The sequence below is a fragment of the Taudactylus pleione genome, unplaced genomic scaffold (assembly GCF_031769625.1).
Source record: "Taudactylus pleione unplaced genomic scaffold, aTauple2 ptg001427l, whole genome shotgun sequence".
NCBI classification, from domain to species: domain Eukaryota; kingdom Metazoa; phylum Chordata; class Amphibia; order Anura; family Myobatrachidae; genus Taudactylus; species Taudactylus pleione.
Window position 1 is genome coordinate 554862 of NW_028285826.1, and position 72089 is coordinate 626950.

General features: G+C 38.3%; 2 protein-coding genes across 2 annotated transcripts; both read right to left on the reverse strand.

Moving 5' to 3' along the window:
- Positions 1 to 1017: 1017 nt before the first annotated feature.
- On the reverse strand, positions 1018 to 1947 carry LOC148442653 (olfactory receptor 5V1-like). The gene has a single exon (XM_088463690.1). It carries the CDS (start codon positions 1945 to 1947, stop codon positions 1018 to 1020), a length of 930 nt encoding a protein of 309 aa, XP_088319816.1.
- Positions 1948 to 26822: 24875 nt separating this feature from the next.
- LOC148442654 (olfactory receptor 6N2-like) lies at positions 26823 to 27749 on the reverse strand. The gene has a single exon (XM_088463691.1). The coding sequence runs from the start codon at positions 27747 to 27749 to the stop codon at positions 26823 to 26825; it is 927 nt and encodes a 308-aa protein (XP_088319817.1).
- Between the last annotated feature and the right edge of the window lie 44340 nt (positions 27750 to 72089).

Below are 72089 nucleotides of genomic sequence, written 5' to 3' on the forward strand. Positions count from 1 at the left end.
TTTGAAATACAACTAATATGCAATATGACCAAAATTTATGTTTAAGGCTTTAATACTTTGGGGAGATACAATTAGCTGCGATAAGCCGCTTTTTCATAAAAAAAGGGCTTTTTGTGCAATTTATACTTATCGCTCAATCCTATTAGCTGCGGCTTTCGCGGGTGTGAATCTTGACATGCAGGTTTCACAAAAACGTTTTCACCACCTCCTGAGCAGGGGAAAAGTTGGGGAAAATCCCTATTTAAAAATGTCGGGATTTAATTCAGAACCACTAGGACACCCTCCTTTATGACCAATTAGGCAAAATTAATTTTTAATTATCTTAATTTGGCTAATAACAACGTCATTTTTGTGGTGAAAATGTGCAAAGCGCAGGAAAAACGGTTAATTCATATGGGACATGTATTAGGGCGGTGCTATTTAAATGGGACAGGTGTTTTTACAATTGCAGGATGGTGCTGGAGATGTATTTTGAAGGTTTTTAAAAAGTGTCTTTAAATGACACAAATATATAGTTATAGGTATTTTTTTGCACCTCAATTTAAAGAACATTAATTTTGCAAAAAAAACACGTTTTCTATCATTATTTGAGTGTTTTAGAAATATGCATAAAACAGCCATTTGACACAATTTAAGAACCCCAAATACTTTTATTAGAGCCACCAATACACTTCTATATTGTTATCCTATATCACTTTGCCTTTTTTGATGGTACAGGTAGATTTCTCCATATTCACCTATACCTATCGCGGGTAAAACCAGGAAGAAATTTTACATAAATGCTGCATTGTGACTTTTGGAATTAGATTGCACGAAAAATGGGAGCACTCATAGATGCGATAAGCAAAATACATACATGAACAGTACGAAAACTCTTTTTGCCTTTTCATGGCTAATTGAATGCCCCCCTTTTTGTTGATTTCTAATAAAACAAACATTAAATATGCATTTTGCAATATTGAGTGGTAAGTTGCTGAGCATTCCTTCCTCCACTATTTGCCCTGTTTTTCTCTATATTTATAATTTGCTCCTAAAACATTTTATAAAAGCATTCTTGACCTCCTTGTTCCTCATGCTGTATATCATGGGGTTTAACATTGGGGTTATTATATTATAAAACACAGCGAGCATTTTATCATGCTCCATTGAGTAGCTTGACTGAGGCCTTAGATACATGATGAGAATAGTACCATAGAATATTAATACAACCATGAGATGAGATGTACATGTAGAAAATGCAGTATGTCTTCCCTCTGTAGAGCACATCTGAAGAATGGCAGAAATTATATAAATATATGATATTATAGTCAATAAAAATGATGCGCCAGCTGCAAGACCTCCCAATCCCAAAATGACAATAACATTATTTGTTGTGTCTGTGCAGGACAATTTCAATAATGGTGGCATGTCACAGAAAAAATGGTTAACTTCTCTGGAGCCACAAAATGATAATATTGACGTAAATATTGTATGAACCATTGAGTAGAAGAATCCAGTTATCCAGCAGCTAGATGCCAGGTGGATGCAGGTTCTTCGACTCATAATCTGAGAGTAACGTAGTGGATGACAAATGGCGACATACCGGTCATAACCCATAATGCTTAAAAGGAAACATTCTGAACTGCCCAAGAAGTGAAAGAAATAGAGTTGAGTGAAACACCCAATGAAGGATATGTAATTATGATCCACAAGAAGTCCAAACAACATTTTTGGAACAGTAACAGATGTAAAAGTAATATCCAAGATTGATAGATTGCATATAAACATGTACATTGGTGTCTGTAGCTTACTAGTAAATTGTGTAAGCATAATCAGTACTGTATTTTCTGTTAAAGATGTTATGTATATAAAAGTAAATATCACAAAAAGGGCAATCTTTGTTTTGGGAACATTAGATAGCCCAAGTAAAATAAAGTATTCTTGCATAGTTTGGTTATATGAATTCATAATGAAGGTACCTAGAAAATAATGAGCTCATCAGCATGTAAAAAAAAATATTAATATATTTTCTAAGCTTTTCCAGTGTCATTATAAAATCTGCAATTTTATCTTAGAAATGATTTCAATCTTGAAGAAGTCCTGCACCTCAAATTATTATCTTACCCATTTATGACCATATTTTTTATGTATATATTTTTTACATTTTTACTTATTTTTGTCCCTGCTCCCATTCATCTTGGAAGCAACCTGCATTTCCATGCAGCTCTCTTGAACATACCGTTATACTTTATTTTAAATTTCCTATTCAGGGTTGTGTAAGTAGATTTACATGAAAATGCTGGTCTGCAAATCTATAAAATATTTTAGCTAAGTGGTGTTGTTTGAAGAAAAAAGGGCAAATGTGGAACATGAATAAAATAAGTACAAATTAATAATTTGGTTTCTATAAATAAGTGCTGTTAGTCAGTTCTGTTAGTGTATTTATACTTGTATAATTCTAACATTGTACAATTGTATTTGTTAAAAAAAAATTGAGGCTCAATGTAATCATAAAAATATCTTCAAATACACTTAAAATAAATACAAAAAAATACTTAATTTGTTAGGTATTGTAACATCAAACATTAAAAAAGGGCTATTGCTAATATTTTGCTCCTCACATTTTGTAGTTAGACAGTATTATATACAGTAGTATGTTGGACAATATATACAGTACTACGTTGGTATAAGAAACTATTCCATAAAACTTGATTGTTGTTATACCCCCAACCAAACCACAGCTCTACTATACTATCTCAGCTTTATTGACAAGAAATTCTGTGAAATGTGAAGATTACAAATAGAGTTTTTTTTTCATTGTACAGTACCTTTACATGGACTGGTTAATTAAGAGCTAATTTCAGATTTTTTTGAGGGAACATTACTCCTCTGCAAAATGGGCTGATTTCATATTAAAATTCATGTTGCACAAAATTTTGCAAAAAATTCACGTGTGTGAACATATACAAATATGTTGTAGCTAATCAATAATTATATTTTACCCACTTAAAACAATTTAGAAAATTAAATCAAGTGTAGAGTTTACTAATCAATGTACAAAGCTTACCTAGCAAAGCAGCAACAATAGTTATACCTGCATGTTATAGAAAGACAAACCAAAACACCAAAGAAGAAAACCTTTACACCCATAAATATAACATTATATATTTAAACTTAGTACAATATTTTTACCCAGTATTATAAATGTATAATAACCTATAAAAAGAACTTGCCAAAAATAGTCAAATAATATTTTTTTTTCAAGTTGTAATAGTAAAATGACAAAAGGAATATGTACTGTGTATTTTAATTAATAATTAAATATAATTTTAGTAAATCATAATGCAAGTCTGATTTCAAAGTTCAAAATAATAATTTAGAAAACAGATTATTTATATACAGTATATATTGTATCCATTTGATTCATTATTAGTATACATCATTCTAATGTGTGGTTAATTGGACTCTTGAGGTTTAAAAAAATAATAATTTTGCTTAAATCCCCACTGGTTGCACACAACAACTAAATGGTAAAATCAAGATGTATTTGAAGCTGCTTATTATGTTTTGGAAAATAGCATTTTGGATTTATCACAATATAATTTACATGAGTAACTACAACACAGAAATACAAACTATGTTGCAACATTCTGTAACTAAAAAATAGGAAGAATTTAAGTGAGGTTGAAAAAAATGGCCGATACAACAGTAACCATTTTACATGTCATATTTCTAGCCATTTTCTTACCACTTTAGTGAAGAGCCACCTCATGCCCTTTTATATGCAAACAGATGCTCATGCCCATTATATGGCAGTCTAAAGCCTCCTCATAGATAGATTTCTTTCAAGGTTCATGCCATTGAGTTTTAGTACCTCTAGCTGCTGTACATCGGGAAGGTATCCCACCCTTCCTAAGTAATTTGAAAATTTTTATATGGTGTCCATGCTCTAAGGTCCGATTCTAACATTGCAAGGTTTTAATATATGGGCTATGTTATAGATATGCTTGGTATGGTATGTGTGCTTTGTATTGAAATATTGTCAAAATCTATTAGCAAAGTCCTGGTGTAAACCACCTGAAACCAACTGTAGGGTGGATGTTCTTATATCATCAGTCCTGGTAAAGGTCACTGGTTTGCAAAAACTCTAGGCAGTTATGTTCATCTGTATCATGTGAGGGTTGTAATAGGTGATAGTCAATTGAGTCCTTGGTGGGCAATGTCGTAGTAGAGATGTGTCTTCCCCTCTCCAACTGGTGTCTGCATCAGAAAACTGCCACTCCACCTCAAAGATTCACATAAACAAATCCCAGTATCAGGTGCTGATGGACACTATTGTACAGAAGGTGGGTAAACAGTTGCAACTTACCCAGATTCCGACGCCATCCTGCTGGTTCACCAGATGCACTCTCTCTGCATGGTTACTGTGTGTGGGTATGGAGGGCAGGGGACACAAGGTCCAATGATAACCTTTGCAGAAATACAACTATAAATCATGCAGACATCTTTTTCTGAAGGTAATGGTTAAAAGGTCAAAATCAATATACAAAGTGGTGTTGCTAGTTCTCCCAATGCGTTTCATCCCATGTGGGGACTTTTTCAAGGGTACGTCGCGACTGTTTACCCGCCTTCTGCACAATAGTGTCCATCAGCACCTGATACTGTGGTTTGTTTATGTGAATCTTTGAGGTGGAGTGGCAGTTTTCCGAGCAGACACCAGTTGGAGAGGGAAAGACACATCTCTACTACGACATTGCCCACCAGGGACTCAATTGAGTATCACCTATTACAACCCTCACATAAGATACAGAAGAACATAACTGCCTAGAGTTTTTGTAAACCAGCGACCTTTACCAGGACTGATGTTATAAGAACACCCACCCTAAAGTTGGTTTCAGGTGGTTTACACCAGGACTTTGCTAATAGATTTTGACAATATTTCAATACAAAGCACACATACCATACCAAGCATATCTATAACATAGCCCATAGATTAAAACCTTGCAATGTTAGAATAGGACCTTAAAGCACGGACACCATATTACAATTCTCAGAAAGCATCCTCATGCCTCTTTATATTCCTCAGAGCCCCCTCATGCCTCTTTATATTCCTCAGAGCCCCCTCATGCCACGTTATATGTCTCCATTCCACTTTATGTTCCTTTATAAGCATCAGAGCTCCCTTATGCCTATTATATGGAAGCCCAGAGTCCACACATGTCCCTTTATATGCCCCAGAGCCCCCTCATGACCATTATATGGCAGCCCAGAGCCTCCTTATGCCCCTTTACATGCCTCAGAGCCCCCTAATTCCCCTTTTATATTTAGGGAAATACAGGATAGCTTATATCTGTGGCTTTTGTTCAAAATATAAATAAACTAGCAATAAAAATCTGAATTTATAAATGGTAAGGTATAGTATTCATGTATTAGGAATAAATGATGCTGAGTCACACACATTACTGATGTTCATGGAGTTGCGAGTGTGCAAAAATCCATAAAACCTTGTACAGCACATGTGTAACACTGGGTGTATGCACAGCCGCTGTTGTGTTTGAGACACATGGCATCAGAAATGTAGTGGAAATGTGCTGGGTGTTCCTGGGCAGTGACTGGGAGGTGGCTGTTCAGATGTATGGTCCATCTTGAGGGTGTGTTATGGAAGTGTTTGCACACAAATGCTGAAATGCTTACATTGGAGGCCATACTCATATGGAAAATCTGCACCTACCATAGGGCTGGTGCAATTTTTATGGTGCTACCGATGGTTGCATCTAAAGATACACCAAGAGGTATTACAGCATCTGAAGATACTCAAAGTGAGTTTCTCAGTCAATTGCACATTCAGACAAATGGATGTGCATCAGGAAAGAACATGTAGTGGTATTTGCATATAGTCGCAGAATCAATACTGGCTAAAGACACACACAAGGATGCTGGCTGCAGCATCTTGTAGGGATGTACAGATGGTTTTATTTTCCATTGATCATTCCAGTGATCATATTTTCCTTTGTTCATCCCAGAGAATGACAAGCACTATGGTTTATATAATGTGAACTGTAGCATAAAATTGTGTTTAACGTGTGGTGTAACAATAAAAACCATACAAACCTGTAAAAGTAAAAAGTTACACTTGACTGCAACAATTGAAAAAATGTTTAAGCCAGTGGTTCCCAAACTGAGTGCTTTGAGGCACTTGCAGGTTTGCTATAGGTTGATGATCCAGGACCAAATCAAATTATTTATGGTCAATGTGATAGGCAAAACCAGTGCTGGTGGCTGGCAATCATAATATATGTGGACAAACAGAAGCACAACCCTGTGCACCACCACATAACTGACCCTAAGGATGACAGATTAGCATAAATTACTTAGTTTAATAATTTTTCATACATTTCTCAATAAGAATATTTGCCCTTGGGGTGCCATGAAAGAAATGCTGATACTCTAGTGCGCTATGATTCATAAAAGTTTGAGAACCACTGGTTTAATTTCTGTTTACAAATAGTGAATATAGTTGAGCTAGGACTGCGGCAACTGGATATATACAGGAAGAAGTATTACAGGTCCTGTTCTTACTCTAATCTTTCTGTCTGGTCCTCCATGGCTTCTACTTGTGTTGGTGGGTCATTTTGCCTGCTGTCCACTCCAGCCACTAAGTTCCATGGCTAACTGGGAACTGGATGTGGTCGGTTGATGTCAAATCGAATTCGTAGCTCTGACAGCTTCCAACTCATTTCGTACTATTTTGTCAAGGATGCTGCTATAGGTAATGGGTGGTCCATTTATTGTGAGACTCCATTTATTTTAAAAAATAATAAGATTTTATTGTTTTATATAAAACTGCATATATACTGCATAATAGACACCTTCTTGCTGCATTTATAAGCACCATCACAAGCACCGCATCCGATGGTCACCATGATTCAACCTTTTATTCAGGCTGTGGGAACTGAAGCTTCCCACAGCCTGACCAGGTGCTGGTAACTTCAGAGAGCAGGAATCTGCTTCCGCAGAAGCAGACTTTGGCCTCGTCCCTCTTTGAAAACAAGGGTAACACCCCCCTATTTCTAGTAACATTGACCAGCCAAGCCCCTGCTCCACCCACCAAACCATGCTGCGGTTTAGGAGGGTCTGTGAGCATAATCGCAGGACCCGTTCTGCAAATGCGCAGAACGGATCCTGCACTGGAACAGAACCCTAACCATTGGAGATGTATGTTCATCATCGGATTAACTTACATGTCTGAATCTGGCCCATAAGTCCAAGCTCCTACACCATTAGTAGTGACCCTTTCATTTAAATAAACCTTTCACGTTGTCTCCTAAATACTGCTTGGTTTAGCTTCTTGAAAATGGGAACACAGAAAATTTAATATTATTGGTGTTAATTTCACTTGTGCAAAGTGTTTTACTATACCCCTTGGAGTCACATTCAAAGTAACAAGTACAACACGAGACATAAAACAGCTGCAATTAAAAGTATGGGCCAAGAATTTATATCTGCTAGCTCTAAAAGGGCCTATACATTACATGACTTTTTGCATGATCTGACCAAAACCAGGAGGTTTTGGTTGCATCGCTCACAAACTCATGTGATGGATAGCCGGCAAGGACCAGCGACGCGCATGCATGCTGGGTCCTTGCCGACCCTGACTATCTATTGAACATGCTCGTCAACCTGACGATAATCATCAGGTTCGGCATGTTCAGAGATAGGAGGTCGGTCTCCTGCACTGAATGACGTTCAGTGAACGCCGTTCAGTGTGGACACGGCACCTCGGTGACCTGAGGGTCTGAACGCTAGTCGTTCTGTCTTTCAGGTCGCCTAGTGGATAGGCCCCTTAAGCTGCAACATTCAATACCTTTTGTTGAGTTTAAATCACCCTGTACACCTCTATACAGCAAGGAAAACCTCAGAAAATGCAGCCACATTGCCAGTGCTGCCAATCATTTGGCAGTCCCTATTGCTATAGATGGGGCATGCCGTAAAAAGAAAAGTTTTATCCGGCACTGAAAATAACACTTATAAAATGTATTTAAAAATTCACTAGAGATAGTGCCTATGACACTGTAATTCTGTTTAAGAAAATAAAATCCATTTTAGATATTGTCTATGACACTGTATTTCTATTTTGGGTAATACCACTCATCCCTATGAATGTGGTTCATTCATAAGAGTTGTGTCTGTGACAACATGATACTTAAATGGACAAATTTCTTACACACAAAAAGTGAGCTACAGATGAATCCTCTTGCATATTTACCTATCACACTACAAATGTGCACACGCATCACACCATGTGATTAGCCACTGCTGCGTGTGCCTCGCCATGTCATGCTCAGCATTCACACCATGCAATCCTATGGAGTTGGGGGTGCAAACGCAGCACGCATACCCACTTGTGGGTACGTAACTTGGGCTATGCGTGGCTGCCACCACAACAAACTAGAGTACAAAAAAGAAACCAAATCCCTAATGAAAATCTCCAACCCCTCACCTTGCAGGTGGACTCCATCTGGCCTGTAAAACTATAGTATGCTGGTTATGGTATCTCCTCATACCATAACCAGCACACCCACCTAAACTAACCACAAAATGGGCCACAGCGGCATTAACCTTCTTACAGACCCTATCCAAAGCAGAGCAGAACCACATCAGACTAAACCAATTTAACTCCTTGCCACTCAGTCACCAGAGACTGCAGGTCTTGATGGTGTTAATGCACATGCACCAAGGTCCTTACCCCCAAGTGAATAACAATCCAATCGGGTAACCCCCACTTAGCCTTGTAAGAACACCGAGAATTACTCTTCCACCACATATCTCTGACACCTAACCAGCTGACCTCTTCTATACCTAGACTGGACTCGGCCTCAGCTTCTAAAAGGTGAACACTAGCTCAATAAATGTAAGAATGGCCTACAAACCACAGCCGATTGGTCTGCAAGAGATGTGTGAAAGTCAGCAAAATATATAAACACAACAGAAACCTAACCCAGAACAACTAGCAAGGGAAAGATGGGAACAAGGGTTGGGTGACCCAGCATGAAGGTGAAAACCACAAAAACCTCTATGAGGGCAAAAAATTTGGAAAGAACTTAATTCACCTAAAGTGGCGGGATTCTTAAGGCCTCTGGGTTTCCCAACCAACTTGTGGGAAGCACAACTAACTAGACAGCTTATTGCCCCACAAAATAGGCTGACGACTTCCATCGATCCAGCTGTTTAATCACATCAATGGGCGAACCCCGAGCTGCAGCGCAAGTAGCCATGCCTATTCTAAAAGAGTGCGTGCTGTAAAGATCTAAATGCAAACCAAGAGCCACTAAACATTTATTCAACATACTAGTAAATTGAAATTTAACAGAAGGATCAAAGGGATAAGTGCATGTGCACATATCATATGGAATAGAGAAACCCCATAATCATTGTTACAAAATTTAATTAAGCTTGAGGGTGCTGCCAATTGACAATAATAACAATTTATACAAGAAAGAAAGAAATTTTGTCTTTTTGGTGATGCACTACACTATCATATGTTTTTATATAAAAATTAGTAGATCTTTATTAGGTATACATTAAAAAATGTTCCTGTAGAACAATAATCAGCGAAATATGGTTTAAAAGAGTAAAGGGTGATTGTGTATCAAATTACTATGAAAAAGTTAGAGATGTGCTGGTTCGGTTTTACTTGGATCTCAAAAACTGCATTTTATTGGCTATCGGCTATCATGTGTTTTGGATAGCCAATAAAATAAATCCGAACTAATCTGAACTTGTGCTAATTTTGGCGTAAAGAACTGAGTAACACTGAACCCGCATATCTCTAGAAAAAGTGTAATAAAAACAAACTGAACCTCGCCATGTGTCTTCTTTGTTTTATTATTATTATTATTATTATTATTATTATTATTATTATTATTATTATTATCCTTTATTTATATGGCACCACAAGGGTTCCACAGTACCTTACAAAGTACATAAACAAATGAGTACACAAGAAATAGTTAATAACAGTACAACATTGTGGGACAAATACATGATTTATAAATATTGCTGCATAACACTTAAATAAGCAGCATGGTGTAAGCAACCAAGTGTTAGGTGCTGTTGTAAATTAAAGTATAAGTAAGGAAAAGAAGCACGTGAGGGAAGAGGGCCCTGCTCATGAAAGATTACTTTCTAAAGGGGAGGGGGCAGACAAACAGGGTTGACACAGATGGGCTGGATTGTGAGGAAGGAACAGTAGTTTAGGATGAGCGCTGGAAAGCTTTGAGGAAGAAAGGGGTCTTGAGAGACCATTTGAAGATTAGGAGTCAGGAAGCAAAGTTATCAGGGAATTTTGAGCTAAGTCCAGGGGGGCAAACATAGGCAGCTACTTGAGGAAGTTGGAAGAGGCAAATATCATGAGCATTGAATGGAAAGAATAAAATGGAGAGTTTAGTATGTAAGAGTTGGTGGAAATGATCAGACGATAGAAGTACCCCAACACTGTGGCAGCCTCAAGGCCAGGGAGTGTGAAAGAATGTGAGGCCCCCAAAGGAGATAGTTGCAGGAGAAGTGGTGTCAGATGGGTGAATCCATGAATTGGTGAAGGCTGGGAGATTCAAGGAGTTGGAGATGAAGCTGTCCTGGATGGGGACCAATTGATTATAGACAGAACTGGCTTTCCAGAGGAGACAGGAGAGAGGGACAGAGTTGGGAGGAGGGAGAAGGAGGTTGATAGGATTGCTATAGTGTGGGGTTGAGATTGATTTAGTGCAGGGGGATAAGGAGAGTGTGGTTATATGGTGGGCTTCGGAATGAAAAAGGGTGACAGCAGGAGGTGGGCAAGGTAGAGTTTTAGTGTGGTGTGGGTTGAGATGAAGAGGTGTTACTAGGGGAAAAGGGAGGGAGCAGTGCTTAGGAGTTATGGGAGATGCAGTGGAGAGTACTAGATGGGATGAAGAGGGACAGAGGAGAGGAAGGAGAAAGAGGAGACTGTGGAGGGAGGAAAGAGATGCGAACTGGTGGTAGAGGAAATAATTATGTAGCTTCTGAGTGATGGGGGGAGCAGAAGAAGAGAGAGACATAGTGTAAATGAGGGAATTGGGAGAGAAACAGCAGTAGTAGTGATGAGAGTGAGATATAGGAACAGTACAGTAAAGATGTCAATAAAATCAGATAAAAGGAAGAAGAGTAAAGATGTAAAGGCTCAACTACAATAGTATATAATAAACAAAATGAGTTCGGAGCTGTTAAAGTTGCAGGACTTTAGATTACGGAAAAAGTATTCATAGAGATGTACAGGTGTTAAACAATGATAGATACTACAGTGGTATTGACATAAATTGACAGTGGTACAGGAATTATATAAACAGTGTAAAGTAAAAAAACATACATTTAAAAATGAAAATGCAGCAAACTAAGTGGTATTTGCTTGCAATGCTGAAGCAGGATCTTGGCAAAAGGTGTGCCCAGGTTATATTGAGAGCTTGTGGCTGAGTTGCAGGGTATCCAGAAGCTCAGAAGATCCTTTTCAATTGTTTCCAAGTTGTAAATAGTTCTTATTAAATGTTTTCCACCTGTGTTCCTCCTGTTTAACTCCTGTCTAACTCTTTAAATTCTGCTGTGTATATAATGCCACTTTGAAAGAAAAACTTATGCAACCTTATAACAGGCTCGCAGCCTGTAACCTACTGAGTATATAGGGAATCATACATGTGTAGTCACTGATTGCACCCCTCCTCCCAATAACCTCACCCACACCAGATGCAGATCATAAAATTCTAATACAAACAAACAGACCCCAAAAAAGCATCCTATGTATCTAGGAGTTAATATATAGCCAGACCTTATGTCACTCTGGTTTTTGCAGATAATAATTAATGACAATATACCTATAAGATCAGTATATTCAAATAGCACTGCTATTTCTATATCAGATGACTGGTCCCAATATATTACCTATAAGATCAGTATATTCAAACAGCAAAGGTACTGTATTTATAAATCAGATAACTGGTGCCAATTTATTACCTGCAAGGTAATATATTTTATCTTATATTATACAAAAAGATTTTAGTCACATAATGTTAGGACCACTGTATTATTTTTCAGAGTTCTAGATTTCATGACTTGAAACAAAATTGTGAAGGGGAGAAAAAGGGAGGTTATTTGAAGGATTAATTTGCCTCCTGTTCACGGATATCATTTGTTATCAACAAAATGGTAATATTTTGAAGTTCACCCAGATGAAGGGGGCACCCTCCTATCTAATAGCATCACATATGTACCTGCTATTACTATTCTCTATTTATTCTCATAGGTTATAGAGAAAATATCTTATGTGATATGCGGTCCTAATTAACCCTTTAGAGTTTTTAAAGTACTTTTACATCCATAGTTAATCCAACAAATCTTATTCATCACCATTCAGTTAGTACATAGTCATCTATTATACTAAAAGTTGGTTATATATGCCTATTGAGTGTCTTTTTAAAAAATATTTTATCACATTTATAGATTACTCTTTGCCTAGATTGATAGTATATATTTATAGGTTAATAGTGTACACCTATAAATGATCTATGACATGGTTCATCAGTAAGGGTATCGGTTGTGTATCATGCCCATTACTGGTTTTTGAATATATGCAATAACATATCTTGTTCATTGTTTAATGTTGGAGATTAAAGCCAATAGATTATATTGTTAAGGAATTATCAAGGAGACTACACATGAACAAGTTATGTTAATTCAATGTGTAACACTGAATATTGATTCCTAAATGAAGCAGAATATAAAATCCATATATTTCTCCTAAATACATTTAATAATTGTGATACCCCAGTTGGAAAATTGTATAACAGATTCACCTTAACTGCACAATATTCATTCAGAGCATCTATTCTAAACCAGTAATGGGAATGATACACAACCGATGCCCTTACTGATGAACCATGTCATAGATCATTTATAGGTGTACGCTATTAACCTATAAATATATACTATCAATCTAGGCAAAGAGTAATCTATAAATGTGATAAAATATATGGGATATATGCCGTAATAACCAATAAGAAATAAAAAAATAAGATATATTAACATCTAATAATATTTTTTTTAATAAGACACTCAATAAGCATATATACCCCATTTAGTATAATAGATGAGTATGTACTAACTGAATGGTGATGAATAAGATTTTGTTTGGATTAACTCTGAATGTAAAAGTACTTAAATAAACTAAACAAAAGGGTGAATTAGGGCCGCATATTGCATAAGATATTTTCTCACAAACCTATGAGAATAACTACAGAATAGTAATAGCAGGTACATATTAGAGATGTGCGGTTCGGTTCTCCAGAAGTCTGAATCCATCCGAATTTCGTGAATCCGAGTCACAGTTTTAATCTCCTGAGGAGATCCGGGTAAATCCTGGTCGTGGTTCTGATCTTTTCGCAGTTCTGAATTTGGATTTTAAATCCAAATTTCGGGTTTTGAATTGCATAAATTACATGATTTTAGCTATTTTTTAATCTTTTTATCTATTTTTTATTTAAAAAATCCAGATCCAAAACCAAAACACTTGAAAAATGCAGATCCAAAACCTTGAAGGAGATACAGATCCAAAACCAAAACACGGCGGTCGGCTCACATCCCTAGTATATATCTGACGCTATTAGATAGGAGGGTGCCCCCTTCATCTGGGTGAACTTTACAATAGTACCATTGTGATAATAACAAATGACATAAGTGAACCGGAGGTGAATTAATCATCCAAATAACCTCCCTTTTTCTCCCCTTCACAATTTTGTTTCAAGTCATCAAATCTAGAACTCTGAAAAAGAATAAAGTGGCCCTAACATTATGTGACTAAAATCTTTTCATATAGTATAAGATAAAACAAACAAAGAAGACACACTGCGAGGTTCAATCTGTTTTATTACACTTTTTCATAGTAATTTGATACACAATCACTCTTTACTCTATTTTTTGTCCTACAGGAACATTTTTTAATGTATACCTAATAAAGATCTAGTAATTTTTATATAAAAATATTTTATAGTGTAGTGCACCATCAAAGAGACAAACTTTCTTTCTTTCCTCTTGTATAAATTGAAATTTAGAAAGTGCAGATAATTTGGCATGCGCTAGCCATTTATACCCCCCAACTGGGCACAACGAGTTAAACCAGCCCCATAATGCCAATGGGCAAATGGTCGGATCAGTGTGTTTAGAAATCAAACCCAGTTACCTCTTGCTAACTGATCCATCTATGATTTTACAGAAAACAAAATCCTCCTTAACCATAACATTCCAAAATAACAAACAAACCGGAGGTGGTTGGCTTTTTATTTGACACAACTAACTCCCCTACCCGAAAAAAACCCAAAAATACGAGGGAAAAAAGCAAACTAAAAAGAAATGCCTCATACTCATCTAAAGCTATTCCGGAGACTGCAACAATCAGATTCTTTGAAAGATCCAGATCAATAGGTCTGCAGGAATCACATGAACCTGTCTATTCCCTAGCCCAACCCTTCTTAGCCTTAGATAACAGAGAGGATTTGGTTGGGTTGACCAAACTATAAAGATGTGAAAAGAAGGAAGTGCCAGACAAAGTGATTGCCCTAACTCTTGCCTACCCCACATGAATTCTAACATGTGATCATGCACTCTCTTACCTCCCTGACATTGAGATGTGAGGATACCCTGCCAATCGGACCAAGCTGTCGAATATGTCCTCAGCATATGTGGAGCAAAAGCATTCATAGCAAGCCCTTCTATACCAACCTAATGACTTGCCACACATGAATAGGAAAAGGTAAACAAACCCGGCAAGCAAATGGCATGAGATCCCTAAACCTATCCCAATGAAAACAATGTAGAGCATCAGCTATCCCATTCTCAACACCCAGAATGTGCTGCACCTTAAAGTCAATATTATGCTGCAAACAAAGCACAGTTAAATGCCTCTATAAACACAAAGCTGGGATGGACTCAGCCCTCTGCTTATTGATAGCATGGATGACCCCCAAGTAATTGCACCAAAAACAATCTGCAGGTTACTAAGGTCATGTGCCCAAAGTTCCAATGCAACTACTTTCGGTAAAAGCTCTAAGAGCAGCATTTTCATGGTCAAAACTTGTACACATCACTCATTTGGCCAAGATTCCGCTCACCACTTCCCTTAAAAAATGCACTGAAACCCAAAGACTCAGAGGCGTCAGTAAGCAACTGGAGTTCAGAGTTGCCTACCAGTGGCAGCAGCCATATTGGACCCCATTAAAATCCTTCAAAAACTCTAACATGCACATACTTCTTCAAGTGTATGAAGAGTTGAATCAAATGATGCAGTTTTTTTAAACCAGTGGTGGCCCTCTCTAAATGCTTCTAGAAAACACTACCCATAGGAATGACCAGACACAAAAAATTAAGTAGGTCCAACAGCACCACATCTGCATAAGACTAAACTTCTTGACTGCTAGAAAGCTCTCCAGCAACTCCCTCAACCTACGCACTTTGTCAGAAGGCAAGCGGCAAAGACCCAGAAAGGTATCGATATCAATACCCAAATAAGCCAGCTGCATCATGGGCCCATTTAGTCTTAACTTTGGCAACTGGTACTCCCATAACTGAAAAAAAGGGATTGAACTGAAAATAATTCCTTACATACATTGGTGTCGGCTGGACCCACCAGCAAGAAATCATCCAGTTTGTGGGCAATACCGTACTGACTCATTGTAGCCAAAACACACCAATGCAGAAAGGACCTGAAACACTAGTACCACCCCTAAAGGAGAGGGGCACAAACCCAGAAGCAGAGGGGATGGAAAAGGGATGCACATGCATCCTAGCCTGACATCTGCCACCTTACACCAGTGGTCTCCAACCTGTAGCTCGCGGACTTAATTTTGGTAGCTCACCTAGCTGCAGTACTACCGAGTCAACTAGGAGGAAGTGATCTCAGACATGTGCTCCCCCATGGCATCAACGCCATGGGTGGAGCCACAGGGAAGCACATCAGGTGATTGCCGTAGCCTCTACAGCAATCACCTGATGTGCTTCCCCGTGATTCCACCCATGGCGTCTATGCTACAGTGGAGCTCCTGGCTACTGCCCAGCCCTGCCGGAAAATCACACAGCAGCCCTGCCTGTATATTTTGCTCCTCTACTGCACGTACCTTCTTGGAGCTGGTAATTAACAGTGAAATGTGCCTGTGCTCACATTTTATTTACAAACTATAATAATATCACTGTAATAATTAAATGCATTGTTATTTTCTATGAAACATTTATTTTTCATTAAATTACCATTAATTGTTCAGTTATTAGCCAGATTTTCTACAATTTTAGTAGCTCTTCAAGAGGTTTCATTTTCTAAATTAGCTCACACCTCAATTAACGTTGGAGACCACTGACTGTTAGGTGTACTAACAGTGTCGGGAAAATCACAGGCTCACTTCAAATTCTGCCTGGCAACAACCGTGACCTCTGAAGATAAAGGTAGCCTAAAACCCGAACTAAAAACGTTTAAAAAAAAGGATGCTTCTTCCTTAATGGGATTATGAATCAACCATTTTTCCAGAGTTGAACACTAGAAGAAACCATCGTGACAACTGCAGTCCTTAGCAGGCTGACTTCCCCTACAACCATGCAGGCATGGTTGAATTTACAATTGGTACCCCTGCTAAACTGGGCATTGTTGAACACATAGTGTATCCTTTCTCTTTCCGGATCTGCTGATTCCAAGGCAGGATGGTAAGGAATTTTTCCTGTCCACCACAAATTCAGACACCGGCCTAGCATGCTGCATGACCTCCAGCCAGACTTCAATGTCCTTCAAGCCAAATTTGAAGACCGTCTGACCCTCATATTTCCTCCTGAAACCTTCATCATATTGGACCCACCCATTCCCTTTAGCCGTCAACCATAAACTATGAATCAGCGGCATATATTTAAATACTTTGAGGAAATCCTCCGGCCTAGTATCTAAATAACAATCTGCAAAACCATGTATACCAGTTTATGTAGGAGCACCTAGATTCCACCGCATTAGCTCCCCCATTGGACTTTGCCTGATCCAAGACCTTCCAAGCGCCATCAGTAATCGCAAACATGTCCACAAAGCACCCAGCCGCAGTCTTCTCTCCTCTGTCTGTGTGTGGTGGGGGGGAGCAATCACACTGATTGTGGCCCCCCCTGGTTTTGCCCCTGGCTGATGGGCTCACAGCACTCCCCTCCACAGCGCCTCAGCAGATAATTTTTTTTTTCTAAGTGGGGTACGGCCATGCCTCCCTTGATTAGGCAACACATCCTGATAAGTGCCTGCTTCAGGGCTAATTGAATTAGCCCAGGGTATCAATTAGCTGGTGGTAAAGTACCATGGCTACTTGGTATTAAATTATTTTTTTGGAAGTTGTAAAATCTACCCTTCATAGGGGAAATTGTTTTTTAAAAAGATGGGACTTTAAGGAAATTTTTTGCATTTTCAAATCACATACAGTACCTTAAACACGGAACTTCTAAATGAGACTCTGGAGTTCTACGATGGATTAATACTGTATATTGTTCATTTGTGGGCTGTTGTGAGTTTAATATAAACTAATAGAATTAATGATTTAAAAAAATTTAAACTGTATACATTTTGATAATAAAATAAAATGATTATTAAGTTTGAGAAGCCTTGTTAAACTGAACCTAATTGTGCACACTAGGTTATTGTAATTTATATGCTGATATTCCTTCTTCTCTTCTGCCATAAATATTTTTTTATAAAAACCAAACAGTTTTCTCTAATACCTTTTTCAGATCGATGACCTGGGAAATACATAGGTTTATCAACCCTTAAATTTCCCGGGTCTCAGTCCCCGACTCTGGTACAGGGCAGGGTTAAGGACCTGGAACTTTGACCTGGGTTATTTGCATTCACACATAGAAAAAACCCAGGTTGATGCATGCTAATGTGCAAAAACCCAGGTTTTTGAACTATGTGTGAAAAGGGTGTATTTACCATCTTGACGCAGATAATGCCAGTGGACAGAATCCCGGAACTAGAATCCCGACAGTAATTAGAGTCCTGGCTCCGGAATCCCTACCCCTGCAATTGCTACTGTGAGTATTAGGGTTAGGTTTAGGGCTAGGTGCTAAGGTTAGGCACTAGGAGGAAGGTTAGGGTTAGGCTGTGGGAGGGGATGGTTATGGTCAGGCTTAGGGTTAGGATGCGGAAGGGGAGGGTTAGGGTTATGCTGTAGGAAAGGTGGGTTAGTGTTAGGTGTAGGGTTAGGTGAAAGGTTAGAATACTTACATGAATGCCTCCAGATTTCCACCATCAGGATTACACTGCCGGTATTCTGACCGCCGGCATTACCAGCAATGGGATCGCATACTCAACCCGTGTAAAAGGGCTATAACATAGGCTGTGTACTCGATCCAAAGGAAAATCACAAAGGTGCATTAATTAAAGTATATACTACCTACAATTAAGTATTTGCTTTGGCAGTGACCAACATCTTTGATAAAGACTCCATAGTTGATCTGCTGTACTTGGAATAGCATGGAGGAATAACCACCTAACAGAGTAACAGCTTTGCTGGCTTTATACACTGCACTTGCATCTTTTGGTATATTAGTGGACCTTTTTGCAGCCCTTGCACCTAGACTAAACTGTGTTTTATATTTTGAAAATATAAATATAGAGGTGCTATAAATAAAATAAATAATGATATTTTAGTTGACACTCAAAGTCCCTCACATGTGTTGCTGCTACCACTGAGGAGCTGGTCCGCTAAACAAAAAAAAGTGCCATTCTGATATGGAGCACTGTCACTTAGCAGGGAGATGGTATCCAATGATATGCAAAAATAGTTTAATCAATGTATATACTGTATATACTTAAGAACATAAATAAAATACACAATAATAGCAGTAAAATTAATAAAAGAATTAACATAGTAACGGAGCTCTTGGTACTGTCTCAATACTACACTGGAAACTAATAGTGTTCATATGTAACACATCTTAGGTTGAGACAAATTGCAACATAGTGTCCCACAATGATTTGTTATAAATACACAGTCAATCCTGTTTGGTAGTTCACCAGTGCGTGCTTTTGAAACAACCTTGGCAAATCTGTGTAGTAAGCCAACAAAAGTTCCTGGTGAGATGTTCACAGGACTGCTATCTGAAGTCAATACGGAATATTATTAACAATAAGTATAGTCAGAGAACATCTGTATAACAGTCGCTACTGTCTCTCTTTATAGGTATATATACCACTCACTTGTGTGAATATTTTACAACTTTATCCTACCGGGTCCCTGGTTATTATAGTTGCAGAGCTGATCAGGCTCTGATGCCCAGCAGGGATGTTCAAAGGGCTGCGGCTGGGGTGCCGCTCTCCGGTCTTACTTGTGGTTTGGAGGCCGGGCACCGATAATACCGACAGTGCAGCTGGTTCAACTGTAGCGTGAGTTCACAGAATTCTACTTGGACAAGGGGACATGAGCTTCTGGCAGAAGGTAACTATGTGTGAGTGTAGTTAGGTGTGTAATAACCTTGTAAAATCTACAGTGTGTGTGTACTGTGTTTTTTAACTATTTTGCTTACAGTGGGGGTATGGTGCCTGGCGCCTGCTGGCACTTGTAGTTCCGCAAGTGCCAAAGGGCAGCTGGCACCTGTATTTCCACTGTAAATAACAATAGTATTCATCTATTCTTTACACTATTACCCCTGCACCCACTGGTCAGGGGTGCAGGTAAGAGTCCTGGGCTTCAGATTAAGCTTGTGGTTCTTGGGAGAGGGAGAACCACTTTATTGAGGGGCTCCCCACCTTCCCTGAGATCCCCAGCTTGGGTTGTCTGTCTTGGGGTGTTAATGCTTTGGCTGGGGTAACCTGGTGAATGGGTCCTCTGGCTGTGGCATTACACATTGGCTAGAATTGAGTCCAGTGTTGGTTTTAAAAATAAAGGGTATCGTACGCATTTTTTCCCATATTTTTAAAACCAGGACTGTCTCAGGAGCCCGGGGCTGGTTTAGCTTTTTTGGGGGGGACCCTACGTAATTTTTTTTTTACATTAACCATTTAGATACTTATTACAGACAGAAACATACACAGATTACACTGATCTGTGTATGTTTTCTGCAATGCTCACAGCTCAGGGGTTAGTCTATTTGAAGCTTCTGTTTAGTTCTGAGTTTGCTGAAATTACACCTGTGATTCTAATCATGATTCTTGGTAAATTCCTGAGTTGTATTTTTTCCATAAAAATTGTGAGTTTGGCCTCATCTGAGATTTCCCGTTTCAATAGATAAATCTCTCCCGAGTTTTCCTTTAGTAAATTTGTGAGTTGGAAAAAAAGGCAAAACACAAACGAGATTGCAATCTCGACCAACACGAATCTCAGTAAATTAACCCCTTAGTGGTTTTCTGACAATCACAGCATCTATATTGAGTAGTAGATGACACGTAATGGCTGCTGCATGATCCAGAAATGTCTAATGCGGCCAATACATGGTGCAATATGAACTATGTATGACAATGGCCAATCCGAAGCCCGACATATAGGGTGGTCCCCACACATGGAGCAAAGTGATGGCCAACCACCCAATATGCCAGCACCTCCCTCCCTCACCCGCATAGCACAACATGGGGTCATACATTGCATCCCCAGACCAAGTGGATTTTCTGTAAGATCTGGGGATGTGATGTACGACCACACGGGAGCGTGCACAGGATGATATCATGCCCATACACGGTACGATATAGCAGCTATATTGTGCCAATATGTCGGATCGGCTACTATATTGTACCGTGTATGGCCGGCTTAAGAGTGATGGAGCAATGGGACTACCTTTTCTTTTTACAAAATATCAGGTCCAACTTTTATGGCAACAATGGTTTCCTTAGAACCTACTGCATGACAATGCAATCTCCAAGCAGAAATGAAATGAGAAAACATGAAATGAATCAATGAACAAATTCCTACAAAACATAAGAAAATCAGTTTAGTACCCCAAACCACCAGCATTCAACACGTGGAACTTTGGCATTTAAAGATGGTGGAAAACTAAGTAGAGATGTGCAGTTTGTTTTTCCTGAAAATGATATAACCCCTATACTGTAGGTGGTTATATTTTATTGCTAACCCATTTTAATACATTATTAATGTCATATTTTAAGAAAAATATTATTTGAAATTAAAATATAAAATAACAATATTGCAAAATTACAACATAAAAATAATACAAATTTCAATACAAAAAATCACAGGAAAAATCTCCTTAATGGATAAATTATATTTATTTAAAATGTTATATTTTCTATGTTTGTTGTTATTAAATAAAATATTTTTTTTTTTCATGAGAGAATTTGAATTAATTAATTAAATAACATAATTATCTATATTGTGGTGTTCTCCTTACTAGAGGACTGTCTGTGAGTTTTTCTTCATTACTAACTCATAATCTACTAATACTGTAACACTATCATTCTAATTGGATCTAGATATATGAGTAAGAGCAGCAGTTAATTCATATGGCTAAAAACAGACTATTGTGTAGTGACCCTAGCACTAATGGTTGGAAATGATATACCTTAATATCAGTAGCAAACTGAGATTTATATATTACAATGACAGAGCAAAATAATTTCAAAAATCAGAGTGCATGGACAAGAAAATATATAAAATTAGTTCCAATTAAGGGCAATGATATGAGAAATAGCTTCAAGGTATATCACCATACAGTAAATGTAAATAACATGAATAGACATGACATTCAATAGTATGAGCACATAGATATTTAAATATATGAAATTAGCTCCACAATAGAGCAATAAATTATACAATTAGCTCCAAAAGCAGGGTGATGCCTTGGAACCCCTGTTTGTTACCTGGAGTGATACTCACCTTTACCTCATGGTATGAACTTCTGTGTTTTCACTATTTCTCTGGTTTGGAGCTAATTGTGTCATTTATTGCTCTGTTGTGGATCTAATTTCATTTAAATATCTATGTGCTCATACTGTTGAATGTCATGTCTATTCATGTTATTTACATTTAGTGCATGGTGATATATTTCTAATATCATTGCCATGAATTATAGCTAATTTTATATACTTTATTTGCCATGCACTCTGATTTTTTAAATTATTTTACTCTGTCATTTAATATATATTTTTATTGAATAAATCTCAGTTTGCTACTGATATTAAGATATATCACTTCAAACCATTAGCGCTAGGGTCACTGCACCCTACGCTGTTTTTATATACTGTTTTGGGTATGGGATATCCAAAGATAGTGACCATAAGATGCTTTTTGGGGTGCGCTTAGGGGCTTACCATCTATTTTTCTCCTAATTCACATGGTTGTTTACATAATTATTCTATCATTATTTTGCCTAGTGTTTTTTCTAGATTAAGGCATACAATGCTAAAAAACCAAAAACCTAGATTTTGTATGTATTAGAAATTATTTATTTATTTTATTCAACCTGCTGCTTTTGTTGTTGTTTACCATTGAATACTATACCCCAGGTAAAGTATATGTTGATTAAAGGCACACAGTCTGCAATTAATAATTATTATTAATTATTATAGAAAAACCAATGCTGTCTGGAATTGTCTGATTTGCTAGGTATACTGTCTTTAATTAATATCTGTAAACTCCAGAGTAACTTTAAATTTAATTATATAGTCAGATCTTATCTCCTATCTTCATGGGATGCTGTTTTGGTTCTGCTTGTTTGTATTAGAATTTTATGACTTGTATCTGGTGTGGGTGAGGGTATTGAGGGTGGGTGTAATCAGTGACTACACATGTTATGCTTAACTATATAATCAGTAGGTCACAAGGCTTTAGGCTTGAACAAGGCTGCTAGGTTTTATTTCAAAGTGGGACTACATGTACAGCATACCGTAACTTAAAGAGTTAGTCAGGAGTTAAGCAGGAGGACGACATTTTAAAAGAACTCTCTATAACTTGGAAAAAAAACCAAAGGATCTTCTGAGCTTCTGGAAACCCTGCTACTCAGCAACCAGCTTCCATTATAACCTGGACACACCTTTTGCCAACACCCTGCTTCAGCATTGCAAGCAACTACCTGCTTACTGAACATTTAATTCTTGTATGTTTGTTTTTCTTCTCCACATTGTTTAAATCATTCCAATACCACTGTCAATTTATCTTTAAACCACTGTAGTATCTACCATTGTTTCACACCTATACCTTTTATTTTTTTTTATATATTCATACTTTATACTAATTCTCAAGTCTTGCTACTTAACAGCTCTATACTCCTTTTTTGGTTATAATATACTATTGTAGTTGTGCCTTTACATCTTCCAGCACTGTTCTTCCTTTTATCTGATTTTGACCTGTACTGCTCCATCATCTCATACTCATTACTACTGCTGACTTTTTCCCCAACAGCCTCATCTACATGATGTCTCTTCTCTTATACTCCTCCCTCACTCAGCTGCTATGTTATTTTCTCCTCTACCACCAGTTTTCACCTCTTTTCTCCATCCATTGTCCCCTCTACGTTCTCCCCCTCCTTCCCCTCCTCTGTCTCTCTTCATCACATATAAGTCTCTCCACTGCATCTCCCACAACTCCAGTATTATTCACTTCTCTTCCACCATGGTCCTGCTGCACCACCACTAAACCCTGCACCCTCTCTTTTCTCCAAGTTACCTATCCTTCCCCCCCCCACACCACACCACACTAAACCTCCACCTTACCGACCACCTGCTGTCGCCCTTCCTCATTCAGAAGCCAGCCACATAAGCCCACACTCCTTATCCCCCTTCTCTAGATCAATATCACCTCCACACTACATCAACCCTAATAATCTCATTCTCCACTCGCCTCTTAACTCTGTCCCTCTCTCCTGTTCCCTCTGGAAAGCCAGTTTTGTCTATAATAAACTGGTTTCCGTTCATGAGCACTTCATATGCAATGCCTTGATTCTCCTCGCCATCACCAAATCCTGGATATACCTTTCTGACACCACTGCTCCTGCAAAATTCCACCATCACTTGGCTTCCTGGCTCTTAATCTTCAAATGGGCCCTCAAGACCCATTTCTTTCTCAATGCTTTCCAGCGCTCATCCTAACCCACTACTCTATGCTCTCCATCTGTGTCACCCCGTTTGTCTGACCCTCCCCTCAGAATGTAAGCTGTTGCGAGCAGGGCCCTCTTTCCTCACGTGCTTCTTCTTGCCTTACTTTTACAATGGCACCTAAAACTTGGTTACTGACACCCTGCTGCTTATTTAGGTGTTATGCAGCATTGTTTATAAATCATGTACTTGTCCTGCATTGTCTGTACTGTTAATAACTGTCATGTGTGCTCATTTGTTTCTGTACTTTGTAAGGTGCTGCGGAACCCTTGTGGTGCCATATAAATAAAGGATAATAATAATAATTATAATAATTAGCAAAAAACATTTATTACTATTTACATGAATAAACAAGTGATTTAAATGTCAAACTATAGATGTTTGTGGAAAGTCCAGGAGTCTATATCACAGCATACAAGTCTGTGGAAGAAACCAAGCTACTTGCTATCAAAGCACAAATTTGAAAATCTTAGACGGGAGATGCACTAAGGTGAAAAATGCTGTAAAACCCCAGAAAATGCAGTTTTTGGGGTTTTATCACATTTATCATATGGACCAAACTCCGTAATGTGATACAATTCCATAGCAACCAATCAGCTTTTATTTATCAACTACTGATGTGTCCTCATAATACCTAGAATATATACACCATACAGTACTAGACACCTGACGCAACTGAGATAAGGAAAAGCTGCGGCCACAAATAAAACAGCCTATAAGATGCACATTTTGAGTGAGAAACATGGTCAGCACTGCAGTGTCACCCATGATCTGGCATGCTGGGAGGAGCTGTTTGGTGCCACTGAAGCCACAGTGTATCAGGGCACTTCTGTACACTGTTTGCAACTTTTCTATTATTTAGGAACTCTGATACATCTGCCTCATAGTGTATAACAATTATAGCCGATGGTGGGGAAAGTGTGGTGGGCACTGTAAGGTGGTAAGTTTGTGAAATACAGTTTACGAGTAATAAAAGACTTAAATGGTCATAATCTGGTCATACACTGAATGATCCTACTGTCTGGCTGTGCATAGACAGTACGACCAAATCTGTTATATCCAGCCATTTCATGCTTGGGCTAAATGTCCGCAGCCAAAAGGACACAGTACCTTAGATTGGCTGATGTACACAGACACACTCTGATGCAATCATCATCCATCTGTACCTCTGTTCCATCCTGACCGAGAACTCAAGTCTCCCAATTAGATGTAGATTCACTAAATTCCAAACTAGCTGTTGTTATAATCAATTTAGCTCATTGCATGGTTAACATTTATTTAAGGTACCCTTACAATGTGCAACAGAGGCAAGTATACTGTAGTAGCCAGTCTTACCTGTTATCTAACACAAGGACATGAATTTATGTTTATATACAGTACATTTTTTTGTGTGTATTTGTTATTGGCAAAAGTTTTGTAAACTTTATTTACGTTTTTTAAACAGTGCACATCAACAGTCATATTTTTCTCACAGTCCATAGAACCCTCTCTGTTCAACATGTAGGTACCAAATGCAGTAAAACATCATCATGGTCCTCTTATGATTCTAGAAGTTCAACATTCTGAGCTACAAAATAATCATTTAACATGTCAGTACAAAATGGGGAGAGTCCTGTGATAACTGCAGCATATAGTGACCTGCACTTACTTTACTGGTTGTTTCATTAGAATTATTTTAATAAACTATTTGAATATCCAAAGTTCTACATTTACAAAATAAGCATGGAAAAAAAACATTTTTGTAGTGTAGTCTGCATTATTTAGTGTATGTTGTCTTATCTAATAGTTCTTTAGTGGCGAAATGTTAATTTCTACAAGTGTTAAAACTGTAGATAAAAAATAATTTTGTCCCTAAAATATGAACAAAACAGTTCTCAATTAAACAGTTAATTACCTTGGCTCGCCAATTTTTGATTATTATTACAATATTTTCATGTTTTCTTTATGACATGCTATGACAAGTACAGTACATTATATACATTTCTATACTTTAAAAATGTAACTCATAAGGGACTATTTATCAGGTTAAAAGTTTTGAAAATGTCATTAGTTTCTGGTGATTTGGCTTTTAAATGTAAAACCATTTGTAAATATAGGTTCTGGACAGTTTTAAAATGGTTGTATCTTTCATAAAAGCACAGATTAATAACTCGCTAGAAAACTTGCCAAAAATGTTCAATTTTGAAAAAATCGCTACCTGATAAATATACCCATATATAACAATATTGTTTACTTGGAAACATAGAATTTATGTTTCTCATCCGTTAATATAAAATTATGTATTTGATTCTAAAGAAAATTCAAACCACTTTAAAAGTACAGAGATGTTTTTTATTACATATATTAATCTCACTAATAGAGTATGTACGTTTCCTTATGGGGCACACACATGTGTGATGTTTTGCCTGAATTTTCTGTTCTACCAATGGCGGGTCAGGGAATCACGGAAATTCAACATGTTGGAATTCCTTCATTCACCAATCCAGACTGAATAATGATTGGGATAGGCAAGTTAGGGATTTTTATCATGCAGTTTTTCCCCAACCCACCAGATTGCGCTGATCATCGATGTCTGCCAATAATGGCGAATCAGATCTGCAGAACAGGGAATCGAGGCTGTAGAGGTATGATTTGCCCGCATTAGAGAAATTAAAATTGCCATGGTAATAATGTTCATTCTGATTTGTCCATTTGTTAATGAAACACAAACTTTTTTGCACAAATGAGTTAGTCAAACTTTTTTTGTCTGCAGAATGTTTTTCAAAGTTCTCTTAATTTCTTTGTTTCGAAAACTGTAGATGATTGGGTTAAAGAGTGGCGTTAGTACAGAATAATTGATTGCCACTAGTTTATCATATTCTGGAGTATAATTGGTGTGAGGCCTGATATACATAAATGCTACGCTTCCATAGAAGATGAGTACCACTATAAGATGTGAAGCACATGTGGAAAAGGCCTTTCTCCGTCCTTCAGTAGAGTTCATTTTGAGAATACTTATTATAATCTTAACATATGTCACAATAATGAAAAGAGAGGTCAGGACAATCATGCATAAACTAATAGTGAAATCAATTATGACATTGGAAGAGGTATCTGTACAAGCCAAATACAGAAGAGGTGATGAATCACAGAAGAGGTGATTAATTTTATTAGGACCACAGAAAGGCAATTGCATGACTGAAATAAGAAGTGTAAGAGGGCTCATAAACCCAAAAATCCAACAACCTGAGATTAAAAGTTTACAGTGCTTAGAGGTCATTATAGTGTGGTATCTCAATGGGTTGCAGATTGCTACCATGCGGTCATAAGCCATTACATTTAGCAAGTAGTTCTCAGTAATTCCCAAAGAATGGAAAATATACATTTGTATCATACAGTTACTGAATGTGATCTGCGTCTTTCCTTTCCAAATAACTGTCAGCATACATGGTATAGTGACTGCTGTGTACCAAATCTCAAGTAAGGACAACATGGAGATAAACAAGTACATCGGTGTGTGGAGGTGTCTGTCAACCAGGATTAATACTGAAATTGTTATATTGCCAGTAACGATCAAGAAATAAGTCACTAACAGCAGTGTAAAGAATATAAGCCATAATTGACCAATGTTGGAAAATCCTAAAATTATAAATTCAGTGACAGTTTTATTAAAATACATTGAATACAATATTGTGGAGCTTCTAGATATACAATGAAGAGTTAATACACTTGTATTTAAAAAAAATATACACAAAGGGGCACTGTGTAATTAAAAATTGTTGCCACTGACTTGTGTGTCATTCGCTGATGTGTGTGCTGAAATTGTACTTTATCAGTGCATATAACTCCCGATGATGTTTACCCACAGAATCCTGAGGCTTTAAGTCAGCTCTTCTCAATACAATTTGTCTTTCTTTATGTGTTGGAGGATGAGACGTGAGCACATTTCAAGATGCCTAAAATAAATTAAAATCATACTCAAAATTCCAATAACATAACTGAATTACTTGATGAAATTGCATAGGTAGTGCAAACAAAAAAAAACTAACAAAAGTGTGGTACCATTTTTTTCAGAAATGCACAAAAACAAGTCTTGAATTATACATTTTAGTTAACCGTTAAGTGAATCTGTGTGATTTTTTGTTAGCTCATTGTCCTACCCAATTCCTACAAATTTTATCCATTAAATGGAAAATATTATAGTTAGCTAAACAAATAAAATTTACCTTATCATTTTCAAGTGCTGTTTTTATTAGAAAGACATGTTCAATACCAATTTTGGTCTTTTGTAAATGTAAATTGATACATACCTATCATCACGAAGTGGTTTTGGTGGAGTTTAAAAAGATAAATGCATAAAAAAACATGATTATAGCTTATGTTCTTGAAATTAAATAATGTTGACTATTTTGGTTAGATGTTAGTTATCTTAAAGAAATCATATAGATTGTGATCTCTGATTAAAGTAGCTGGGCCTTCTTCTTTCGGTGACTCTTCCTTCCCTCACTCTTACCATTATCTCCTCTACCATGCTTAATTGGCCCTGAATCTGACTGCTACAGTACACCCAAAAAATAGGTTAGTGGTGTCATTAACTTGCTATGCTTTTATATTATATATATATATATATATATATAAATATACCAAAAATGTGTCAGCGCCACCTTAAAGTTTTCTAGAAGATCAAATACACAAGAACCATATAAAATACGTACTCCCTTAATGTAAAAGGTGTCAGCTAAAACCAAATGTAAAAGGACTTTTGGATGAGCCCTATTTTTAAAATGTTGCAAATGTGTTAGGTGACCAGCGACTTACGTATATAGTGAAAGTGTGTAAACATAAACCAGTGAATATACCATACACAGTGTAAACTATATAATCACAATTTATTGTTATAAATTTTAAAAGGGTATATATCTCTTTCTAAATCCTGTGCATGCAAGCACAGATGATTAAAAACATTAGGTTTCCACAATGTGCAAAAGAGTGCTAATAAATATTTAAGATGATGTTATAAAATACATTTCATACTTAGAAATACATTTTAAAAACAATAGGAGTATATATGTTTAAATATTTAAAAAGCCAATAAACACAAAGGGATCAGTGGATAAAACCAAGTAAAAGAGAATATTTTAAAAATTCTTTAAAAAAGTGCAAAGCTTTTTTTAAGAATACAAATAGGAAATTTCTGCAAAAAGTGCTTATCTGTGTAGTTCATTCAGTCATAAAGGCAGCAAACCCAACGTGTTTCATCCATAAGACTGATGAAGTCTTATGGATGAAACGCGTTTGGGTAGCTGCCTTTATGACTGAATGAACTACACAGATAAGCACTTTTTGCAGAAATTTCCTATTTGTATTTTTAAAAAAGCTTTGTACTTTTTTAAAGAATTTTTTAAATATTCTCTTTTACTTGGTTTTATCCACTGATCCCTTTGTGTTTATTGGCTTTTTAAATATTTAAATATATATACTCCTATTGTTTTTAAGATGTATTTATAAGTATGAAATGTATTTCATAACGTCATCTTAAATATTTATTAGCACTCTTTTGCACATTGTGGAAACCTAATGTTTTGATTTGAATCATCTGTGCTTGCATGCACAGGATTTAGAGAGAGATATATACCCTTTTAAAATTTATAACAATAAATTGTGATTATATAGTTTACACTGTGTATGGTATATTCACTGGTTTATGTTTACACACTTTCACTATATACGTAAGTCACTGGTCACCTAACACATTTGCAACATATATATATATATATATAACACTGGTTTGGCACTCCTCCTCAGAAAGAGTTAACTAGTCGGTGCCTTCCACAGAAAGATGAATGCAAACAATAAAAAAGCAGTGGCACTCGAAGGTAAATAAATCACACTAACAGGGTAATAGACCCGTTAAAGCATCTTCAACGTTTCAATCTGGTAAGATTTTCATCAGGAATACAGACATGAGTAAAACAACACTTACCTATATACATGTGAAATCACCCCAAGTGTGTTGCAACCGAAGTCCATTGGCGCAGCAAGTGTTGTCAGCATGTCGCACAGCATCAGCGGATGTGACATCAGCCACTCACAGAAGTTACTAGGTAACAAAGAAACATAATGTGTACCATCACCAAATAACAGAAAATCCTAATAAACATAATTATAACTGGGATGTAAACTAAATCTCTGACATAGAATGCAGTCATGAAATAGTAACAACATGTATAAATGTTGCGTCTCAAGTTGCGTCTTAAGTGCTGATAGAAGCATAGTAATTTGCTCCGCTGATAAAGGCGGGGATATTGTGGTGCAGGACCGTACGGATTACAAATCTGAAGCCTATAGACAAATGGCAGACACTACAATCTATAGAAAATTACCCTCAGACCCAACCTCTGCCTATAAAAATGACCTGACCATTATTTTAAAATCGGCTGTAGATAATAAAATGATCACAGAAAGTACACTTGAAGCACTACTACCTGAGTCACCCAAAGTCCCCATCTTTTACACCTTGCTCAAACTACACAAGGATCCCATTAGATCACTGAGTAGACCGATAATATTGGCAAGGGATTCCTTGTTCTACAACTTTGCTAAGTATGTTGACCACTATTTACAACCAGTGATTCAAGCCGAGTCTACCTTTCGAAAGTACACTACCTCCTTCCTAAAAAAAATTACAGGACATTGATGGTAACCTACAAGACTGCTGGCTATGCACGATAGACATTGTTAATTTATATACTAACATTCCGCATGACAGAGGCATTGCGGCCACAAGACATCTTATTACTAACAATCCTTTCTTTACAGGTCCACAATATACTTTTTTTCTTGAATTTTTAGAGCTTACTATAACCAAAAACTATTTTATTTTTGGTGGCTCATTCTACCTGCAGGTACAGGGATGTGCTATGGGCTCATGTGCAGCTCCAGTGTACGTGAACAGTTTTATGTTCAGCGTAGAAAAATATATTTTTTTGATGAACACCACATACTCCAAGTACATCAAACTAAAGTATATATGCATTACATTGATGATGTGTTCATGCTGTGGGTAGGTAGCAAGAGACAGTTTGTGGACATAATGTCCATAGCTAATAATAGTGACCCTAATATCAAATTCACATACAAGATTAATCCAAGTGACATACATTTATTGGATGTCTTAGTAAAAATAGAGGGAGGTCAGATTATTACATCTCTGTTTTCAAAAATTACTGACAGAAATAATTTACTACTTGCAGCCAGCCATCACCCCACAACTTTATTAAAGGTCTGCCATACTCACAATACTTACAAGTATGGAGAATCTGTAGCAATGAAATTGATGAAAAACACCAAATGGATCTTATGATAGATACATTTTTGAGGAGGGGATATACATCTACACTACTAAGAGAAGCCCGCAAAAAAGCACTATCGGTACCTAAGGACAGAACCTTAGCTGCTACCTCAGAGAAAGAAATGAGTAATAAATTGATATGGGTGAATAGTTTTTCGTCCGGTAGTATTAAAATCACTAAAACTGCCAAACGTTTCTGGCCAATGCTCAATACTGACACAAGCTTACCCTTACTTAAGGACATCAATTTACTCCCATGTTATAGGCATGGAAAAAACCTTCCTGATTGGTTCGTACATAACGACATCACAGATTTTAAACCACGGGAAACATCGGGTTTTCTGAAGAAAAAAACGGGTAATTATAAATGTCTTGCTGTACAACCTGTGGATACCTTGAGACGGGTGACACCTTTGTTCACCCACACTCTGGTAAAAAATGTAAGATTAATAATAAATATACCTGTACTAGCCAATATGTAATCTACTTCATTAGGTGACCCTGTGAACTTTTATATGTGGGTAAAACCACACGTCAATTTAAAGAACGAATGGCTCTCCGTAGGTCATCCATTAACCATGCTCTGGAGGGCAGGGATAGTGGGCAGCCTGTGGCGAGGCATTTTGTTGAACATAGACATTCTCTTTCCACATTGCGATATAATATGATTGATTCGGTCCCGGAGAATATCAGAGGAGGTGACAGAGCCAAGGCTCTATTAAGATGTGAGGCATGCTGGATTTACAGGTTGAATTCAGTACAACCTAATGGCTTAAATGAAAATCTCTCCTTGTCATGTTTTTACTAGTTATCTATTAGTACATTTTCATTATCTGTAATTGTATATGTTTTGATTTTACAGCTTGTGGATACTTTGAGATCAACATTTATACATGTTGTTACTATTTCATGACTGCATTCTATACATCCCAGTTATAATTATGTTTATTATAATTTTCTGTTATTTGGTGATGGTGCACATTATGTTTCTTTGTTATCTAGTAACTTCTAGTAACATCCGCTGATGCTGTGCGACATGCTGACAACATTTGCTGCGCAGATGGACTTTGGTTGCAACACACTTGGGGTGATTTCACATGTATATAGGTAAGTGTTGTTTTACTCAAGTCTGTATTCCTGTTGAAAATCTTACCAGATTGAAACGTTGAAGATGCTTTAACGGGTCTATGACCCTGTCAGTGTGATTTATTTACCTTCAAGTGCCTCTGCTTTTTTTTTGTTTCTATATATATATATATATATATATATTCTAAAAAACAAGTAGAAGGGGCGCCATCGTGCATTATCCCCAGTTTTTGTTTAAACATGTTTTAACAAATATAGGTCTTAAATGACGTACCAAATAGAGCGGTCAAACCACCGCAGGTGTACAGCACATAAAAACCATGTCTCCAGGAACAAACAGGTTCACTCGTCGGAGGACTCGTAACACAAAGCAATGCTAGGCCACGTCCCTACACATTTCGTCACTTTGTCTGACGAAGTCCAAGTGATGAAAAGCGTAGGGGCATAGCCTAGCATTGCTTTGTGTTACGAGTCCTCCGACGAGTGAACCTGTTTGTTCCCACAGCTGAGAACTTCATTAGCTTTGCCTGAGTGTCCTCCGTAATGAAGTTCTCAGTTGTGGGACGGTGCCTTACCGGAGGTGGGTGAGCGGTTTGATATGTTTGTATATAAGCATGTTGTTTACCACATAGTTCACTTATGTCTGACCTGATGACGGGGTAGCAGTCCCCGAAATGTTGATGCAATAAAGAGGCATCTTTGTTCACCATTTAAAGACTTGGAGTGCCACCATTTTGTCTGCGGTATATATATATATATATATATATATATATATTAGTGTAGTCCCCCTTCATATACTGTAATCCACTTTATTACTCAATGTTTTGTTAATTATGTGTTAATTGTCTAGCTTTTCTGTATCATAATGATTTGCACTTTATTTCCTGTTATGGCAGTACCTTATCTTTATCTACTCTGTAAGGCACTGTAGACCCTTTGTGTTGCCCTATAAAGATTTTCACCTTTTATATTATTATTATTATCATTATTATTATTATTATTAATAAATAATAATAATTTTTGAAAAGACTAATTCTTCTGAGAAAATAAGGGTAAAAAAGGCCTCAGCTATAAATGGTTTAAAATAAATCACATTATTAGGTCTAGCATCCCATACTATGCAATTCTAAGGTTACTGCTTCAGAACTTAAAAAAAATCCACAAATAAAATTTGGATGTCCATTTAATTCCATCGACTAACAATCTCACAAATGATTATTATAAAGCACATACCTTTTAAATATCATATGAACTCTTCTGTAACTGTTACTTCCAAAGTTAACTTTGGTCCAGTATAAAAATGTCAAGTGATACAACTTATTGACTAAACAATTCTCTAATTTTTTAGTTATTTAATATTAATTAAAGGTGGCCATATAACATAACAATGCATATATTGTAAGACACCTGGAACTCATAAACTTGCAATTTAGAAGTCTTCCATAAGCAATTATCATATGTCATGTTGTTATTTTAAGGATTATGTCTTCCTTTTATAAATCTGTTTAGCAGAACAGCAGCACCCTCTGGGAAAGACAATTAAGAAGGAATCAAACCTCAGCAGAGAGTATCAGGTGTTCAATAAGTGTATATTTCCTATTAAGAATATAATTATTAAGGGATAATACAGCTGTTGATTTGGAAAGAAATTGACAAATTTATTATGAACATAATCATTTATTTACTTATGTGATCAAATGGTGGAATTAATACCATCTCTAAGAAATTAATTAAGATGTGTTAAATAATGTTTTGGGTAGCATGTTGACGCTGTGGCTAGTATTACTGTCTCACATCTCTGAGGTCATAAATTCACATTTCGAAGAAGGTATTCTCTACAGTATGCACAGTCTATTTTCTCCATATTTGTTAAGGCTTTCTTGGGTAATCCTGTTTCCTCTCACACTCCAAAAACATACTCATAGGTCAAATGGCTTTTGACAAAAAATTAATCCCAGTGTTTAGTGTCCATGTAGAAGGGAATATAGATTGTAAACTCCACCGGGGCAGGGACTGATTTGAACGACTGAAATAAATAAAGATCCCTGAGAAAGACACCTGCATGTCGAAACATGTCGGAGGAGTGAGGGGGGATAATTCCATCTACTTACCTGCCAGAGTGATCAGAAGCGCCGACAACATAAGATACACCCTGGTGCCATCTATCTACTTGTCAGTTCTATGCTGATCTTGTGTCCATCTCATGGTACGGAGTATATCCTCCAATTCTATTTGTTTTTATTCTTGATATTTTAAACCTATACATTTGAAATATTACATCATGAGGAGTATCTTTTTGTTCTTCCCATTTATCTGAGTCCCAAATAAATTGGAATGGGGATCTGGAATGAAAGAAACCCTTATAAGTGTTTATTTACTTACTTTCAAGTAAGCCTGAACGAAAGCATCCATTTTATGTATGTTTATGTTTCTCTGCATGCCTACTGACACAGGTGCATTGATGAAAAGAAACCTTTATAGGCACCTACTCTATGTTTGAATGTAAGCATTCATGTAAGCACTTTTCATTGTATATGGGTCCACTGGAGGTACTCATTTGGTTCTGTGGGTCCTATCTATCCTATATATATTTATATATTACAGTACATTGTCTTTTTGGTCTGTATATCCAGACTTATACAATATTTTTTGGTTTCTATTCTATATATCATCATATTGAGGACAACCGTGCAAATATGAAGTTGGATTTTACCTAATCTACTTGGATTGGTTTTTTGTGGGACTCTTTTCACTTCAGAGGACAGTCCATTATATGAATCAGTTTGGCACAAGGAACTTTACTTGTTTTGTATTTATATGTATATTACAAGGTTTTGGTGCCTTACTCTGTAGTGCCCAGGTGACAGTACTTTTGTTTTTTGTTGACTGAAATAATCTCTTTAAGGTGCTGCGTAATATCAGTGCACTATAGAAATAACTTAATAAATAAATTGTACTGATTAATGGCATGATAGATTGGTGGTAGTTAATGCTAACACTAAGAACAGTCATAAAGCTGGCGTCTGGTATACTTACATAAATCAGAGGGAGTATGCAAAAGAGAGTCACGAATAAAGTCAATACACTGGAAGATCATGGATAAGCCACAGGGATACTGCTGAGAGGTATCACATACTAAAATGAATAATAATTTGCTCTCCTGATCTTTTTTTACTTTTGTTTTTTTAATTTTTGTTAAAAACATACTTATTATTCAGATTGAGTTAAGAGTTAATGCGGTTGCATTGTAGAGTTTTTGAAAATAGTATTATCTACTGTATGAGTAAAAAAAACTATTAACACATTCCTAAAAAAAATTCTTAAGTCACACAGTCAGATATTCTGGTCGATATAAACGATAACGATATCGTTTATCGTTCGATCATTTATATCGGCCAGAATATTACCCCTTTCAACAACCAAACGACGGTCAATGAGCGGGCACGAATGGTCAATATAGATATTGACCATCGCCCATGCATGCAGGCCAACATGGTCGATATCAACCATGTTAGCCTACTGTATATATCATAAAGAGAGAAAGAAAGACAAGATTATCTGGTCCGGTGCACTGATAGGTCTCAGTATGATACTAGTAATATGATGTCCTCAGAGAAATATATAAAATATAACTTTTATTAAATTATTTAAAACATATAGTGTAGTCAGATGTAGGGCGAAATATAACATTAGTAAAGAAAAAAGATGTGAAGATTTAATAAGAAATAGTGATTAAAACACTTCCTGTTGCTGCCGGTTAATTTAAATCCTATTATTGTGGTCTGTTACAGCAATATCTGTATCTCTATCATCACTCCTATCTGATGGGTGTCATGTAAGCCCAGTAGCAATAACTTGTCCATATATATATATATATATATATATATATATATATAAATCTAATATAATGAGGACTCTCCCACCATATTGTTATTATTATCTCTTATTATGGCAAAAGGTGCTCTTTAATAAGGTAACTTGTCAAATAGCATTTATTATTATGACAATAAAGATACCCTCATATATAGTATACCGTTATGGTTTTGTGTTTATTCCCACTGTTCATATATATTAGGTGCTTAAGAGAGTACCTATTAATATTTTTAAATCCACATTGCACAGTACCGATTAATTGGAGACAACATACATACGTTAGTGTTTCTAGTATAATCCGTGCATCATCTGTAATGATCGTGTGCACATAAATTTGGTAATTATGTATTATGCTGTTAAGTCAAATCAACCAGAAAGCATGCAGCAATGTTAGGAAATGGCTACAATTGTTTCTTTGTCAATAGGTAGCAAAAATTATCCAATATATTAATTAACAGTGAGTCACAGTCGCTGTCTGTGTTATACTGTTATCAAAAATGTGTGTCACGCTGTTAAGAAATGGTTACAATAGTATCTTAACACTTAGTAGATAAGTGGAAAAGAGTCTCTCAATTATTGATTAACAGTGAGTCACAGTCGCTCTCCATAGGCAGTGTAAATATACGTGAGCTGTTCAAAGTATCTTCTCTGATTACCTGTGTTTAAAGAATCAGTTAAGATCCTAAACACTTAAACTGGGTATCTTTATCGCTATCCCATACATAGGTGCAGTGAACTAGTAGCCCACATACAATTGTGCGGTTAACCGCCGGCGCATATTTTGCCTGGAAGTATCTTCTCTGATTACCTGTGTTTTGAGAAGTATCTTCTCTGATTACCTGTGTTTAAAGAATCAGTTAAGATCCTAAATACTTAAACTGGGTATCTATATCACTATCCCATGCATAGGTTCAGTGAACTAGTAGCCCACATACAATTGTGCGGTTAACCGCCGGCGCATATTTTGCCTGGGGCTGCATTTTCAAGGAGTGCTTCTCATATCCGGTATTTATCCTGTTGAGTCTAAGCTAATTCGTCAGTCTGTTATCCCCATCTCTCTCCATCTCTGATAGGATCCTGGCACGTATTGTGGAGATTCAAATTCTGATGTCCGGGGTTAATTTGGTTAATCAGAGGGATCCGTTACCTGTGATGATGTCATGAATAAATTAATTAGTGTATATTAACATATTTACATATTACTATGCATCAGAATGTATATACGTGTTGGTAATATGATTCCTATTCTGAGATGCCGTTTAGTGATATTTAATATTGGGGAATGACATAAGTTATCTCGGCATAGCAATCAAATAGAGTTTTAATTAGTGTGCTGTTCATGATATAGGTACATTAGTATATTATTTATTTAAAGAAAATTAAATACATGCTTATGTTGGACATTATGACCGTTCAGTTCTTATACTATGTCAGAAAAATTCACCATATGGAATAGTATAAGATCATATATTCAAATAGTATCTTAGTTCCCATGTGATAAATTATAAAAAATGTATATAAATATTAGCAATTAATGCCATATATGGGTTCATAAATTAGTATTAATAATATAGGGGGTATATGGATCCAAGTAACATATATAACATTATTTGCTTGTTGCAATGAGGATCTTTGCATGGAGGATGGGATCCTATGTATGTTAGGTGCATAATTAGGTACAGTGTACACATAAATATAATATATCCTCTAGAAAGTAAATATCACAATCCACATATGTATCCATCCCTCTATATAAAGGACAAACATGTGGATTCTCTTTATATGTGAAATATATCTTAGATCATAATATATTATTAATTTATTAAATAAGAGTTACCATATCCCATCTTCAAATCTAGCTTAACTATTATCTGATACTTAAATATAAAATATCATCACATTAATATTGTGTACAATATATTTGTTTTATCCCTCTGTGTTAGTGAAATCTAGATTAAATAAAATTGAATAAACTCTGATTAACCTTATGTGTTTTTTATATAGAACATATCGATAAACTGATATAGTGTGTTGAAATCATTTAGTGTCCTTAGTGATTACCCAATTCCTTTCTACATAAAATGTCTACATATATATTAATTTTAAAATATCTAGTGTCTTATAAACTATTATAGTGTAAGTAAAGGGGCCTATCCATTAGCAGATCTTACTGAAAGACAAAAGATTTATCTTTTGAAAATTCCTGGGGCTGCAGTGAAAGATATCTCTCATGTACATGACAGATTTTGGCAAAAGACAAAAGATGAAGGATATTGCATGACATCATTCTGGGAGTGGATTTTTTTTAATGATTGTTTTAATATTCATTAAAGAAGCCTCCATAGTGCCCCTTATAGAGCCCCCATAGTGCCCTTTATAAAGCCCCCATAGTGCCCTTGTAGCACCCCCATAGGGCCCTTGTAGTGCTCTTTATAAAGCCCCCATAGTGCCCCTTATAAAGCCCCCATAGTACCCTTGTAATGCCCCCTAAAAGAGCCCCCATAGTGCCCCTTATAGAGCCCCCAATGCACCTGAAGTGCCCCCATTAGAGCCCCTATAGTTCCCCAGCCCCCCATTTAGGCAGGCCCCCCCTCCACCCAATGAGGGCCAAGCCAAATTTAGGGGGTCCACTCCTACCAACGGGCACCCACGCCCACTACTATTTCCCTCCTCTCACAGGCTGTGGGAGGCAGAGAAGATGCTCCTGGCTGCTAGCAGCACAGAGCTGCCAGGAGCATCCACTCTGCCTGCTTCCCACAGCCAGCCACATACACGATGGCGGCAGCAGCAGCAGCTGTGGGCAGAGTGGACACGGGCAGCTGCGGACCCCCAGGCGAACATGGCGAGCATGTCAGAAAGGTAAGGAGGGGGGGTGGTGAGCAGTCGGGTGGGCCCGGCACTCCTGATGACGGCCCTGACTGCCGCACTACCTACCCCCCCACCACACTATAAACAAACACCCTCCCCCGGCAAAACACCCCCCCAACATAAACAACCCACACTGCACTACTTACCTTCCAGCAAAGCTGCATTGTCCCCTGGCTATATGGCTGCTGCTGCTTCTTTCTGCTCTCCAGGGAAGGACAAATCCAGAGCCTCCTCCTGGGTGTGCAGTGAATAAATTATCTTCCATCGTTGGTCGTTTACCGCTTATACTGACAGATATTTCTAATATCTGTCAGCGATAAGCGATTATTGACCAACATGTTGGATAGATAAAAGAAAAAATGTGTTGGCCAGCAGGAGTGCGCATTTAAATCATTCAGAGCCTATCCATTAGCAGATAAATTGAACGACTGAACGATAAATCGTTCATCATTCAAATTTATCTGCTAATGGATAGGTGCCTTAATAGTGTAAATCATTTTATTATTAATTTGCTATACAAAATTAAATATAAAAAAATTATTAGTGATGAAACAAAATACATAGTGAACAAAAGCATAATTATATATGTGAAAAAAGAGGGGGGGGAGGGAGAAAGAATTTTTTAACCAAATTTTGTATTTGTAAAGAATATAGTTCTATCTATTCACAGAAAATATTATTTTATCTAGTGATATTCATGTAGTCACATAAATAGTCAACAATAGTGTGCTCTCAATATAGCTCCTTTTCTATGGGACTCTAAGTAGTGCATATTATACATTATTATCATCTAAAGTTATTAAAAGGTAAAGATGTGTCAAAAAGTCTACTCTAATATCATGGATATTCTATGAAAGATTCCACTTATGGTATATATCAGATCCTTCATTGTTGTTACACATTCTAATCTAAAGAAAAGCACTGTATTGGATGTTTTCATTCATACCATATGGTGCTAAACTGTTCATAAGAAATATCATTTTGGATTCTCTTTTCAAAAGTTCCTTTGAGATATCACCTCCTCTTATTCCTAGCTTAATTTTTTCTATTCCATATGATTTTAGGTGGGTAGGATCACCATTGTGCTTCTTCAGGAAATGTCTGGCAATGCTTGTAATAGGTTTTAAAGTTCAAGCGATCTGTTCTTGCATTTTTAACATTCCTAACATGTTCTTTGTCTCAGTTGTCTTTTTAATTAAGGCCACATGTGCAGAACAGACAATATATCACTTCCACTGTTTTGCAATTAATGTAGTCTTTAATGACCACATCTTTACCATATCGGTCGATCGTTTTTTCTTTTGTTCAATGTATGTACAGGTTGTACAGTTGCCACATTTAAAGCAACCCATAATAATAGGGTTAGTTTTGTTCTTTTGTCTCTTAATATGGCTATGCACCAATTTCTTCTGGAGGTTCTCAGATTTCCTCCAGCTGATGTCAATCCTGTCTCCTAGGGTCCTTTCCAGATCTTTGTCCATGGTAAGTATCCCCCAATGTTTTTGCATAATTCCTCTTATTTGTTTCCATTCATTTCAATAAGTGCTAATGAATCTAACACCTCCTTCTGTTTTTACTTTCTTGACCCTTTTGGATGGGAAGATTAGTGTTTAACTTTCTTTCTGTTTGGGTTGACGATATCCTTGTTTAATGATGTTTTTACTATATCCACGCCTATGTAATCTGCCCATTAATTCTGATCTTTTTTCAAATGTTTTGAGCTCTGTAAGGAATTCTCCCCTTGGTACCCCTTTGATAGTTGCAGAGAGATGTGAAATTTTTGCATGGAGAATTCTATTAGTTGCAGTCTCTTTGCGGAACATGTCTGTGACGATTTTCTTGTCATCTGTGACTTCAATCTTTAGATCAATGAATGTGATTACTTTTTGACTGATCTCACTGGTTAGTTTTAGATTGATATCATTTTCTTTCATTGTTCTGATGAATTCCAGGAGATATTCTTCATTGCCTTCCCATATTATAAAAATATTGTCTATATATCTGAACCATGCAATGATGTGTTCAGTATACTGATAATTTTTGGATGATAAAACCACTCCATTCTCCCACCACCTGAGGTACAGGTTAGCATATGTTGGAGCACATGTAGTGCCCATTGCTGTACCTCGGGTTTGGAGATAGAATCTCTCTTTAAAAGTGAAGTAGTTTTTGGTTAAGATGAACCTAAGAAGTTGTATGACTAAATTGCTAAAGTCATTACTTCCTTCCATGTCTAGGAAGTATTTGGTAGCCTTGATACATTGTTTGTTACTGATACTTGTATACAGTGACTCCACGTCGCATGTACACAACCATGTATCGGTAGTCACCATTATTTTGTGGATTTCACCTAAAATATCCAAGGTATCTCTTGTGTATGAGGGCAATTCTAACACAAATTTCCACAGATGTTTGTCCACAAAAACACTGGCTTTTTCTGTTAGACCGTTAATACCCGATACTATCAGTCGACCTGGGGGTTTCAAAAGATTTTTGTGGACTTTTGGCAGAGTGTAAAAAGTTGGTACTTTTGGATGCTCAACCCATAAATATTCCTTTTCATTCTTGGTAATTATTCCTTTTTTGTAATTTTCTTCAGTGATCTTCTTGTATTCATTCAGGAAGTTGGCAGTAGGATTGAATGTCATCATCCTATAGCATTCTTTATCATTAAGTTGTCTGAATATTTCCTCTACATAATCTTGTTTGTCCCATAGGACAATGTTACCCCCTTTGTCTGAAGGTTTGATCTCTATATCATCCCATTCTTCTATATCTTGAAGTGCTAGATACTCAGATTTGGAGAGATTGTACTTATTCCCATAACACTTCTGTTTGTACAGCTCAACTATATCTTTGGAAACCAGGTCTACATATATCTTTACCTGGGGGCAGATATGAGGGTTAGGAAAAAATTATGATTGTTTTTTCAGGTAACGATCTATTTTCATGATTGTTGGTGTATAATCATTATCTTCCAATAGTTCCTCTAAGATTTCCAAAGCTTTCTCATCATCCTCATGAAGTAATCTTGTTTCTTCCATGAGACAGGAGGCTAAATCTTCTATCGCTCTTTCTTTATTAGAGAATAACTTTTTAAGGAGGATTTTCCTTGCAAAAAGGTTTAGATCTTTTCAATCTCAAGTCTATTCATGGGTTTAGTGGGGGAGAAAGACATTCCTTTGGATAAGACACTTAAATGATGTTCATTTAATACTTTATTGGTAAGATTGATGATTTGTAAAGTGTCCTTCTCTGTTATTTCTTGAAAGTTCAGTTCCTTCTCTGGACATTCTGTCCCCACGCTCCCCTCTCTCTTTTTCTTAGGTTTTTGTTTTTTTCTTACCCTCCTAGTCTTTCTGACAGTCCTAATTGATCTGGAAGTTCTTTGTGGCCAATTCCTAAAAAAGACTGGTTTCTCCTTCCTTGTTGTGATGTGCTTTTTTGTGAGCCATCCAATGTTTCTCCTTCTGTTGTATCCAATTCTGACGTTGACTATTTCCATATTTTTCCTGGATTCTTCCCCTTTGTTGCTCTCTTACACTTAAAAATATTATCATTAATATAGTCATTTTTGTCATGTAGGAATTTATGTTGTTTCTTTTCAATGATACCTTTTTTGAATTGTTCCACTTCCATCTTACTTTTTGATAGGTGTTTTGAAATAATTCTAGCCCTTCAAATTCTTTCAATTTCTCTCCAGTCTCCATTATATCTTTATTACATTGATCTAAAACATATTCATCATGTTTTATAAGAATGTTAATTAGCTCACTTGAGCATTTTAGTAAGCTCTTTTCCCACTCTTTTCTTAAGGATTCTTCCAACTCAAAACATGGTTTTATTCATAAAAAGTTTTTGTTTGCCTTATCAGGAGATATTTCAATTCTATAAGTTCACTGTTCCAATTTATTCTAATTGTTTTTTCCTTTTTGCTATATGTACCTTCAAAGATGGAATTGGCTTACATTTTCCATTTATACTGTATATTATTGAGATCTTGGCTTAAACTAAAAGTTGCCATTTTGATGGGATTAGGTTGCACTTGTATAGAAATAATATAAATTCTGAAACACTATTATTTAGGTATATGTATTATCATGTTGGGGCCTGGCAGAAACTGATCTAGTGTCAGTCAAACATCAAAGTAACCTCAAAGAACTATTGTGGTCTCGCACTGATATTGTAAATGTATTTCTGAATCCTGAGAATAGTTTATATACAGTCAGGTGCATAAATATTGGGACATTGACAGAATTTTCATATTTTGGCCTCTATTCACCACCACAATGGCTTTGAAATGAAACAAACAAGATGTGCTTTAACTGCAGACTTTCAGATTTAATTTGAGGGTAATTACATCCAAATCAGGTGAACGATGTAGGAATTACAACGGTTTCTATATGTGCCTCCCACTTTTTAAGGGGCCAAAAGTAATGGGACTATCAACTCAAAAGCTATTTCTTGGACAGGTGTGGGCTATTCCCTCGTTATTTCATTATCAATTAAGCAGGTAAAAGGTCTGGAGTTGATTCTTGGGGTGACATTTGCATTTGGAATCAGTTGATGTCAACTCTCAATATGAGATCCAAAGAGCTGTCACTGTCAGTGAATCAATCCATCATTAGGCTGAAAAATCAAAACAAACCCATCAGAGAGATAGCAAAAACATTAGGTGTGGCCAAATCAACTGTTTGGAACATTCTTAAAAAGAAAGAATGCACCGGAGATCTCAGCAACACCAAAAGACCCGGAAGACCACGGAAAACAACTGTGGTGGATGACAGAAGAATTATTTCTGTGGTGAAGAAAAACCCCTTCACAACAGTTGGCCAAATCAAGAACACTCTCCAGGAGGTAGGTGTATATGTGTCAAAGTCAACAATCAAGAGAAGCCTTCACAAGAGTGAATATAGAGGGTTCACCACAAGATGTAACCTATTGGCGAGCCTCAAAAACAGGAAGACCAGATTAGAGTTTGCCAAACAACATCTAAAAAAGCCATTACAGTTCTGGAACAACATCCTATGGACAAGTGAGACAAAAATCAACTTGTACCAGAGTGATGGGAAGAGAAGAGTATGGAGAAGGAAAGGAACTGCTCATGATCCAAAACATACCACCTCATCAGTGAAGCATGGTGGTGGTAGTGTCATGGCGTGGGCATGTATGGCTGCCAATGGAACTGGTTCCCTTGTATTTATTGATGATGTGACTGCTGACAAAAGCAGCAGAATGAATTCTGAAGTGTTTCGGGCAATATTATATGCTCATATTTAGTCAAATGCTTCAGAACTCATTGGACGGCGCTTCACAGTGCAGATGGACAATAACCCGAAGCATACTGTAAAAGCAACCAAAGAGTTTTTTAAGGCTAAAAAGTGGAATGTTATGCAATGGCCAAATCAATCCCCTGACCTGAATCCGATTGAGCATGCATTTCACTTGATGAAGACAAAACTGAAGGGAAAATGCCCCAAGAACAAGCAGGAACTGAAGACATTTGCGGTAGAGGCCTGGCAGAGCATCACCAGGGATGAAACCCAGCGTCTGGTGATGTCTATGCGTTCCAGACTTCAGGCTGTAATTACCTGCAAAGGATTTGCAACAAAGTATTAAAAAGTGAAAGTTTGATTTAGGATTGTTTAGTTTGTCCCATTACTATTGGCCCCTTAAAAAGTGGGAGGCACATATAGAAACCGTCGTAATTCCTACACCGTTCACCTGATTTGGATGTAATTACCCTCAAATTAAATCTGATAGTCTGCAGTTAAAGTACATCTTGTTTGTTTAATTTCAAAGCCATTGGGTTGGTGAATAGAGGCCAAAATATGAACATTCTGTTAATGTCCCAATATTTATGCACCTGAGTGTATGTAGAGTATATTAATAGACCTATATTACGCATCTATTAGAGGAGTAATATAGGTCGATTAATATACACTACATATATAAACTATCCTCATGATTCAGAAATACATGTACAATATCAGTGCAGGACCACAATAATTCTTTGAGACCATGTTAGCCTGTTGACTATAGCGAGCTGCGATAATTGATCATGGGTCATTATAGTAGTTGGGGGGTTGCTGCATGTGCTGGATGTTCAATCCAGCACATGCAGGACAATCAGATAACGTTCGTTATCGTTATCTGATAGTCTGACCGTGTGTACTCTCCATAAAGTCAGTTTCACTTTCTATCTGTAGTCTATTTCCAACAGAAATGATACAGGCATTAAGGGGAGATGTAAGAAGAGGTGGTAAGTTTCAAACACACTATCACCAGTACTATTTGACTTACTGAAAAAAACACATTATGTTATCTTCAAATATTTAACAATTTTGCTGGAAAATCATTCAAATGATATTAAAAAATGATTAGCGCACTTTTGTGGCTTATCGTTTTTTCACATACAGTATAAGCAGTCGAGCTGTTAATACATCTCAGTGTTATTGCTTTGCTACAATAGGCGGTGAACAGGAAGAGCTATAGCAGCATGATAAAAGTTGCTATAATAAATCTTCCACCAATTATTCAAATTGGCTAAAGTTGGCTGCTGATCATATGGTGCTAAGATTAGAGTAAATTTTGATGAAAGTGTATAGCTAACCAAAAAAGTCAAATATGAAGTACAGTGTAGACTAAAATAAGATATATGTTAATATGAAAGGTTGATATATAATATTTAAATACTCTATTTTTGTTTTATTAATGTATAATAAAGTAAGAAGCCATTTAATGTACATTCAATGGATACTACTAGACCAGACGTGGTGTCATGACACCACAATATAAGATAAAAGTGTAAAGGTGCCTACACACTAGGCGATGATCTGCCCGATTTTGAAGCATCAGAACGAGAGATCATGTAAAATATGTCCTAATCACGAGTGTCCACTCACGATCACACTGCCAATGCACGTATCCACTAGCCGTACATCACATCTTGCTGCAGGCTAGATCTGACAATCTCAGTAACGATGCACTGGAAATAGGTGCCTACACACTATGCGATGTGGTCATGATGCGATATCGTGTCCGATTTCCCCCCCAGCATCTCCCCGGCAGTCGTGGTCACAATTTGGTATTAAAAACTTCTGCAATTGCAATGCACAGTGCGGCCTATATTCATGCGCAATGGCAAATAGTCGCTCGATCTGCGTTAAAATTGCATTAGCATCCATCTCTGAATAAGGTCTCCAGATAGCTTATTCCCTCAGTACACCTCTGACATGTTTCGACCTGCTGTATTTCTCAAGGTGGCATCAATCAGGGTATTATTATAATAGGGATCAGTATGAATGACCACCGGACCTATGTCCGGAGGTTCAAATCCCGATGCCGGAAGACCAGCAGCAGTGAAGGTACAGATAGGTGCAGTAAGTATACTAACTATACATAACCCTCTCCCCCTCTAACCCTCCCTTAGTGGTGCCTAACCCTAACCCACCCCAAGTGTTTAACCTTAACCCCTGGTAAGTGCCTAAACCTAACCCCGCTGTCCCTGTAGCCTAAACCTAACCCTCCTGGGGGGCGCCTAACCCTAACCATCCCTGGGGGTGCCTAACCCTAAACCCCCATTCCCCTAGCCTAACCCTAACCCTCCCGGGGGGGTGCCTAACCCTAAGTCCCCCCCAGGAGCCCCTAAACTAACCCTCCCCCCCGCGGCTGTCCATGCCCGCTGCCCGGCTTACCTTCATTTATGCTGGGCATAAGGCTCCCGGCATAGGGATAATGATAGGCATTGGGATTTCGATGCCTATCATTAGTCCCCTGTCGGGATTGCACAGTCGGAAAGCTGGCGGTCAGCATTTTGACTGTCGGCTTCCTGACTGCATACTATTATAATACACACTTATATACTGATTTCCCATATTCAAAATATTTCTATTCTGGTGAGAGATTTTATTTTACAGATGTGTCCTTTTACACTACTAAATAGCCCCTCTTGGTGTGCCAGGTCCTGTGCAACACCTTTTTCACTCAAAATGTGCATCTTATTAGATAGACAAAAAAACAAAAGCGATAATAGCTATATCTAAAAAAAGTGAGATAAGTGAAAATTTTAATTAATCTCGATAGAATTGAAATATTCTCATTGTATTTTTTTATAAAATACTAATAAATCTTCAGAATTGCTTTAAAAACGGCAAAATTAAATTTCAGATACTCTAAACAATCCAAATTAGCAGTTATGTAATTGTTAATAAAAGAAATTTAAATTCACTTTGTTTTAGGGAAATAGGATGTGGACGCTTTCCATTTGTACAGTAGGCAAGTGCACTGCTGAATGTAGATTCACGATTATTGGGAATCTGCGTATGCACAGGACCCTTTGTACGCATGTGCAGAATGCGTCTGCATAAATGGATGGAGTTTGGCAGCAGACTCTCAGTGATTGACAGCCTGGTGCCATTTCTGTGTGGGAAAGGGGTGGCTATGACCTCCATTTCTCAAAATGGAGACGTGCCTCCACCGTTGGTGGGGAGGGAAGAGGGCAGGATCTCCGTCAGCTGATGGAAATTTCCTGGCCACTTTTCACCATCTACGGTGGCTGGATTGCATGACCGCATGGTCACTAAGCCGGCCGAGGATCACACAGATGATCCAATGCTGCATCCTTGGATGCAGCTAAGATTAGTATTGCATGCAGGACATGTGACGCCTCCTGCTGCATTATTATATTAGCAGGGACAGAATTGCAAAGATGCTGAATCAGGCCTAGTGTCTCATTGGTCTCTCTAAAAAGGAACCAGCAGTAGCCCCTCATCATTGCAGGATTCCAGCATCCTTGGTAGCGATGCTCCATTGCCAGAATGTCTTGATGAAAACATTTCCCCTGTTCATCCTTTACATTACCCAGGTTGTCAGGGAAAAAGTCTAGATGGGAATGTAAAAAGTGAATTTTAAGTGATATTCCACATCCCACATTCTTGTAGTTGCCCAACAGTTCATACTCGATGGACACATAGTTGGTCTCTTTTCTGTTCACTAAGAATCCATGCACTGCAGCCTTGAAGGAGGACCAAGCAGCAGACTCAATTTCCAACAATTTAGCGCTAAATATTTCATTCGTAAGCAGTTTCCTTATTTGGGGGCCAACAAATATGCCTTATTTTAACTTTGCTTAACTTCTGTTATACATGCCTAGATCACCACATGACTCCTGCATTCTAATAATGATGTTCACCTATAATAGTCTACTTTCCCTACTAGGATGCCGCCAGGACTTAACTCAGGTACAAAGAATCAATGGGGAAACTAGGCAGCACAAGGAATGGGCTGTGATGGGAGAAGGAAAGAATACAGGGCCAGAAACAGGTAGATTACCAGGTAGATGCATGACTGGCAAAGACAGTGTGCAGGCAGGGATTCCTACAAGCACGGACAAGTAGAAATGTAAGAATGGCTGGCAAACATCAGCAGAAACCTACTAGAATACAGTAGGGCAGGTGACTTTTGGCAGGACAGAAGCTATAACTGGTAATGCACCAAGGCCATGACTGTGCTTTGACTTTTCAGGGAGCCAATCAAAATCCCAGAACAGAGACAGGCACCTTGCAATTAATTACACTGCAGCTGAGGAGCTGCAGGTACAAAGAAAGCATAGTAGTAATAGCCAGATCTAGCAACCATCAGGGCCATTGGCCATTGCGCCTTGGTGTGATGCTGTGTCCCGGTCACTTAGCAATGACTGCTGGACCTGTGAGCCACTGCAGCAGCTCCAAACAGTACCCCCCTGGAGGAGGGGTTATGGAACCCCTAAATCTAGGTTTACCCAGGAACACTTTGAAGAAAGCCTTTTTGAGATTATCCACATGTAAATGGCTTCTGGGAACCCACAACCTCTTTTCAGGCCCATAGCCCTTCCAATAGACTTTGAAATGGACTTGTCCTTGTACATTCTTGGAATTCAAGATTTTCTCAAACACATACTCTTTGTTTGCCATCAATCATAACTGGAGGTGGCTTCTTAGGATGGAAGAACTTGAATTTCCTGGAAATTTTTTAAGGAGCTAGGAAGTCAACAGGGTTCACTTATTTTATTATCTTGAATGGTTCAATGTACTTGGGACCAAACTTTCTCAGGCTGACAAAATTCCAAGTGGACAGCCACACCTTATCCCCCACCTTGAAATTAAAATACTTTCATTGACAGTCCACAAAAAAAATTTAATGAAAAGAGACCTTGTTGAGAGCAGAATGGACCATCCTCTAAACCTTCTTGAGCCTCGAGGCAGTGCTGCAAATCTTAGACAGATTACTGGATTTCAGAGAAGAAAATGAATTGGCTCTTGGGTGATGTCCATAAATACAAAGAAAAGGAGATACTTTGGTGGAGGAATTTCAGAATTGAGCAACAAACTAGGATCCTCTATCAGAGACAATGTCAAGAGACAATCTGTGTAATCTGAAGCTATGTTGGATGAACAGAGATGCCATATACTAGGCACTGGGTATTTGGTGAGTGGAATAAAATGGGCAAGTTTAAACGATCAACCTAGATGGTGTTATTTCCAGAGGCCAATGGTAAATGGTAAATTGATGAGTCCATACAGATGTGGGTCCACGGTTTTCTAGAAATGGACAGTGACAATAATTTTCCAGAAGGAGTGCCTCTGAGTGATTTGTTTCTTGCACAAACTTCCCCTGCCTGAACATATTCCTTCACATCAGGAAAAATGGAAGACCACCACACATAACAGGACAGAAGTTCTAGGGTATTAGAAATTCTGGGGTACTCAGAAGCTTTACTTGAATGAATTTCAGAAAGGACAGCACTCTTAAATCATTCTGGAATGATGCATATAAGATTGTTAGCTCTGCAGAGATCAATCTTGGAGATTGATCAAACTAATATCATTGGTAAAGGGTAGGTGTTTTTAATAGTAATCTTATTCAGCCTCCTGTAATCAATGCAGGGTCACAAGCTGACATCTTTATTTTAAAATAAAAAAGAATGATGCACCAGCTGTGGACTTGGAGGCTCTGATGAACCCTTTACTAAGATTCTCTTTAATATATTCATCCATGACCTTGTTCTCAGGAGTTGACAAAGCATAGAATCTTCCTTTTGGTAATCTAGCGCCAGGGACCAGATCAATTACATAGTCATAGTTCCAATATGGGAGCAAGGATTCCGCCAAACTTTTGGAGAAGACATCAGAAAAGTCATGGTAATGTGAAAGAAGAACTTCAGGTACCTGCAGAATTACCCTAACAGGTAGAGACAAACAAAAATAAGCACAATTTGTACCCTAATGAGTAATTTTCCCTAGCTTCCAATTTATGCTAAGGTTGTGCTGAGAAAGCCATGGATGACTTCAGACAAGAGGAACTGTGAGACAATTAATCAGGGGATAGGAAATATCCTTTGAATGTAGTGCCCCTATGGATAAGTGGATGGTTGGAGACTGATGCGTGAACTTGCCAGCAACCAAAAGACTACCATCCAATCCACAAACAGAGACAGCTTGAGTTAGCTCGATCAAAGAAATATTCAAGGTTTTAGTAAACCCAATGTCCAAAAAATTTCCAGCAGCGCCACTGTCAATAAAGGCTAAAATGTCGGTGGAACACTTGTTGTAATGGATCTGAACTAGTACTAGGAGTGTATTATTGGAATACATTAACTGTAAGCCTAAATGTACCCCTTCCTTATCCATAAGGATTGGTCTTTTCCTGGCTTGTTAGGACCCTTGCCTCTGCAAAAAAGACACTGGCCAAGAGAACGTCTCCTTGATTTCTCTTCCACTGACAACCTGCATATGTAGACTATTAGCACACCACAAGTGCCCCTAGGGCAGAGGTTCCCAAACTCGGTCCTCAAGCCACCTTAACAGTCCAGGTTTTAAGGATATCCATGCTTAACCACAAGTGACTTAATTAGTATCTCAGTCAATTTGATTTAACCACCTGTGCTCTACCATGGATATCTCTAAAACCTGAACTATTGGGGTGCCTTGAGGATCGCATTTGGGAACCTCTGCCCTAGGGGCACTTGTGATGTATTAACAGTCTACATATGCAGACTGTTTATTCTTTCTTTGAGGAGGGTTGTGAGAGAATTTATGTTTTACATCCTTTGGTCTTTCACTGATACAGGAGCTTCAAATCTGTATGAGCAGGGACATTCCAACAGTGAGGTGCTGAACTTCAGTTGTTGTTTGTGTGTTTTATTAATGTGTTTGTTCGGACTTATAAAAAGCTGCTGATTTTGCTGTTGCTATAAAAATAAATAAATACATGTAAAAATATGTAAAAACTATAAGAAGTTATATTAGATATAGACAGATGGTAGATACTCTGGTCTAAGTAGCTATGTGTAATAATATAAATAGGTAAAATATTTCCTCTGTTAATTGTTTATTCATTTATGTATAATAGGTGAATTAGTATCTGGGATGGGCTTTAATAGAAAGTTGAAAGCTTTCAGTGTACTTTCACTAATTGCTTTTCTGTGTAAACATAGTGTATTTTTAAATACCAAGAATGTAAGACCATGGCATGCACAAGTATAATGAGTAGAGATGAGCAGTTCAGTTCTACTCATACTCCTTTCACATCGCAATGCCGGGTCGCACCGGGATTTTGTTCACGCATCCATCCCGGGTGCGAACTGGATGAGATCCCTTTCAGACTGGTGGCCGACTCAGCTTATTGATGGATCAATGACGTCACCACCATCACATGCTGAGCTGATGCTTGGTAATGAGATCATTTCCAAGCACCGGCACTTCCAAAGTTGTGAACAAGACCCGGGTCACATCGACCCGCGTTACCCATTTACACTGTATCGCGAGCCGACTTGAACCCGTGTTCAACCTTCCTCATTACCAGGGCTGAAATGCCGGGTTGCTCAACCTGGCTTATTTCAACCTGGCCCTTTCACACTGCACAGTAACCCAGGTTGCTGCGCATTCACATACAATAACCCGGGTTACTGCAGCAAGTGTGAAAGGGGTATTTGTTACATCCAGATCTGAAAAATGGCATCTTATTGGTATCCATCTCTCGCGTGTTTTGGATAGCCAATAGGATAAATCTGAACTTGTGCTAATTTGGCGAAAAGAACCGAGTACAACCGAACCGCTGATCTCTAATAATGAGTGAGCTCATTCAACAATTTCTGGAAAAAGTTTTTAGTAATATGAGTTCTTGGTGTAAATGGGAATAAATAGGGACTAATGGATGTGTACATGTAGGTCACAGAAATGTTAGGATGTAAAACACTGACTAGTAACACAAAAATGGACCATTCAGATCCTTCACTTCAGTGGGTCTATTTTTATGTTTCTATGTGGACAGATCATCATAACACATTAAAAGATAAAAAATGATGGTACTATTAACAATAGTTTTGTTTAATATACAAATTACATATACCGGAAAAAAAAGTAATTAGAATAGACCAAATAGCAAGATATTAAAGTTGTCCCCCTTCATCTAAGCCACTTGATTACTCAATGTACTGTATTATTCACATCAACTCTACCAACTGAAAGCTCATTTATTCCAAATGAATTATTGGATTTTGATGCTGAGCTTTATATATTTTAATGGGCTCCAATCATAAGTTAATTTGGCAAACAATCTAACAAACTAGATTTTAATGATATAGAAACTAATTGAGCACTGCATTTCTTCCTGACAAGTTCTACAGGCTGGTAACCACTTAACTGGATAACATTTTTCTAACAACCTCTCAGAAATTGTTTTTTTATGATTGAGATAGATTAAAAATATCTATTTAGAACTTATCCAACATGATTTTATTTGTAAAAAAATATCATTTTTTTAAACACAACACTAATATCGATTTTTACTAACCATCAGCAATATATCAGTCCATCTGTGATTGGAATAATGCAGCTTTGCATTTACCTGGCGGCTGCTCCACTCAGCTGGATGTCGGTTGCTACTGGGCTGACTGATCAGCAGTGATTGACTGCATGGCAGACACCGGGAGAGGGTGCAAGGATACAGAGGGGCCGGGAATTCCCTCTGTCATTGGCATCTGCTGTCAGTGTCCAGTGGACATTTCTGACTAGTCGCATTGTTTGTGACCATGTCAGGGAATGCACAACCTGGTGTGGTTGCAAACAATGTGTCCACTCCAGGCAAGTGGCTAAAGTTGTTTTCATTGACTCTTTATTCATGTGAATATAGCCATCCCACTTTAAACTTGTCTCCAAATGGAGATCTATATATTTATTGGCCAAAATATATTATTTAACTCTATGGTGTATCCACCATGGGTGTGGGATGTACAGTGCACATGAGGTCATGAATCAGGGCCACTTGCAACCACTAAGACATATGGGTCCACCATGCACCCACTGTTGTGCTGGCATGGTGGGTGGGGGGGTCTTGGGATCTGGTTTATATGGCTCTTATATTTTAATTATTCCTGGTAGCTGGTGCCTGCCCAGGAACCAGCCACCATATCACATGTTCTCCTACTTACTGCAGAGATCATCCCCTTGTCCCAAGTATCTCAACTTCTCATCTGTCATCCTAGACCAGGATGCATATGCTGCCTAACAGAATGCAAAATCAATCAGAGCATGGGGTGATTCATTCCTCCACCTGTTTGATCTGGATGGCTCTTCTTCTTTTCTGCTCCTTCCCTTCTCTCCTCTCTTCTCCTCCTCCTTTTGTTTTTCACATTGTCATTCTACCCCTTTCCTCCATTCTTATTTTCTCTTTACATCTTATCTCCACATCCACCTCCTCCACATGGACTGCAACCCCACCCCACACACCTCCAGTTGTCTGGTTTTCCACATTCACACTGTTGACATTCTGGTAATGTCAACATTGTGAATGTTGGGATTTAAATCAGTGTCGACATTGTGAATGTTGACATTCTGAATGTTTTCATTCTGACCATTTCAATATTTTGGCGTTGATATTCTAAATGTCAACATTCTTACAGCATTCTGTATATACTAATATACAGTAATGTAGTGTGAGTTGGTGTACAAGTATGTATATTAATGTTATGTGTATTATGTTAATGTAATATGTATATATTAATTAGAGATGTGCACAAACAGCAGAGTTTTGGTTTTGGTTCTAAATCATTGTTGTGTTTTTGGTTATGGTTTTGGGTTTGGCAAAACGTGTTTTAATTCAGTGCTGGTTTGTTTTGTTTTTTAAATTAATAAAAACAGCTAAAATCATGTAATGTGGACCCATTTTTGTTGCTATAGTATTACTAACATCAATAACATTAATTTTCAGTCATATGCTGTCAATTTTGACCCTCATAGCAGCTGAAATCACAAGAGAGGGGCTTAAATGCAATACAAAATATGGGAGATCAAGTTTTTAGGTCCGAGTTCTGTACTTGGACTCAGTTCTACTCGGAACCCCAAAGTAAACCGAGTCAGAACTCAGTTCAACTTGGATCCCCAAACTTTGGGTGTGCTCAGTTTTTAGCAAAACAGCACTGCTCATCTCTAATAATAATGCAATATAAAGCATGTGTGATATTAATTTTCTAAATGTGTTTATTAATATTATTTTTTTTCTACAGTATGTGTATCACAAAAATGTTAGGTAACATAAAGTGTTTGTAATATTTATGTTATGTAATCATGTAATGTGGAACCTTTACATGAGTCGGTGGGGGTCATAATATTGTAATATAAAATGTGTGTTTAATATTAATGTTTATATACGTGTGTGTGATATTAGGAAAGAGGGGAAGAGTGAGGAATAGAAAGGGAGAGAAATGGGGGCATGGGAAAGACAAAGATAGGATACAGTAAGATGAGCCTAGAAACACAGGGTAAGAGAGAAAAAAAGAACACTGTCCACCCAGCAACTGACTGGTTCACAGCAGTGACGTGAAGTGAGGTAAATGGCTAGGGAGGCACTGGCTAGTATCAGAGCCAGATTTACAGATACATACAGTATATGAGACTGAGGGTTCATGTGGGCATTATACAAAGGTGCAGCAGTACAGAACAGAGTGCTGGAAATTTGGTGAGTTTTGATCAGGGATGTGCAGAATAGGTAGACAGGGGAGGCAGTGCCTCACCTGACATACACTTTTTACTCCAAAGTATGACAGGAAGGGCTCTGATAACCTTCCTCACCTGAGTGCACATCACTCGTTCACAGTACTGGTTTTATACGTGTGTGTGTGTCATTATATTGTATTCTGTTTGTTTCTTACTAATTTAATATTATAATAATAATAATAATAATAATAATATACAATATGTGTTTGTTTTGTATTAATGTAATGTGTGTGTGTCATATCTATATAATAATTGGCTGTAGCATGTCCTGAGATTAACATGTCCCACCAACGGCTTCCGCATGATGGGGAACAGAGTACAGGGGAGAGTCACAGAAAGTTTGGGAGCCTGAGAAAAACATGTGCAACTGGTATAAGTGAAGAGTGGGGTTTAGGGGATATGAGAAGAAGAGAGTAGAAACCTCTCAACCCAGCAAATATTGGTCTAAGTTCTATAAAATGCATTTGTGATACTGATGTTATGTATGTGGGTCATATTCATGTTATGTGTGTGATTGTAATGTCATAGGTACGCAGTGGCATCACTTACCTTATTGACACCCAGTGCGGTGGCCTGGGATCCAAGCCCTCGTGTGCCAGAAGGGGGAGCGGATTTGTGCAGTAATGCCATGCCCACTCATGTGTGCCACCCTTGGGGGTGTGACCGCATGTTGTGCCCCCCCGTTCTCAGCACTCAATGGGCCTTAGAGGCAGGGGAGAAGCTGAAGGCTGCCTAGTAGCTGTTGCTGGGCTTACTCAGCAGAGCAGCAGCTGTTAGTCAGCCCCCATCCTGCACTGTGGCTGCTCGGTGACACCATCCGAGGAAGTGACACCAAAATAGTAGAACAGCTCTGCTATTTTGGTGTCACCCCCTCGGATGGTGTCATCCGGTGTTGCCCGCACCCTCCTTGTGATGCCAGTGTATGTACATGTGTCATATTAAGGTGTTGTGTTTGTGTTTTTTTAATTTATGCATGTGTATCATATTAATGCCATGTTTGTGTCATATTAATGTCATATAAAGTGTGTGATATTAGTGTATATGTATGTTTGTATCATATTAATGTAATATGTATGTCATAATAATGAAATGTGCATCATATTAGTGTAATATAAAGTGTGCCTGAAATATTGTTATATATGTGCATGCCATATTAATGCAATGCGTGTGTTATATTAATGGTATAAGTGTTTGTCACACTTGACAAGGGGAGAATGGAGGGGAGCATATGTGACAAGGGGATGGTTTCCTAAAAAAAATATTCCCCTGTCACCTATGACAGGGGAACCAAGCTGCTCCAGCACAAATGCCTACTAACTTCATAACATATGCCCCTTATAGAACTTCTGTAGAAATAGTAATACTCTGATTGGCATCATGTTGTTTTAGCTTGACCCACTTCATTCCTGCTCATCTGAGTGCACTCAGTTTAGTTTATTGATCATTATTGAATAATATTGGTTCAAAAGTGCATAAACCCATAACATTCAACAAGCACTCCACTTTGATTGATCTAATGCAAACTAATCAGCAAATACAAGGTCACTTACAGTAGCTTGAATGTCAAGCAGACAGACCTTGTACGGTATGCAGTCACAATGTCGGTGGCTATAATGTTGACATTAGCAAAGTTGACAGCAGAAGGCCAACATTGATGATGTCAACATGGCAAAAATGTTGACATTATGTCGACACCCTCAAAATTTCTACATTGAAAATGTTACCATTGTCATAATGTCAGCATATCCAGAAGACTTAGGGGCATATTCCATGAAAACACCCATTTTCACACTCAAATATTACATATCCCCTGAATGTATCTCGATGGCATGTGATATCTGCTGCAATCACCCATTTTCATTTATAAAAGCAACCCCCATAAATTTCTATAGGTGCTTCAATGCCGAGTTTCTGCTTCAATGACGAGTTTACCAAGCTCTAGAATCTTCAGTTGGCATTATCCATTGTAGCCTATGGACTACTTACTGCTTATTTCTTTGGGAGATGGATCCATAGGATTCCTCCACAGTGACCTCCACTTCCACACGCCTTAATGGACATCAGAGCATGTGCAGTACCAGCATGGGGGGTGCAGAAGCAGAATGTAATGTGAGCACATATTGCATGTAGAGGCTCCTTTTGGAGCCCCTGTCCTGGCAATACAAGAATGATACATTACCGCTAATAATGAATCCATATTGCAATGAATTGTGATGATAAGAAATCTTTAATATCAGGGGCACATTGCAAAAAATAATAAATAATGCCCCTTTGTGTTATGGTTAGCGCTAGATTTTGCATTAGGATTAGAGTTGCCTTTAGGTTGAGCATTAGGATTTGAGTTGCCATTAGGGTTAGGAACAAATTTAGAACAAAACTACACATGCTAACAATCTTGATGTAATATCCGTGTTGACATGCTGAATGTTGACATTATTAATTTATTGACATGTTCAATATTAACATTATTACCATGTTGACATTCTCATGTTGACAAGATGAAGGTCGACATTGAAGCAGTTAACCAATCACACTACATCCATTTTGTATAATTTGGCCACATACATGGGCTAAAAATTGGAGAGATTCTGGATTCATCTACCTTTCTGTACCTGGAATGGATTTAATGCTGACTGGTATTAGCTCTATAAACTCTACAGTAACTACAGTAAACTGATCCACTTATTTTGTTCTTCAAATTATTTGGATTATGGAATGGATTTTTACAGTGCTGAGATTACACCAATTATGACACCCAAGTGAAGGCAAATAGCACAAATAATCCTTTACAAAACATTTTTTTTGTCAGGTTCAGTTTAATTTTAAACAACGCTATGTTCATGCTATAGATCATGACTTGCTTTTCTTTCAAATAAAACTGCAATATTTAGATTTTTACTAAATAACCTTTTTGGCTGAAATAGTCTCTTTAGAAAATTCATGATCTCCTTATTTCGAAAGCTGTAGACAATAGGACTTAAGAGGGGAGTCGACATAGAATGGTGAATTGCTGTAGCTAAATCATACTCAGGAGAGTAATTTGTTTCAAGATGAATGTACATAAAAGCAGCACTTCCATAGTAAAAGAGTGTTATAATGAGATGGCATATGCAAGTGGAGAAGGCCTTTTTCCGTTCCTCTGATGTCTTCATCTTCAGTATTGTTACCAAAATATTGATATATGTGACGACAACAATAAAGGAGGTCAAGATGATTGTGAAATAACTAGTGGTAAAGTCCAAGATAATATTGATATTACTGTTGGCGCATGCTAGGGTTAAAAGAGGTGAGGAGTCACAAAATAAATGTTTAATCTTATTTGGACCACAAAAAGGCATTCGATAAACCATAGTGACCAAGGGTAATGGGGTAATAAAACCAAGTGTCCAGCATATAAATATTAGTATCTTACAGGTTTTTACAGTCATAATAGCGTGATAACGAAGAGCCTTGCAGATGGCTACATAACGATCATAGGCCATAACATTCAGTAAGAAATTCTCTGTTATTACAAGCGAATGTAAAATATACATTTGGATAAAACAACAATTAAAAGATATATGTGCTTTTTCCTTTAGAACAATGGAAAATAATGTTGGATAAACTGTTGTAACAAGACCTATATCAATCACAGCCAATGTACAAATAAAAAAATACATAGGTATCTGAAGATGATAGTTAAAAATAATAACAAGTAATACAATGGCATTTAACGCTATAATGATAACAAAGAGTAAAAACAATAGTATGAAAATTAGATGGTGGTATTTACTTACGTTACTAAAACCAATTATTATAAACTCACTGATGGACTGATTATTTTCCATTATATTCGTTTGATATTTCTAGATTAACTATACAGGTTGTTTTGTAAATCTAGCACTTCATTCATTAGAATTAATTAATTTGTCACCATATATGAAATAGTCAAAGTCATTGAAAACTAATGTAATATGGTAGGATTAATGTTTAACTTTTATCAAGATATTGTAAATAGGTGGTCTATTACACTATTATTAGTTGTTACAATTGTTGTATGTGAATTGTTGTATTTGAAATTTTAGGCATGAACTTTAACTGTCTAATTAGAGAAAACCAAAACATGTTGTATGGTTCACCAGTTTTAGATGTTCCATACTATGTGGGATTATATAACAAATGTAATTGTTAAAACATATCTATCAAATGTTGTCTTTCGACCAAAAACATTTGAAACACACACTTTTAAAAAAAACTTATTAATCAGTTAGTAAATACAGTACTAATTAATAAATGTAATATTCAAATGTATAAGTGTTTAAAGTGAAGTAATTACTGAGTCACAAATAATGCAAACAAGTAAACAGAATAACACATAATATCAGCAATATACAGGGTTTCTAAAATGTACCATTGTTAGTACAGTATTATAAAATAATGAGTATTATCTTATATAAAGACATAGAATACACTGTAGTCAGATCCACAATAATAGTTGTGCAGAAAGGATTTTCATTTTTAATTTCACTTTTTCTTCTGCACTTTTCTTTCACAATGATGGCATAGTATAAAGGACCTGAAGAATAAGATATACTAAATAAGGAAATTGTCATTCATTACCAGACCAATGTTTGCATTTTACAGGTTTGTAACAGATATTATTGCTAAATGTATGAATTGTTACTTAGCAAACCCTTTGAAAATTAGATAATTTCATTACTATAGAAAAAAAAGTATATTTAGTTAGTGTAATTGTTCTTTTATTAACTGCAGATATTTACTATTATAAGTTGCCATTGTCAGATTATCAATCAGTTTTCATCCTTGACAAGACATATGGGGTTATATTTACTAAAGTACTGGTTTTTAGAAGTGTAGATGTTGCACTCAATCATAGTCTACCTAACATTTGCCTAGAATCTTCTAGAAGATAATAGCTAGAATCTGATTGGTTGCTATGAGCATCATTTCCATTTCTAAAAACCCGCAGTTTAATAAATATACCCCATGGTCTTGACCAGTTCTCCTAATAATGACTCAGAATCTTGCAAACTCTAGACAAACAGATTACTAGAATGAACTTCACTCTCCCCAGGATAATATATATTTCAGTGCATCCAAATTCAAGAAAATTCTAATTATTATTATTAATAATAATAATAATTATTATTATTATTACTACAAGTAAGAAATAATAGGTTATAATTTTACTAAATCAGAAGCATTTCCCAAGTGTTAGCTCATATCACACATCCCAAAATGATTGTATTGATATAATTTCGAATTTGAATTTAACTGATTGAAATTCATGCATTTTAGATCAAGCTGGATTTTATTTCAGGTGTTTCTTTTTTAAAAAAAAACACAAACAAAAGTAAGAGGCAAATATAATAAAAAAGGTCTGAGAAATATATTTTCACCAATCAAACTCAAAGCTAACAAAAATAAATAAATTAAACGGCAAATAACCTAATCTTATTCTTTTAGTCATTATATCACCTTTTGAGGTTTCCTTAGTAATGAACAACATTGTCTTGTTAAAAACTAGTCTACACACATATACCTGTATTATAACTGCACTGATAGAAATGCAAAAGCTAATTTAATTTTGCGTTTCCCTCACCACAGTAAAGAGCATTAACTTTGAACTTCTATCACTGCGCCACACCAAACGAAGATTAGATTCTCTAATGCAAGACTGGGCTAATTTAATATTTAATCTCCAACAGACAGAGCTATGGCTAGATATTGATTCCAGAATGCAGTCTTATCTTCTGTTTCTCACAATACCATTCTTATTTTTAAAGTAGTATCTCAAGAAAGATGAGTTGAGAATTCTGTTTTGAGGCCCTCACTTCATGCAGTGTTACATAAACATAAAATACAGTATAACTTTTTTTTATTTATTAAAACTATAAAAATAAAGATTCCATGTGATATACAAGTAGTTTCAATGTCTGGTTATATTTTTTACTCCTTCTGCTAGTGGCCATAATAACTGATCTGACACAATATATGGTCAGTGTAGCAAATGCACCAATACATGGATAAAGCAAAACATTATATCAATACACAGTTATATTAATGTAAGTTTATGTTGTTAAATGGTAGAATAATTCCCCTTAGCAGAATATGTTATGTCTTTGTTATCTATGATACACCATTTATTGTATATACTTTATTGCAATAATTTCTACCTCACAATTCAATTTGTCTGATCAACAGACATGTGTTATAAAGCAAACATAGTTAAATATACAGTATATATAATTATAGTGTTACTAATATAAGGTACACCTGGTTCTCCCTTATGGTTTCTTAATAAGTGTGGTATATATACTGTACACACACAAAGGGTTGTTAAAATTAAAACAAATCCTAGCTAGTAGTGAATAATGATCTGAAATTTGGACAAAAGTTACTTTTAATAAAAAAAATATTGTTATACATTGTGAGGTACAAAGTAGAATAAAAAAAAACCAATAGACTAATCAGTGAAGGAGAGTTGAAATAATATCTTAAAGGATAATTTATTTAATTTGACATTTGGACAGTCTTAGCTGGATGTAGAATAAAGTCATATACTAAGAAATGAATGAGGCAAATAGAATATACACAAATGTTAATTAAAGCAAGAAAATTAACAAATATGTAATCTAGAGTGAATTATTCAAATTTGCAAACGTTACTAAAATATTAAAGGTTTATGTATTAAGCCTTGGAGAGAGATAAAGTGGATAGAGATAAAGTACCAGCCCCTGTCACTTTATAGGCGAGTTAGGAGCTGATTGGTTGATATTTTATCTCCATCCACTTTATCTCTCTCCAAGGCTTTTTACAATGACCCCTTAGCAAGAAAGCAAAGACATAAATGGACAGACCAAGAGAAATATGCAAGAAACATAGACAAACTTTAACTTCTGTCTTTTATATCTGACCTTTGTTTTCTCTTCTTACTGTACCTGGGTAAAGATGTAATTTACAAGGATTATTCTCACTGCTTCAGTACTTGTACTGTACTGAGTTTAGGTGTAGACCACATAATGTCATTATTACTGACCTGAAATATCCGACAGTTGTGTTCCCTACCTGAGAAAAAAATATCAAGCAGTTCCATACTTTGTAATGAGCAGCTATTTGTACTTAGTTGTATACCCCTGGGAAGAGATAACTAATCCTATTTTAAACCCCTAGATATGATACCAGGTGTATAAACAAAAAATAAATAATGCAATTAAGTAGAACATTACATTCATTGTTTTGAGATCTTCAAAGAAAACACATTTTTATTTTCAGATTTTGATCCTGCAGAAATGAATATAAAAAATTCCTTTAGAAATATATATTGGAAAAAATTATCTGTAGGTCTCATGCGCCAATATATTTAATTGACATGGTAAAATCTTTAAGACATCCATGACAGGCAAAAGTATTTTTCTGTAAAATTTACCAATGTTATTCATGTTAGGAAAGTACAGATATGTCCTTTTACACTGTGGCTTCAGTTGCACCAAAAAAACCTTCTCGGCGAGTCAGGTCCTGGGCGACTTTGCCATCTAGAGCATCTTTTTCAAGCAAAATGTGCATCTTATTTTCATAAATAAAACAACTGGGAGTGACAACACTACATTGGTAGGTTATGTTGATCAATTAGATCTGCGACATTTGTACATCTGTATGTGACTGAATATGAGCAAAAGGCCTACAATGCGAGCAGCCACAGGTTTTCTTCACACCAAGTTCCATTGTGCTTAATTCTGCATGGTTAATGTCCAAGTCGAGTTTCTCTTTTACTCTTGGGATTTGTACTAAGGCTTGGAGAGAGATAAAGTACCACAGCTTATAACTGTCATTTTCCAACACAACCTGTAACATGACAATTAGGAGCTGATTGGTTGGTACTTTATCCCCATCCGCTTTATCTCTCTCCAAGGCTTAAACATAGACTCGACTGTGAACAGCTTTTTGCTTCTTTTGCCATGCTTATAAGATGCAACATATAAAGAAAGATACTGTACGCTTCTCATCTTAGAGTATTTCAGTCGCATAGGATGTCTCGTGCCATATTGCGTATACATGATTGGTGTATGAGGACACATTTGTACAAAGGCTTTTGAACAGGGGATTAAGATGTTTTATTTTGCCAATTAAATTAATTATTTCCAATATAATTCTCTCTCATTATTTATCTCCATTATTATTTTCTTTTTATAATTATTTTGGCTATTTTGGCCCTTATTTAGATATGAAGGCTTTTTGGTGTCAAATCTGTTCACACTCATTAAGCAATGGGAGACTTTTGATTATACTGTACATTATGTACAGTTTTCTGTTATCCTAATAGAGGGGCAGATTGCATACTTAAAGTGGCTTTGGAAAAAAATTGTAGAAATGGCCTCATGTGAGTGGGACCCAATTGACTGTAGATGATGCCCACAAAAAAGGAGGCAGAATTAGCACATCATTGTCCCTAGAGACTTTGGTGGTAAGCAAGGCTAAAGCAACAAACAATGGTTCATTATCCTGAGCCATCATTATATAAAACTTACTGTTGCTCAGGAAAATGCTTCATTAATATTATTATTATTTTATTTTTTTTTTACTCTTAATAAATACCAATGTTAAAATGGATGAGTTGAGTACGGAATCCCAGCGGTCAGGATGTCGGTGGTCAGAATACCGACAGCAACATCCTGACAGTCAGTATCCCGATGCCTGAAGATAGCAGCCACACCTAACCTTACCCTCCTGCAGCCTAATCCTAACCCTTCCCCTCCACTGCCTAACCCTTCCCTCACAGCCTAATACTAACCATGCCCCCCTGCAGCTTAACCCTAACCATCCACTTAGTGCCTAACCCTAAACCTAATCCTCCCCCTAACCCTAATATTAACCATGATTGGGATTCTGGTGCCGAGGTTCCAACTGATGTTGAAATTCCGGCGCCGGCCTTCCGACTGCTGCGATGGTGACTTCATCCCAAATGGATGAAGCTTTTAGTTTGTTTTATTTATTTAGTAATATTTTTCTTTAGTAGCCTGTGTACTTTTGAAGTACATAGTATTTTTGGACTACTCACACCAGTAACTGACGAGATGTGCATTTCATTTTGTTCAAATTGACGGTCTTCTACATTTATTGATTCATTTCCCCTCACTCCAAGATGTCAACATTTATATTAGGGGTTATATACTTGTGGCATGTGCTCTCTAGATATTATGGGTTGGATTTAACAGCTGCTGGACCTACATAGGGAACCCCATGCCTAATTGTGAAGATCAAAATGGAAATTGGGAGGTCCGCGCTACTTACAGGTAGATGGTGTATGTGGGTATTAGTTATGAATCAATTGGAAAATTAATAAATACCACAAATATGTTTGTTTGGTTGTCTAATTGATTTATTATTAAATTAGTGAAAATTCTTAAGGAGTCACACTGCTCCGGTTCTGATCACCAATCAGATTTTGTGATTATGTTTTAAAATAAATGTCAATGCCCTGACCGGGATTTATTGCTCTGTGTAATTGATCTTACCCTGACTGGGTGAAGCGTTTGGGATCAGTTCCCTAATTGGGTGTAGTCTTTACAGAGTTAACTGTAGATAATACCTTTAATTATGGGAATCAAGTAAATTGTGCCCAGGGGGCTGTGTCTGGTTGAGCTGCATCCCGTGTCCACCAGGTGCACAACTTACCCAATGTAGCGCTCACCTCCTGGTAAGCGATGTTCTATCTTCTTCCTTCAGTGTCCTCATAGGCGTCCATTCGCCTGTGTGCGCTCCTATCCTGTGTGGATTCATCAGTCCATCACGCTCCCTCCGAGGTGCCGCGCTCTGGCGAGATAACGCAGTCCTCAGTGTTTATGCTCCGGAGCCGGTCGCTCTACTCACTTCAGCGAGGAGACTTGATGGTGATGGTGCACAGGTATGCTGGATCCTGTAGTTTGTAGGGTATGCTGCTCCGACACGTATCGGCCACTTGGCCTTCCTCGGAGGGAGCATGACGAACCGGTGAATCCACACAGGATAGGAGCACACACAGGCGAATGGATGCCTGTGAGGACATTGAAGGAAGAAGATAGAACATCGCTTACCAAAAGGTGAGCGCTACATCGGGTAAGTTGTTCACCTGGCGGACACGGGACGCAGCTCCACCAGACACAGCCCCCCAGATACCATTTACTTGATTCCCATAATTAAAGGTATTATCTACAGTTAACTCTGTAAAGACTACACCCAATTAGGGAACTGATCCCAAACGCTTCACCCGGTCAGGGTAAGATCAATTACACAGAGCAATAAATCCCGGTCAGGGCATTGACATTTATTTTATAACATAATCACAAAATCTGATTGGTGATCAGAACTGGAGCAGTGTGACTCCTTAAGAATTTTCACTAATTTAATAATAAATCAATTAGACAACCAAACAAACATATTTGTGGTATTTATTAATTTTCCAATTGATTCATAACTAATACCCACATACACCATCTACCTGTAAGTAGCGCGGACCTCCAAATTTCTATTTATATTAGGGGGATCATTCCCTCCACCTGCTCCTCTTTGGCTACGCCACTAACAGTAACAACTCTGCGGGCAGCTTGGAAATCATAGGTATGGTGTCTGTCACATTATGGCACTGCCAAGTTTATGCCCAGGCCAGTCCCCTGTGAGTCTATACAGCCCTAGCTTTGTACCACAAACCCACTTCATCATCAAAACAATCCACTGCAATAACCAAACCCATTCTCCCTCTGGCCAGTCAGCCAGATAAAAAAAACTCATAGGGCTCTAGGCAAGATACTGGTTTGAGGCCCTTCACTTTCAATCCATTTTTAATTGTAATATATAGTGGAAGAATTTACCTTGGTGCTGCAAGGATGTCTGGTAAAATCCTACACCCCAGTGAAAGTACAGAGGCGCCCAGTTGCATTGTGGCTGATCGCACCACAAAAGTGCATACACATCGTGCCATGCGATTCCCCCTGCCTGCATATGCTACGGAACGCTTTGGCTTGCACTGCGATCTCACCATGCATTCCTACAGAAGTGCGTGTGTGAACGCAGTGCGCTTATGCGCTCATTGGTGCGTATCTTGCTCTATGCATGGTGCAATTTGCCGCGTCAACAGCAAGGAATGTAGCTGGGCATGTCTGTAGTGGCAGTGTCTGGCTTAACATTGGAAGCACTTTCTGCTAATTGCACACTAGACATGCAGTCCAAGGGAAGGTGTTTTCTCCAGTTCAGACTGCCATTAGCAGCAAGCATTTAAAATGCAAAGCCACTGCCCCTTCCATCCTAACAGTTATTTCTGGCTTCTAGAGCTGCAGCCAATGCAGTCCCTAGCAGACGAGGAATAAGATCAAGGAGTTGGTAGAAGGTGCAGGGCATAAGGAAAAAGTGGGTACTGTGGGCATAGGTAAAAAGTGGGTTTTGGTGACACATGGTACAAAAATATTGGGGGTACTGTAGTTGTGATTAGAGGTGTAAAGGAAGACAGACACAAAGGGTAGAAAAAAAGGACAGACTTGCACAATGTGAAGATATGTATAGGGCTAAAGAGAGACAAGGGTACACATACAAAATTATAGACAAACATACAATTTAAGATAAGTATAAACACATACACAAAGAGAGACAGAAAGACAAATGGGGGGCAAAGACACATGGGGAGTAGATACATATACAAAACAGAAAATGGAATTGATAAGGTAAATATTCTTTTTTCAGTTTGTTTATGAAAGACATCTATAATTTCTCTGCCAGAGTGATGTGGAGTACGTGCAATGAGAAGTTAAATTAAATCCTGAATTTTGAACAGAATGCAAGACATTTTATACATAAGATTGATTAATTGTTAACAGGGTGGTGTTACAATGACATCAGAACACTGACATTTCTTTTGATGATGTACAGCAAAAGGTGTTAATAATATATGGTGTTTGGGGTGGTCTGGGCACACGTAAGCAAATGCACTTGAGTGAAGTGTCATTCAGCAGATAACATGATGTTAGCTCCTCGGTAAAACAGATAGGAACCAAGCTGATATCTGTCTTTTCCCTGACTAGTGTCTTAGTTCATGAAATCTTCATAATATTACACATTTTCCTTTCTCAGCTCTTTTAGTAGTTAACCTGTCAATATCCTTTGGTCACTGCAAGAATTAACTAAAGACAGTTATTTTGAACTGAGGCCCTGATTCAGAGCCGAAATCTCTGACAGAGCGCTCACTCTGAATCAGGGCCGGTCTTTTTTTATTTTAGAACAGCCCCCTGGCAGCTCGCATAGCTGTGGGTAACCACCCACGACTATAGTGAGTGGCCAGGAAGATGGTCGCGATGATCAAGACCATCGCGACCATCAGGCTTGCGACGAGACCCTTGTGGTAGAGTCTCGTGGCCGCAAGCCCCAGAGAGATTTCGGCTCTAACAGAGCCGAAATCTCTCCCACTGACATTACTCGTGATATCAGTGGGGCCGCCCCCAAACGGAGGCGTTCACATGGGAATGCCTCTGATTGGGCAGCCTCTCCCCTGGCCCGCCCACCAAAAGGGGCGTGCTGTCACTCAACATCGACAGCACGCCCCCTTTGGTACGAGACCCGGAGCAACGGTTTGCCCGTCGCTATCCGGGTCTCGCGCATGCGCACAACGGAGCCGGCTCCGTCATGCGCATGCACTCTGGGCCACCATTGACCCGGTTGCGAGCGTTCAGCGCTCGCGACCAGGTATGAATCAGGCCCAGAGTTTCAGTAATTAATTAAGATAACTAATACAGACACCATTTTGATTTAACATTAACAGGATACAGAGACAGGGAATCAATAGATGGAGACATACACATGGATGAGCAGAGTCGGACTGGCCCACAGGGGTACAGGGGAAATCTCCGGTGGGCCCCACTGCCTGAGGGCCCCACCTTTTTGTTTAATGTCAGGTTCCAGACTGTGCACTCAAATTATACGCAGTTACTCTATTAGAAGGTCAGTTACATGATCTCTAATGGCTACACCCCTTAAGCATGGGGCCCTACCATTGCATTCTCCCAGTGGGCCCTTCACACCCCAGTCCAACACTGTGGATGAGGAACAGAATACAGTGAAGTGCTCAGGAGCAACACACTGTGATAGAGGGTCAGGGGCACAGCAAACAACTACCTGCTATTGTAAACAGTGGCTGTGTGCTGCCTTGTGTGGCAGTCTCATTGAAAGAAGCACTGTGTCTAGAAACTGGCAGAAGCTGGGCAGAGAGAGAGAGGGGAGAGATGCAGAAGCTGGGCAGAGAGAGAGAGAGGGGAGAGATGCAGAAGCTGGGCAGAGAGAGAGAGGGGAGAGATGCAGGAGCTGGGCAGAGAGAGAGGGGAGAGATGCAGGAGCTGGGCAGAGAGAGAGAGGGGAGAGATGCAGGAGCTGGGCAGAGAGAGAGGGGAGAAATGCAGGAGCTGGGCAGAGAGAGAGGGGAGAGATGCAGGAGCTGGGCAGAGAGAGAGGGGAGAGATGCAGGAGCTTTGCAGAGTGAGAGGGGAGAGATGTAGGAGCTGGGCAGAGAGAGAGGGGAGAGATGCAGGAGCTGGGCAGAGAGAGAGGGGAGAGATGCAGGAGCTGGGCAGAGAGAGGGGAGAGATGCAGGAGCTGGGCAGAGAGAGAGGGGAGAGATGCAGGAGCTGGGCAGAGAGAGAGGGGAGAGATGCAGGAGCTGGGCAGAGAGAGAGAGGGGAGAGATGCAGGAGCTGGGCAGAGAGAGGGGAGAGATGCAGGAGCTGGGCAGAGAGAGAGGGGAGAGATGCAGGAGCTGGGCAGAGAGAGAGGGGAGAGCTGCAGGAGCTGGGCAGAGAGAGAGGGGAGAGGTGCAGGAGCTGGGCAGAGTGAGAGGGGAGAGATGCAAGAGCTGGGCAGAGAGAGAGGGGAGAGATGCAGGAGCTGGGCAGAGAGAGAGGGGAGAAATGCAGGAGCTGGGCAGAGAGAGAGAGGGGAGAGATGCAGGAGCTGGGCAGAGAGAGAGAGGGGAGAGATGCAGGAGCTGGGCAGAGAGAGAGGGGAGAGATGCAGGAGCTGGGCAGAGAGAGGGGAGAGATGCAGGAGCTGGGCAGAGAGAGGGGAGAGATGCAGGAGCTGGGCAGAGAGAGAGGGGAGAGATGCAGGAGCTGGGCAGAGAGAGAGGGGAGAGCTGCAGGAGCTGGGCAGAGAGAGAGGGGAGAGGTGCAGGAGCTGGGCAGAGTGAGAGGGGAGAGATGCAAGAGCTGGGCAGAGAGAGAGGGGAGAGATGCAGGAGCTGGGCAGAGAGAGAGGGGAGAAATGCAGGAGCTGGGCATAGAGAGAGAGGGGAGAGATGCAGGAGCTGGGCAGAGAGAGAGGGGAGAGATGCAGGAGCTGGGCAGAGAGAGAGGGGAGAGATGCAGGAGCTGGGCAGAGAGAGAGAGGGGAGAGATGCAGGAGCTGGGCAGAGAGAGAGGGGAGAAATGCAGGAGCTGGGCAGAGAGAGAGAGGGGAGAGATGCAGGAGCTGGGCAGAGAGAGAGAGGGGATAGATGCAGGAGCTGGGCAGAGAGAGAGGGGAGAGATGCAGGAGCTGGGCAGAGAGAGAGGGGAGAGATGCAGGAGCTGGGCAGAGAGAGAGGGGAGAGATGCAGGAGCTGGGCAGAGAGAGAGAGGGGAGAAATGCAGGAGCTGGGCAGAGTGAGAGAGGGGAGAGATGCAGGAGCTGGGCAGAGTGAGAGAGGGGAGAGATGCAGGAGCTGGGCAGAGAGAGAGAGGGGAGAGATGCAGGAGCTGGGCAGAGAGAGAGAGGGGAGAAATGCAGGAGCTGGGCAGAGAGAGAGGGGAGAGATGCAGGAGCTGGGCAGAGAGAGAGAGGGGAGAGATGCAGGAGCTGGGCAGAGAGAGAGGGGAGAGATGCAGGAGCTGGGCAGAGAGAGAGGGGAGAGATGCAGGAGCTGGGCAGAGAGAGAGAGGGGAGAAATGCAGGAGCTGGGCAGAGTGAGAGAGGGGAGAGATGCAGGAGCTGGGCAGAGTGAGAGAGGGGAGAGATGCAGGAGCTGGGCAGAGAGAGAGAGGGGAGAGATGCAGGAGCTGGCAGAGAGAGAGAGGGGAGAAATGCAGGAGCTGGGCAGAGAGAGAGGGGAGAGATGCAGGAGCTGGGCAGAGAGAGAGAGGGGAGAGATGCAGGAGCTGGGCAGAGAGAGAGGGGAGAGATGCAGGAGCTGGGCAGAGAGAGAGGGGAGAGATGCAGGAGCTGGGCAGAAAATATAAAGATTTAGAAAGAGACTGGGAGAGATAAGTGTGAAAAGGGGACAGACAGAAGATGGAAGATATATGAGAGGGGGTGACAGATGCACAAGCTGTGCAGGGAGAAATAAGGTCCAAATGGGCTTGAACCTGTAATTCATTGAGGGCCTATTGTGTGCTGCTACTGGGGGTGTGACCATTGCTGAGCAGTGTGACTATTGATGTGGGTGCATGACAAGTGTTGTGTGGGTTTGGGGTGCACAAAGGGTCTGGCTAGCTCCATGAAGGGCATAGCTAGCGCCTGCCTTCAACCACTTTAGAGTAGTGCTATAACAAAAATAATGTATTATTTTAATTAAAATGTGTGATCAGTGGGCCTGGTCCAGAGACGGTCGCAATGCCAATGTTTTTGCAAATGGCTGATTTTTTTCTACTGCGTAAGCGTATATATGTCACACTGCGAATGTGCCACAATGGTCCTCTAGGGTTGCAGTGAGGAGTTATTTGCAAAGTTATTGACAGGCAGGGATCCATTTGTGGATGGCAACTCATATGCAGATGTGTTGTGACTAGTGGTGGCTCCAGAGGTGGGGCTGCAATGCAGTCCAAAATTCAACTAGGGGAGCCACACCAACTGCCAGTGAGTCCTGGCTGGTGATGTTTGGGGTGGCAGTTGGTGTGACTCCCCTATTTGAATTTTGTACTGCGCTGTAGACCCACCTGGGGAGCCACCACTGGTCATGACCATTTCTGTGGCGTGTCACATCTTGAGACTGCGATCCCCAATGCAGTAAAATTTTTCTGGTGTCTTATTTCTGACATCCATTCTGTGCAACCATAGGGTTATTCAGGGGTTCGATGATCGATCGATATGCGTCCAATGGTTGCATTTTCATGCACAAGATGTGTATCTGAGATACCAATTGTGGGCGTCTCATTAAAAATCCCTGAGGCTGCTACATTTGCATATTTTTGCATATCTGCTGCAAACGAGATCGCAGCTGCAACGCTATTTGCATCCGTCTCTGAATCAAGCCCCATTTTGTCTAACTTTCCTTGGGTGCTAGAGTAGTTTTGATTATTAAAAAATAAATATTGTTCACTGATCATTGCCATATTTCTATAAATGTTCATCCAACATCCCTAGCCACTGTAGTAAATTAACTAATAAATTGCCTTATTAGCTATAGCCTTTAAAAAAAAAAGCCACAGTAGCAATACTGGACCAGGGCACTAAGGGTTAACTTACTTCTTTGCAGATGTGCATGAGTGAGCTGGCTTGGGGTTTGAGTGTTATTTTTTAATAAGAAAAATACAAATAAAGTTTAAAATAAAAACATTTAAATTATTAAAGAAAATGTTAAACAATGTTAACAGTGTTTACATATACTGTAATTACAAAAATAATAATTTTACTCTGTTATTGCTATCCTGAGATACTGTAGCGCCAAAAGAACAGGTAATGTGGCAGTACAAACAATAGGGGCAATTAAATTCAGCATGATGTTGAATAGCCCCAGGAAGGATCTCCTGGAGCTATTCAATTGACTATGCTTTTAAGTCCCACTAGAACCACTTAATTCGGAGAATGCCGGTTACCGGGC

Excerpts from the sequence above, each read along its gene's own strand:
- LOC148442653 (XM_088463690.1), bottom strand. The coding sequence starts at position 1,947 with ATGAATTCATATAACCAAACTATGCAAGAATACTTTATTTTACTTGGG.
- LOC148442654 (XM_088463691.1), bottom strand. The coding sequence starts at position 27,749 with ATGTATTTTAATAAAACTGTCACTGAATTTATAATTTTAGGATTTTCC.